Genomic DNA, 72,089 nt, shown 5'->3' on the forward strand with positions numbered 1-72,089 from the left:
TGTCAGCACAGAGCCTGATGCGGGGCTTGAACTCATGAATTGTGAAATCATGACCTGAGATGAGGTTGGAAGCTCAACCAACTGAGCTACCCAGATGCCCCTTGAAGTTTGATTTTGTATGTTTTAAGGAAATATTTCCAGAGCATACTAAAAAAACCCACTGGAATTCTCTCCCTTAGCCCCCTTTCAGCTAATATAAAGGAGAAGGTGTATATTTGAAGGAGGCAGCTAGATAATTTATACCAATAATTTTCACAAGAGGTTCCTAAACATTGTACATAGATGCATATAGGCTTTTCCCCAATGAACATCATCTTTTAAAATAAATTTTTTTAACGTTTATTTATTTTTGAGACAGAGAGAGACAGAGCATGAAGGGGGGAGGGGCAAAGAGAGAGGGAGACACAGAATCGGAGCAGGCTCCAGGCTCTGAGCTGTCAGCACAGATCCTGACGCAGGTCTTGAACTCACAAACCGTGGGATCATGACCTGAGCCGAAGTCGGACACTCAACCGACTGAGCCACCCAGGCGCCCCAAAAACTAATTTTAAATGTAACTGGATCCTTATTTTAGCTTGTAACACTGAAATATATAGGTATTATTGATCCTTTTTAATTCAAACTATATGGGAAGTGTACAGATTATGCTTAACAGAAATAAGAACAGATGACAGACACAAAAGTAGCATTTTTATGTTATCTATAATCTCATACTCATGAACAGGAGATGGTTTTAGAAGACGGATGAGCAAGAGCATGTCCTACAACTTTGCAATAAAGGGGGAAATAAAGTATTTTTATCTCCAGTACTCAGTTCCATGTCCTTGAAAATGAGAGTGTTTCATTTGGAAGACGAATAAAGAAGAGCCAATGAAATTTCATAAAGATGGTGACCTAAGGATGCAGTACATGTGGAGGTTTTATCCTACTTTTCCCATTTTAATTGAACTACTCCAATTAGTAGGAAAAGAGTCTCTTACTGCCAACCTATCCAAGTGAGAAAAGTTAGTCTGGTGAGTGCTTGGGGAGAGTTCAAATCCTAGAAGCCTATTTAGTTATCTGCAAAAGCAACTACACTAAATAATGTATTCCTATTTCATATTAATATAATAAAAAAATAGAGACAACAGATTTGGGACAAAATGCAAATTCACTTGGATGTATTGGCTATTGTAAATACGCTGCAATAAACAGGGGTGCATATATCTTTTCAAGTTAGTGTTTTCTGCTTTCTTTGGGTAAATAGTAGTGGAATTACTGGATCATACAGTATTTTTATTTTAATTTTTTGAGGAAACTCTGTACTGTTTTCCACAGTGACTGCACCAATATACACATTCCTACCAACAGTACATGAGGGTTCTTTTTTCTCTATATCCTCGCCAAGACTTGTTATTTCCTGTCTTTTTGATTCTAGCCATTCTGACAGGCATAATGTAATAGCTCATTGTGGTTTGATTTGTATTTCTCTGATGATTAGTGATGTTGAACATCTTTTTATGTGTCGGCCACATTTCTTCTTTAGAAAAATGTCTGTCCAGGTCCTCTGCCCATTTTTAAATGGATTATTTGTGTTTTCTATATTGAGTTTTAAATTCTTTATATATTTTGGTTACCAATCCCTTATCCAATATATCTGACTCACTTCATCTGGAGTGATATTGTGGGCTCTCTTGTGCGCAGACAGGAACTGTGACAGCCTACTTGAGAATTTAGGTGAAAGTTGTTTGGAATACACACATGGGAGCAGGAACAAATTATAAAGATGTTACAGTGAGGACTAAATCTTCCTGCGAGATAGCTGTAGTGGGGCTTCTAAACTGAAGCTTCCAAGGCACTGTGTCTACGAGGCACATGCGAGATAGAAGGCCCTGTGAGTTTACAAAGTTACTCCAGTGCCATCCACATGGCCTTAGTTGTTAGAGAACTGGTTATTCTGGTTACAGTGGCCTGGTCTCTAAATATGAGGAATGGAAATAGAAAGACCACACAGATAAAAATACATCCGATGAAATATGGCCTTTTGTAGCAACATGGATGGAACTGGAGAGTGTGATGCTAAGTGAAATAAGCCATACAGAGAAAGACAGATACCATATGGTTTCACTCTTATGTGGATCCTGAGAAACTTAACAGAAACCCATGGGGGAGGGGAAGAAAAAAAAAAAGAGGTTAGAGTGGGAGAGAGTCAAAGCATAAGAGACTCTTAAAAAACTGAGAACAAACTGAGGGTTGATGGGGGGTGGGAGGGAAGGGAGGGTGGGTGATGGGTATTGAGGAGGGCACCTTTTGGGATGAGCACTGGGTGTTGTATGGAAACCAATTTCAGGGGCGCCTGGGTGGCGCAGTCGGTTAAGCGTCCGACTTCAGCCAGGTCACGATCTCGTGGTCCGTGAGTTCGAGCCCCGCGTCAGGCTCTGGGCTGATGGCTCGGAGCCTGGAGCCTGTTTCCGATTCTGTGTCTCCCTCTCTCTCTGCCCCTCCCCCGTTCATGCTCTGTCTCTCTCTGTCCCAAAAATAAATAAACGTTGGAAACCAATTTCACAATAAACTTCATTTATTGAAAAAATAAATAAATAAATAAATAAGAAAATCCATTAGAGAAAAAAAAAAAAAAAGCATCCGAAATTTTAATGTTTTGGAGAGACATGTGGGCTTCTGTGTCTCAGCCAGAGGCCTAGACACTGCAGTTAAGTGTCGATACAGTTAAAATGATAGCACAGTCCAGATCTAGCATATCCAACATGAACGGAAAGGAGGCATACAAACAATACAGACAATGTTACATACAATCTTCCTTTGGCTCAGGAGTGTTGCCTTTTCAACAAGCAAACATATTGATATATGAAGTGATATGATAGATATGGAAACTACGCAGAAATGACTTTTCCAATCAAACCTATCAATAAAGAAAACATACTTGGGGCGCCTGGGTGGCGCAGTCGGTTAAGCATCCGACTTCAGCCAGGTCACGATCTCGCGCTCTGTGAGTTCGAGCCCCGCGTCAGGCTCTGGGCTGATGGCTCAGAGCCTGGAGCCTGTTTCCGATTCTGTGTCTCCCTCTCTCTCTGCCCCTCCCCCGTTCATGCTCTGTCTCTCTCTATCCCAAAAATAAATAAACGTTGAAAAAAAAATTTTTTTTAATAAAAAAAAATAAAAAAAAATAAAGAGAACATACAGGATTAGCTATAAAATTTATATTGCAGAATGTACGTATGTAATACGTATGCATTGTATGTGTACATATATGTATGCTTAATACATATAAGCATGCAAAGATACATTCTGGCTTAGCAGAAATATAATTGTTTATATGTATTACTAAATAATATTTACTAGTGCCAGCTACTTATTTTAATTATTCTTTTCTGAAATATCCAGATGAAGAAAGTGGTCTCGGGATCATAAACTAAGCAGCTGCTGGATTTCTAGAAGCATTTTAGAACATTACAACCCCTAGGATAGGTTATCTCAGAACTATTCAAACATTGTTTTTTCATGATATGGTAATTCTGTGGTTCAAAATACTTAAAAAACCAGTTGAATTCTAAGAAGACACTATGATTAGAAATATTTTTTCCAGATTACTTCCCTACAGATTCCAAGGAGTGCTTTAACACAGTTTGATTTAGAACATGATAACAGGAAACGAGGATGTTGTTATGTATAATGATTACCTATATTTTGTGTGAAGTTTCTTCTGCTATGAACTAGTTTTTTGACTGAAGAAAAGTTTCTTTGTACTTTTTCTTCTTTTTGTCCTGGGACCTCCTTTCCTGTAAAACAGTATGGTGTTTTGGATAAAAATATTTCTCTAATGCTTTTCCAGCTGAATAAATATCTGGAATGAATTCTTAGTTTTCTTTTTATCTCTTGTTTTGCTTCTATAAAAATGAAATAATGATGATAAAAATAACAATATTACCTAATGTAAAGACTGTTGAAAAGTTGGTAATAATGAGTATAAAATACATATATATTTCTATGGAAACCACTAAAGCGGATTACAAATTCAAAAACCTACATTGACATTGCAGGTGATCTAAATGTATAATGAAGGTCCAGGTGTAAAAAAAATAGGACATGGTGGGACCATGGCTTCCCTAAGAGTGGTCTTCATCTTGTAAAATGAAGAATTAATAGTCTGCTCTAGAAAATTTTGACTTATACAATTAATGTCCTTGTCTTAGTACATCTTCTAATTTTGAAGGATAGGAAAATAGTTTATTCATTATATATTGTGATTAAAGATATTTGAAATATTGTGCAAACCAATCAAACACAACTAAGTGTTGCCTAAGGCATGCCAGTATGAGGCTTTTATGCAAAATACCTGTATATAGTGGTTTGTGTTCATTGGAGAGCTAGTAATGTTTGGAAAACCAATATGCTGGTTATCTGGCAAATGCAGAAGCTTCATTATGTTAACTTATCATTTTGTGTAAGAGTTTTTCTAAAATTTATCCCACACACTATCCTTGTAAACAATAAAGGACAATGTATATGAAATTTAGCAGCTGGTGACAAAGTGCTTTCTCTTAAGGTAATATTGTCTAGCACTTAAAAAATTGTGTTTGATTTTACATCTTCTTTGTTACTGTCAGTCAATTATGTTGCATTATATCAAACTATTTCACTAAATCACTTTTCCATCCAGAGTGGAGGAAACCGGACTAAACCATCTTTGTAGTTCCAGCACCTGCGCTGACCTGGCGTGTTGTGCTGTTCAGTAAATTCTTTACTGCCTCGCTTGCTTTTTGAGCCACCTCTTTGACTCTTATTTGCGACTTCTAATTCAAAAAGCCTAGAACTCACGCAACCGTGCTTTTCCAATTCTCCCCCCTCTAAAAAAGTTTTCTATGACTTAAAAATTACTGAGTGCCTACCTCCTTGTCTTCTCTCCTCTAAGACCTTTTCATGTGTTTAACTTCTTTCTCATGTATCTTTGCTTCCTTTGTACATGATCGTGATCATTCCCTAAGTCTACAATGTTCTTTGGGATTCTCTCTCTGCCCCTCCCCTGCTCTCTCTCTCTCTCTCAAAATGAATAAAATAAACCTAAGTAAACGAATAAATAAACAAGCACCTGGGTGGCTCGTTTGGTTAAGCAGCTCTTGATTTCAGTTTAGGCAATGATTTCATGGTTTATGAGTTTGGGCCTTGTATCAGGTTCTGTGCTGGCAGTGAGGACCCTGCTTGGGGTTCTCTCTATCTGCCCCTCCCTGCTTTCTCTCTCTCTCTCTTTCTATCAAAATGAATAAAATAAACTTTAAAATAAATAAATAGAAACAATGTTCTTTAGTTCTCTTTTATCTCAGATACCATCCCTTCAATTTGTGCCCCCGCAAGTCACACCACGAATTCACTCTTTGCACTGACCCCCCCCCCCCAGCTTCTTGGAAGACTCCATGTATGCGGTTTCTTCTCCCTAACCCTCCAGCCCACTGCTTTTGCACCAGACATCTCATCATCTCCTGCGCGGACAGTCCCTCTGGCTTCCAAATTGGTCTCCAAATTTTTATCAGTCATTTCCAAAATATATTTCTACAGCACCCCCACAATACTTTTTAAAACAATGGATATTTCAGGTAACTTAACTGCGTAAAAACATTTCTCTGGCTTCTTATCATGTCTGAGGTAATACTGAAGCTTTTTCACGTCATATTCAAGGCCCTTTGAATTTTACACAGCAGATATTGGTGGCTCCCATTCTTGTTCTTCCGGTGCCATTCCACTCTTCCTGAGAACACCACGGATGTTCACATCTCTGTGACACTCCATTTTGCCTCTGACCAAGGATGCCCCCACTGACTTTCCTGACGGGGTACCCGATAAATTTCTGTAGTCTTTCAGATCAAGTTCAAATTTGAACACAGCTGTGAAAATATCCTGCAAATACCACAGAACCCAATTCCTTATATTGTTTATGTAAAATGTCTTCTATTTAATAAAAACAATAAACAAAAATGAATATGAAGTTAGAAGCTGCTATATAACTGAAGATTACTAAATACTTACTGAGGACTTAATATATGCTGGGAACCCTTTTACACATTGAGAATAGACAGTGAACAACAGCGGCAAAAATCTCAGACTTCATGGAAGTTATACACTAACTGGAAGGAGACAGAACAAATGTGATAAGCAATAGGTGGTGGGTTTGCTAGTGATATATACTAAGAGAAAGATGGTATGGAGGAAGATTAGACGTTTTGGTAGGAATGTATTTCCAGTATTAGGTAGTGTGGCCATGAAGTGCCTTCTTGAGCAGAAGAGTAAAACTTCAAGGAAATAAAAAGTAGAGTATAAAGATAGAGAGAAGGGAGCACTCCAATCCAGGCCATGGGACTGGCCAGAGAGGGGAGCATACCTGGAACACTTAAAATACAGCAAATAGAACCAGTGTGGTGGGAATTGAGGATATTTGGTGAATCAAGGTCAAAAAAGCAAAAAGGGCCAGATAATACAGGATTTTTAGGACACTGTAAGGACCTCAAAAGGCTTTTAATCCAGAAAACAGCTTCTGGTGATGACTGCATTTCAGAGACTACATTCACCCTCATGCCTTAAGTAACTTAAGAGAGAAAACAATATATGATATCTCAATTTTAATATATTGTACATTAGGAATTTAGAATGTATCCTCCAGAGAAGAGAATAAAGGCAAGATAAATCCCGTGATTGCCCCAGCCTGTTGGCTAGAGAAAATTTACCAACTGTACACAGCAAGGTGGTGCCTATAAGGAATCCACAATTCCCCTGACTTGAGGAGAAATAGTTGAGATTAGTGTAGGCATGGGTCTGCAATTAACGTAGCCAAACACTGAGAAGGAGAACATTCTAAAAGCAGGAGAAAACTTCCCAGAGAAAGAATACTGGAGATCTGAATCTTCGGCTGACGTTTGATTAGTAGAAATAAATGTGAAGGAACCCCATGAGGCAGGGACTGAACATCAGAAAGGAGCATGTATATAGTCATTGGGAAACAGATCAAAGAGATGTGATCAGTGACAGACCTGATATATATTGGTATATGTAAAAGATGAAACAGCAGAGGAGAAAAAAAATCACTCATTTCTCTTAGGCTAAAGTCTATACAAGGACAGGTGAAATTAACTAAAACTCAGGAAGAGAAACAACAAAAAGTTCTATTTGGAGTTTAAGTTTCAGGTCTTGTAGGGCTGGATCAGGACAGAACACACAACACACTCAACTCAACATTCTACCAGCTTCCCTTCATCTTCCCTTCATTCCTCAGCCTCTGAGTCTCAGCACCCTCCTTTTGTTCCTTTCAAATGTCTTTGGCCCTTCACATTTCTCTCTGCTGTGTGCAACCCTGTGGGGTTGGCCTTTAGTTTGGGCTGCTTTTCTCCGGAAGAGAAGCCCTGTCTGCATGAATTTTGGTGAATAAAACGTTCTATCTCATAAAAATTGTCATTCAGTGTAATTTGTAAACTTTAAGCTGTCAATATTTACAACCAGTAAAGTATAGCTAAAAAAAGCACAGCTGAGATTTTCTTCTAAGCCACTTGCTAAATGTGCATTAGTTTTCCTTATGTGTATGATTAAAATTAAAGGCAAGATTTTGATTAGTATTCTAGAGGTTTCATGAAAATTGGATGAATTGGAATGTCTTCTAGTACAGAAGATTTCAAGGAAAAAATGAAATTGCTTAGATGATTTTCATGCCCCTTAAATAACCACCCAGGTATGTTAAGAATTGCTATGTCATAAACTACTTTATTTCATAATCATTGTCCCAGAAGGTTATGAAATAGCACTGTGTGTCTTTTCTTTAGAAATTTTGGTACAGTAAAGACTATTATGATTTTGGGCCTATAATGGTTGCAGAAAAATTATATTGGGAATCAAAATAAAGATGGGTGGAATGGGTTCAGTTGTGTCCCTCCCACAGAAGATACACTGAAGCCACTATCCCCAGTAACTCAGAATGTGACCTTATCTGGAAATGGGCCACTGCGGATGCAATTGTGATGAGTTCGTATTGGAGTAGAGTGGGCACTTAATCCATTTGACTGGTGTATTCCTAAGAAGAGAGAGACTCACAGGGAGAAGATTGCTTTGAGGCAAGAGAGGCAGAGATTGAAATAAAGCATTTACAAATCCAAGAATTCCAAGATTGCCAATAAATTGCTAGAAACTAGGTAGAGGTGAAGAAAGATTGTGCCCTAGAGATGTCAGAAAGAGCAAGGCTCTACCGATAGAATATGAGAACATAAATTTCTGTTGCTTTTAGCCACCAGTTTTGATATTCTCTTATGCACCCCTGGAAACAAATACAATGAGAGAACCAGTAATTGCTTGATAAATCAATTTATTATTAATGATAATTTTCTTTTTAAATTTTATAATTTAATTAAAACAGAGGGAAAAAAGGAAATTTCAAATAGGAGACTTCCATGACTATTGTTTTAAAAATATTGATCATTGATCTCAGGTGTGGATTGTTCATGTAATACTATTTGATTGGAATTCTCTTTTGTTTTGAAAAGTTAGAATTTATTGATGGGTCCAGTTTTTGGGGGGGGAATTTTTTTCTTTTAATGAAAACATTATATAGAAAAGACGCAATTATATAGAAAATATTTATTTTGTAATATCACGGCATGTCTGAAATAGCTATAGTTTTAGCTACAGTAGGAGCTGGCTTTGATTTCTAATAACTAAAGTAGAAGTTTTAGTTTTTGAAGTTTTATGATTTTGGTTTGAGGTATTGGAAGTAGTGATCTGGGAAAGAATGGAGATAATGGATCAGAAAGTCATCAGGACTAGAATATCAGGCTTCCAAAAGCACTATGATGATGATACAATCCAAATAATAATGATAATATGAAAGTATAATAATAAGAGATATTTGTACTTTCTTTGGGTTTCCTAGCACCTGAATCTCTCTTATGCTTTGAGACTTCCTCAGATGGGTCCAGTTATTTTTAAATTCTGATATACTACATACCATAATAAAAGTAAAACTGAGTGTTTTAATTACTTTTCACATGATTTTAAAAGTACTTTGGGTGTATTCATTATACCCGGGCTACAAAATTTTGCTAGGTGGGTAAAGGACGTTTGAATAGGAAGAATCATCATGAAAGACAGCAAATAGGACTTTCCACCAAGCCTGTGGATAAAGAGAAAACATTCTTTTTATTAAATTTGAACTACAGATCAAGTCATTGCTAATACCCTTATGCTTTCTTGTTTTTTGACTTGTATCTAAATATATTCCTCTGTGACTGACCAGGTGTTCACAGTTGCCCATTTGTTACCCTTTGCTTGGTCTGGATTAGAGGCTTAAGAGGCTTCTCTCCTTCCTATAGGCTCTGAGCTCTGTTTAGCCCAAGTCTGAAGAAGCAGTAAGGATGGAGGTGCCCCCTTATCAACTTACCCTGAGAATCAGCTAACCACAGTGCACACTTTCTCTCAGGTCCTACTGGTTTCCTCTGCTTGCCCAAGCTCCCCTCAAAAGTTTCTGCTGATCTTTGCTTACTTCTCTTTAGGCAGTGAAAGAAAAGGTTTTTCTGTTGGATTTTGAGACACTTGGCAGATTTCTGAGATTTAAGCATTCTCCCCATTTAGGCAATGGGTTCCGTTCCGAATAAAGTCTTTCCTTAACTAAGTCTGGGTTTGCTTTGATTTGACATGACACAGATCCCTTACCAAAAACTGGGCCTTGGTCAAAATCATCCACAGAGGAAAGCTGACTAGAATTGTTCTCAAATACTTATATAATCGGACTCTGCTTTAGAGTAAATTGCTACCATCTCTATTAGTTTTTTTTTTTAAATTTTCGTCAAGCTTTTATATCTCATCCTGAATTATTTTGGTAGTTTCTCAATGGCCTTCTTCATTGTCTATCTAGATTCCTCTCTCTCCAGCTGCTATAGACCTGCTGGTAAAATAGGCCTAAATACTTCTTTCTGAAATGATTTTCTGTGTGTGTTTTTACATCCATCTTTAAAACTAGATAATGAGCTGTGGAGTGCAGAGATTCTGGCTAATGGTATTTATATCTCTAATGGCTGTCTCACTGTTGCTCGTGATCTGGTCAATTAATAGCCCATGCCTGAATGAACATGAATTTCATTTCAAACCTTATTTTCTCAAATAATGACAAAAGGATTTGTATATATTTCCAATTGTTTCTTTCAATCTTTTAAAGAACTCCTTGATTTCCATATCTTCAAATTTACTATGCAAACTAATTACATACTAAGTAATTAGATTTCTTGGTACTTTAGGGGGTTAAGGAATACTGAATCATTATTGAAAAATTGATTTAATGAATTTTTATCTTTTTTGTTCCCTAGTCACTTTTCAATCTGAATACTATGATTTCACACTTAACATAGCCAGAGTATTTTTAACATTCCCTACTTAGACCAAGCAAAACATAGGCACACGGCAAAATTCCCTGAGGGAAAACACCACCACCACCACCACCACCACCAACAACAACAACTAAAGCCAAGAAACAGATGGGAAACAGCGGAACACTGTCTTTCTGAAAGGAATATTGCTGAGCACTTTTACTTGCTAATGCAATGTTGACAACTTCATCCATTTTTTTTAATCCTTCCTTGATTTAGTCTTTCATTCAACTCATCATCAAATCTGTTGATTGCCTTTACTAAGGGTCTCTTTCTCATATTTCATGCAGACTCTTTCTATCACCGACCTATTTCTCTCTCTCCACCCTTCAGCATAACTATAGCCTACTCGTTTCATCCATGTTAATCTCTCCCAAACAATATTTTATTTAATTACTTAAATTTCTTTTAAGTTTATTTATTTATTTTGAGAGAGATGGACAGAGCATGAGCAGGGGAGGGGCAGAGAGAGGGAGAGAGTGTGTTCGTACTGTCAGTGCAGTGCTGGACATGGGGCTTGAACTCACGAACTGTGAGATCATGACTTGAACTGAAATCAAGAGTCAGTGGCTTAACCGACTGAGCCACCCAGGCACCCATCTCCCAAAAGATATTTTAATATATCCTTCCTTGATCAAATATTATTCATCTATTACCTAATGGTTAGGGAGTCAAGTTCAGATTCTTTGCCCTATCTTTAATGGCAATAGGGAATTAAATTTGAATGAAAACCCCATGTGCACTTAATTATAATTCAAATCCTTGGGAACTATTTTTACTCTGAAATGTAGGGCAGTCTTATTTTTCCCCCCAAATATTGCTTAATTTTATGGTGAAATATTGAATCATTCATAGAATTCATAACATTCAATGTTGAGTTAGATAAAATTGACATTCTAAAAGCAAATTGGTAATATCTCCTTTCCTTCTTGTTGGCATTATATTCAACCAGTTGTCCCTATCCTATTGCTTGTCAGAATCCCCAAGGAAAAGTTTCAAACTTTACTGTGTTATGAATCTTATAAAAATATAGGTTCTGATTGCATAGGTCGGGGTGTGGCCTCAGACACTAACTTTCTGACAATTGATACAGCTGCTATAAAGATTAAATTTTAGAAGAAAACGTTTTAAACAATATTAGGCACAGATTTAGGAGCAGGGCAGGCTGCCACCTGCAATTACAACAATTCTGACCAAGGTCATTTATGTAATGTGTTTTAATAGTTTCACCAATTCAGTGAATTGGCTCAATATCATCATAATGCCCGTTTTGTCCATGAGAAAATGAAGATTAGGAAAGATTAGGAATAGCTCAAGGTCATGAAACAGTAATTATCATAAGCAGGACGAAGATAATGGTGTTCCCATTCTCACATCCCAGCCCTTAACCATACCAGGACAGAAGATTTCTTTTGGAAACATGTTAGTAAATAACTACATTTTAGGAGAGCCACACCAGCAACTGGGGCTGCTTTTGGTTTAATACCTGGCTTTTGTTTTTTCTTGTTTTCATGTCACCATTGATAGTTCTGAAGAATATAAAATGTTACTAGACCCAATTTACCTCTGGAATCATATCCTGGGATTACCAAGCAGCATTGAAAGGAGCTGGATAAGGACCTGGAATCATCCAAGGATATTGACGTGGCCGATTGAAATACCATCTCTAGATAGAAACAAAATAAAGGGACAATTGCAGAGAATTGAGGCAATGACCATGTAAACCTATTTCACAATAATTTTCATGAAAAACTTAGGTTGTTAATGTTGGTAGGAACTTATATATCATCTACATGATCGTTTTTTTTTTTAAACTTGGGTTAGGCTTCCCTTTTTTAAATGTTTAGAAGAAGATAAAAATGATAAAGCATTTACTTTTTACTGTTTGTTGACAATTTTGCCATTTCATAATACATGTGGGGGCATTGATTACAGCCAACCACTTACAAAAGGTTTCCATATTCTTTATAATATTACCTTCAAGCTGCTACTTCAAGCTTCCTACCCCCTTGAATATTCCAGGGAGAAGGAAAGTCACTAATCCAGGTCAGGTGGAGCTGCTACTTTGACTTTTGACTTATAATAAGCTTCCTCTCTCTTAGTAGTCCCATATTCTTTAATATTAACTCTGTTAATCCAAATGTCCCTCATCTCTCTTTCTAATTCTTTTTATTTGGTGCTAATTTATCTATTTATTATATTACTAAGAATTTTTGAGACCTTATCACACTGATATGACATGTCAAAATAATAAGGGATATCAATAGTACATTTTACTAAGAAAAATGTTAAGTACTGAGGTTTTCTATCTTACTTAACATGGTCATTTAACTTAACCTAATGACTTTATCACTCTCCAAAAGATTCAGAGGGTGGAGACACCACCTCATACATGTCATTAGCAGCCTCTATGCTCCGTTAGGCATGTATCGTACTTAAAAGAATTAGAATTTCAGCTATTTTTCTGGCCAATGCAATTATTTGTCAGACAGAGATACTTAAGTATCAAGAGAATAGTTGGCTTCTTCGGGGTGGCCTTACAAGTTTCCATTTAATTGTTACTAGTTGCACAAGACTTGGGGTCTTTTACCAGCGTATCATAAATAAGTAAAATCAATGTGTACTTTAATCATTAATTATATGGAGATGATTCAGAGATGAGTATTGATTCTTCTCATAGAATAAATATTCACGAACAGAATATGTCTGTACGATACCACATTATCAAGGGAATACTCACAAGCGATGCAGGATACAATCTATGTTCCTGTTAAAAAAACAAATTAAAATGTTAATACATGCTTAATTATCAAGTTTACCAGTGAATGAAAGTGTCTTACCTCTTCAGATGAATCAGCTCCCTGGGAAAAAAGAAACAAATAATAATGAACACCTTCATTTTATAACTCCAAATTGAGTGTAAAAATGCACCAAGCTGCCATAATTATGATTAAACATAATGAAGACAAAGTCTTAGTTGCTGATACACTAAACTAGTTTTTGTTGTTGTTGTAGTTGTCTAATGACATATTTAAAATGAATGAAGAGTAGGTTTTGTTATAGTTAATTTATTACATTCTAATATCAACTCACACTTGCCCAATTTTGTGTGTGTGTGTGAAAGGAAGAAATACCAGTCATGTATGAATGGTAGAGAAATTGAAAAGCTACACTTCAGACTTGTTTAAAACAATTTTTGTAACAGCTATGTTTCATGTAGGTTAAGAGCTACTTATATGAAAATGTTTTATGTGATAATAGAGTCTGGTATTATGTTTTTCTCTATTCTTGAGTTTTTATTTTTCCAACTTCTGTCATTTTACAAAAAATAAATTTACTGTGATACCATACACAATCTTTTTGAAACATCCACTAGACTTTGTCGGATTAGTTGGAAAAGTATTATTATTTCTTGATGAATTTCTCTGTAACTAGACACAAAGAATACCAAAGCAAAAGGGACCATTAATTTGAAAAGAATAATAAAAAAAAGATAGAGGGAGGACAATGAGGAGGATGTGAAGGAGGAGGAAGAGGAAGAAGAGAGGGAGGATGAGGGGAAGGACATAAGGAGGAGGCTGACGAAGAGGAAAAGAGAAAGGGGACTGAAGACGTTAGGAGGAAAAGGAGGAGGAGAAGGAAGTGAAAAAGGAGCAGGGGAATCAGGAGGGGTGTAGGTAGAGTAAGAAGACAAGGAGGAAAGGAGAGGGCTGAAGAGCAAAAGGGGAAGGAGGAGAAGGAGGAGGTTAGAAGATGGAGGAGGAAAGGGAGGAGGTAGAGGAAAAGGAAGAAGTGGAAGAAGAAGAAAGCTTCTAACAGGGCAGTTTTACCTGGTGACACACAAGTAAATGACTATACAGGCAGGAGCTCCTGAAATTTGTTTGGCCTAGACCTTATAATATTTAAATGTCTTTTATTAGCTTCTCAGTCCCACATCTTTATGAAGCTCTTTAAAAATTTTTATTTTTACATTAAATTGATTACATTTGAGTGTCCATGTTAGTTTAGTGTGTGTGTACCCAAGATTTATTCTAAATCCTTAACGAACATATTTAGATTGATTAAATGAAAATGCCTATATAAAAACTTTAAAATTGTTAAAGCCATGTTCAGGAAAATGCAAATATAGGTGAAAATACAATAAGGAGAATCCTTGGATAACTACTAAAAACATATTCTTCAAAATTCCCGGATATACTTACGATCATGGCAACCATGAGAGCCATGATAAAGGCAAAGACAAGGATCTTCATATTTGGCTGAGTCCTGTGAAAGCATATGTGAAAATCAGTAGCACATTCATTCCTATATTTATAATACTGGAAATGCAAAGACAATTGAAACACATTGCCTGACATCAGGGAACCTTAGAGACTGGTGGGGACCTTGATTAGTAAAGATAAGCACCATGATATGGAAATAGTAAGGGCTATGGAAACACTCAAAAGGGACATCTTGAACAGACCAAGAGGATGGGGGCATTAAAGTAAAGCAAAAGTGAAAATTGTGCTAGGCTATATAGGATAAGTAAGGAGAGGTGCTGGGAGCCAGCCAAGAGACACAAACGAGAGAGAGGATTGCATGTTGGAAATGACATCACTCAGCATGTAAGGGGGACACTGATGGAAACAGACTGGCTCCTTAGATTGTTGTGAGATTATAGGGTCCACAGAATAACAGGAAGAGAGTTAAGGCAGTGTTTAAAGAAATGTTTAGAAGGAAAAAAGGCAAGCAACAGGGACTGATTTTATACCAGAATGCAGGAAAATGAGCCAGGTTCCTGGCTTGAGAATGGTGTAGATGATGTGACCCCGGTATTAGAGCATGAATGATACCTGGCAGAGAAAAATCAATTTGAAAAGAAGTTTCAGGGAGAACATCTGTAGGTACTTTGACAAAATGAATTTGTAAAAACGATATGCTTCTCCAAATTTTCTTCTTTAACCAAATTAATGCTATCTCAGATTATTTGATATTGGTTTGTAATTCTCTCTATGCAAGTGAGCACAATTTTATTGCTGTTGAAAAAGAAAGAGATTATTTATTTCTGAAGTGAAGACATATAAATAAAAACATTTTCAAACTATAAAATAAATAATAGGTATTGTCTTTTTTTTTTGAAGCCACCAGTTTAGGTAGAACAAATAGTAACAACTTATGTCTAGTGATGGAAGAGACTGTTTTTCTGCTAAATAACTCTAAATATTAAACTTATGCAATAGAACTAAGGCTGATGGCATTTTCCATGTTCCTAACTGCTTATTTGGCCTTATTGGTTTAAACCAGAACTGTTACATTACATTAAACAAATTATAAAAATTAAATCTTCTTGGTGAAGTTTTTCTATCATCTACTAGTTAAACCAAATATTCAGTCATATGATACAATATAGGGTGTAACTTTTAGTGTTATTACTGGCATTTTGTTGAAAGTAGAGGATTGAGAGAGATTTGCAGAAGGCAGTCTTGCATAGATAGATGATAGATAGATAATAGATACACAGAATGATAGATAATACATAGATAGGATGATAGATAGACAGAGGTGGGTCTTTGAAAAAATATTTCTCAAGGAACACAATGATAAATAGTATAAACTTTTTTAAGCCAAATTATGATTAAAATGAAAATGAGTTAAATAAAAGAAATTATTAAATTAAATAGTCCTTTATGCCATGTTAATGATGCAGAAAAACAAACTATTTTGAATGATGAAAAGAAAAATGAAAATGTTATGGACAATGAATTAATGCTGGGAATAAAGTAATATTTAAAAAAAGATGATTTAAACCTTTGAAATACACACATTTCCAAAGGAGAGCTGACACTATTCAAGAATTCATTTTCTCATGAAATTTAAACTCCAACTTTAAGCTAAAGGTAAAAGTAATTATTAACAAAGTCAATGTCACATATTTAGTCAAAGAAATAAAAAGGCTTTTAGAAAATCCCACCAGCAGAGGTGATGGACCATATCTCTTCTACTTTCCACATCATTCTCTTTGTACAATCATTGCTGTCAATTCAGAGGCACTGAAATCCAGAACTCAAATTTAGATCCTCACATCAGGTTATTATGTCTTTCAATTGTTTCTTTACGACAAATTATCAGTCAGTAATATACATTTTATAAATGGTTTTCAACTGATTCTAGCAAAGATAAAAATAAGACATCATATTTGATTGTACATGAATATATTACCTGATATCCAAGATAAGACTCAAGAGTCAGAGACTGAAATTCTGAAGTCCTGAGAGATGATGTGCTTTTCCTGAGAACTTATTTAAATACACTCATCCTCCATGTGTTATTCTAAATCATGTCAAATATGAGATCCTATTATAAAACTGACAATAATGCCGAAAATCTGTCCCCATAGAAACCGAGATAAACAGAACACAGTGATTCACAATAGAAGGTTGTAAAGCAGATGGCCAGGAAACAAATGGATCCATTCAGTAAGAATCTCAGTGCTAGTCTAGGCATTTGTAAATAAGACAAAAGGAAAAGTTAGGCAAAAGAGTCAATCAAGTGTAAAATGATGGAAATGGAAAAAAAACTTTCTTTGGAACACCATCTACTTTATTCCAACAAATATACGTCTGAAATAGAACTACTCAATGCCAAAAATGGTATCATTTAAAAAATTTTATCTGTCTAAAATGTGGTGGCAACTGTCATAATAAAATTAGTCTTCACTTATTTCAGTATGTTTGCTGCAATTTATTAAACTGTGCTTTTATTCTACTGACTTTGGAATATTTTAAATCTTAATGTGTATCCAAAATTTGGCAAAACTCACTAATCCACTAAGTGCTGTATGACAAAATAATTCTTATTTTCAAATCAAATGGCCATAGATGCTTAGTACCACAAATCTCACAGGTAACTGAGGCTATTTGTGGATTTAATTTATTTCCTCTGAACCTTTAAGGGTTCATGTTTCTCTGTGAAAGCCATGTGTACATGATTACAGTAGATAGAAGGGAAGTTTCCTTTCACTTAATCTCTAGGTAAATTTGTATAACAATTCACGTCTTTTCTACTGGTTAATTAATTCACTGTAGTCAGAGCCGAATATGAGAAAATCACTTTAGGGTTTGTAGATTTTTTGTCCTAGTCCATTGTTACTCAAAATGTGATCAGAGGAACCATCAGAATCAGAATCACCTGAGAGTTTGTGGAAATGCAAGTTCATAGGCCTTCTTTCAAGACTGACTGCATCAGAAGCTTGGAGGCAATTATTTGTGTACCATAAAGTTTTAAAAACCAAATGATGGACTCATAAATGTATTATTTGTTTATAGTTATAGACTAGATACTATAAAGAAAATTTAAGGTTTAATTAGTCTCAGGTGTTTTAAGAAAATATTCATTAGGTAAATCTTCTGTGCTATATTTGAACCATCTATTAGAAATTGTTATTCTCTGGGTAGTATACAAAACATTACAAATGTTTTATAAGGTGAAGAAAGAATTGTGTTCAAATTCAATTTAAATTATTTTATATTCTTCATTGATTTCTAAGCCCTATAGATATAAGGTTTCTTCTCAAATGCAAAGCAAAACTAATCTTTAGTATATTCTCAATGGAAAAAAAAAGATATATAGGGTTTAGTAAGTATAAGTCTGATTTTTAATTTTTTTTTAATGTTTATTCATTTCTGAGAGACAGAGAGAACAGAGCGTGAGCTGGGGAGGGACAGAAAGAAAGGGAGACAGAATCCAAAGCAGGCTCCAGTATCTGAGCTGTTGGCACAGAAACTGACACGGGGCTGGAACTCACTGATTGCAAGATCATGACCTGAGCTGAAGTCGGATGCTTAATCGACTGAGCTACCTAGGCACCCTGAAACAGGTCTGATTTTTAAAATAAGTCCTGCTTATTGATTTTGGAATTGTCATATGACTTCCTTCCTAAGTATTTTCTTTGTCTGTCCCTCCAAGTCTCACTTACTTTCTTCTTTCACTTAGGAAGAGAAGCATGGGGATTATGTGTGACAGTGGGAAACAAGAAGGTGGAATTTAAGCACTATAACCTTTTTGTATTTACTATGGTGCCACCCTCAGGGATAGTAGTTCATTTTATAATATTGATGGGCCAGAACATGTCCTGATATTTTATAATTAAGTAAGACAGTTATCATTTCTTCTATAATCAATCACCATTCTGTTTGAAAATGCCAGGGTTTACATTTACAAAGGAAAAATAAACAAAGAGCTATTGCTATATCAAAATGTGACATTCATTTGGAGGCATTATTATGTAAACAATGATGGGTATTTGTGGTGGTATTTTGCCGGATATATTTTCTCCCTCTCTTTCTTCTCCACATGTTATTTTTCCTCCTTGTTCTTCATTTGTCTCACAATGAAAAAGTCTATGACAAAATCCATGATGTTTATTTATTTAACGTAAAAAACATTTTGTGGATATTCTCTTGTGAATCATGAAAATGAAGAGGGAATCCACAGTAGATTAGCAGATGTAGAGGAATGCATCAGTGGTCTGGAAGACAGGGTAATGGAAAACACCCAAACTAAACAGCAAAAAGCATAAAGAATTTTAATAAGTGAATATAGGTTAAGTGATCTCTTAGACAACATAAAAAAAAATGATCATTTGCATTATAAAGGTCTAAGAGGAAGACAAAAAGAAAGGGGCAGAAAACTTTGCTATTTATTTATTTATTTATTTATTTATATTATTTGAAGAAATAATACCTCAAAACTTCTCCAACCTAGCGAAAGAAATGGACATCCAGGTTTAAATGCATAGAGAATTCTGGACGAGATGAACCCATAGAGGTCCACTCCAGGAAACACTAATTGAAATGTCAAAGATTAAAGATAAGAGAGAATTTTAAAGCACCAGAGAGAAGCAAATGTCACATACAAAGGAAACCCTGTAAGTCTATTAAGTGATTTTTCAGCAGAAACTTTGTAGGCCAGAAAGGAATTGTATGATATATACAAAGTGTTGAAAGGAGAAACTCTGTAACCAAGAATACTCAACCCTTCAAGGTTATCATTCACAACTGAAGGAGAGATAAAGAGTTTCCCAGAAAAACAAAAGGTAAAAGAGTTGGTCAACACTAAACTAGCCGTATAAGAAATGTTAAAGGGAGTTTTCTAATTGGAAAAGAAATGACCATAATTCGATGTAAGAAACTGTGGATAAAAAGATGTAAAATATGATAGCATATACATAAAAAGTAGAAAGTAAAAAAAAGTTTTTTTTAGAACGTGTTTGAACTTAAATGATCATCAACTTAATATAGACTGCTATCCATTCAGGATGGTGTTTATAATACTCACGGTTAACTGCAAAACCCCAAACTTATAAGAGATGCACAAAAAAAAGAGAGAAAAAAACCTAAACATAACTACAGAAATCCATGAAGATTGAGAGCAAACAAGAGGGAAAGAATTGGTATATACACACACAGGTGCATGTACACATATGCATGCACACACATACGCACAAACACAAACAGGAATATTACACCGCCATAAAAAGAATTAGATGCTGACATTTACAGCAACATGGATGGACTTAGAGGGTATTATGGTATGTGAAATAAGTCTAATAGAGAAAAGCAAATACCATATGATGTTACTATATGTAATCTCTGAAAACAAAAAAAACAATGAATAAACATGCAAAAAATGCAGATTCAAACCTATCAATTCAGAGAACAATCTGATTGTTTCCAGAGGGAAAGGGGTGGGGATGATGGACAATGGGGATTGCTAGTTACATGCTTCTAGTAACAGAATGAATGACCCATGAGAATAAAAGACACAGCATAGGGAATATAGTCAATGGAATTATAGTAGCATTCTATGGCGACAGATGGTAGCTACGCTTGTGGTGAACACAGCACAACATGTAGAGGGGTGTTTCTGTGTTGTACACCTGAAACCAATGTAACACTGTGTGTCAAATATAATCAAATTTTAAAAAGAGAAATGGAAAAATTAGATCTTTTGTTCCTATAGCATTTATTATAGGATGTGTCCTTTTATCATAAGAGAAAAATTGTTTTGTAAAATAATTTTAGCACTATTTGCAGTGGCAGAAATATTGTCAGTACATGGACTGTTGTGTCTTCAGAGTCTTAGAATAATGTCAGGTATGTAGAACCTACTCTATGGATATTTGAATAAATAGATTTAAATATGAAATTAGGCAGTACATGAATAGAAGAGTTTTCAAAAACTTTTTGTTTATATTAATAAGCGTCCAGGGGCACCTGGGTGGCTCAGTCGGTTAAGCATCCGACTTCAGCTCAGGTCACGATCTCACAGTCCGTGAGTTCGAGCCCCGCGTCAGGCTCTGGGCTGATGGCTCAGAGCCTGGAGCCTGTTTCCGATTCTGTGTCTCCCTCTCTCTCTGCCCCTCCCCCGTTCATGCTCTGTCTCTCTCTGTCCCAAAAATAAATTAAAAAAAAAATGATCCAAGATGAAGCCCAGGTGAGTGGGAAAGTGTTGATGCCCAGTGGAAACAGGTGGGATGGAATGCTAAGGGGTAACCTCAAAACAAGATGATTCTTTGAAGTCCAGCAAAAAGTCCTCTTGATGTACTTGTTTCCCCTTCTCCAATATACATCACAAAGTGACTCTTTAAGCACAAATTGCAAGGCCATCAAGGCCTTGGCGCTGCCCTTTGAGCGCCTCCCAGCCCCCACTGCTCTCAAGCCATGCTCAGCTCCCTGGAGTTCTCTCCTTACTCTGCACAGAAACCAGCCTCAGTGAGGTTGCTCTTTCTGTGCTCTTCCTCTGATGATTAGAATGTGAGCACCATGAAGCCAGGATCTTTGTTTGGTTTTCTGTTGTACAATAACAACCAGAAAACATGTTTGGCATATCATATGTGCTCAACATTTGTTGGAAAACAGCCTAACCACCAATGGAGGGCCTTAAAATGTTTATGTTCCCAGTGCCTGACTCGCTTCTTATTGGGGTGATATTGTGGGCTCTCGTGTGGGCAGACAGGGACTGTGACTGCTGACTTGAGAATTTGGGTGAAAGTTGTTTGGAGTAGACACATGGGAGCAGGAAGAAATCACAGAGATGTTATAGTGAGGACTAACCTGTGCTGAAGAACAACTGTAGTTGGGCCTATACACTGAAGCTTCTAAGGCATTAAGTCTACGAGGCACATGTAAGATAGAAGGCCCTGTGAGTTTACAGTTACTCCAGTGCCGTCCACATGGCCTTAGTTAGTTGTTAGAGAACGGGTTATTGTGGTAATAGTTGCCTGGTCTCTAAATATGAGGAATGGAAATAAAACACCACACAGATAAAAATGCATCTGAAATTTTAATGTTTTGGCAAGAGATGTGGGTTCTGTGACTCAGCCATCAGGCTGCAGACTTCAGTTAATCGTCGATACAGTTAAAATGATACCGCAATCCAGATCTAGCATATCCAACATGAACCGAAAGGAGGAATACAAACAGTGTTACACAATCTTCCTTTGGCTCAGGAGTGTTGCCCTTTCAAGAAGCAGTCAACATATTGGTATGAGGTGATATGATAGATGAAGAAACTATATAGAAATGATTTTTCCAGTCAAGCCTATAAAGAGAAAATTCTAAATTAGCCATAAAATTTATATTCTAAAATATGCATATGTAATATGTATACATTGTATGTGTACACATGTGTGCATAATACATATAAACATGCTAACTGACATTCAGACAAGTAGAAATATAATTATTTACATTTAATAATAATTAATATTTATAAGTGCCAACAGAAAAGATTCTTAGCACGCATTTATATTCCAAATGAATAAATGATTGACAGATAATAGCCAGATTCTGCAATGGTTCTATTTGCTGCCTGAAATAAGTGAGAAATATTTATATCTTTTAACACATTTGAAGGAATATTTTAATTTCCATCTACTGTTTTCAGCATAAAACACATTACTACTTCTTAAATGACTATGTCTTGATTTAATTTGAATCTATCTTTAAACACTTGTATTAAGCAAAATGTCCTTTGAATTTTTTTTTAAAATCTCTGTAAAAATAAATCCTTCATGCTTAATTTTATTAGATGCTTTTATGTATAGGTTTATTTTGTAAATCTTAACACTTAGGAAACTTCTTTATAAAGTTGTTTCTCTTTCTGAAGATAAAGTTGAGGATATTTCTATCTATCAAGTCTCTCAATTAGTGGTATTCATGATAAGCTATTGCAAAATATAAAATGAATGAATGAATGAATGACATCAAAGTGAATGTTCCTATTCAGAAAATACCACCACAGCCAAGCTTTTATCCATATCAATCATGTTTTTTTCTTCACATACAGTTATTTGGAAAAGTAGTCTAATCCCTTTTCATCATCAGGAGGACCAAACTGGTTCAGAGGAACCAAGCTGTGGACCAAAGCCATGAAAGGTAAAAACCACCCCTCCATGTCATCTCCAGCTGGCATGTGTGTGCAGTGTAGCCTCAGTCGTGGAGAGTTTCAGAGGCAGGACACTAGGGCTTGACTCCTGGGTTGGAATCCTGCCTCTTGCACTGATTACACGCACTGTGATCACGGGCATTTTTTAAACCTCCCTGTGCATTGTTTACACCACCTACAAATTGCTGCTAATGGTACTACCCTCACTGATGTGAGCATGACAGAGGGTTTAGAACTGTGGCTGACGCATGCTAAGCACTCAGTAAATATCAGGCTTTGCCATAGGATTTGCCATTGCCCATTTGCCATGTTGGCCACTTTATTATTTATTATTTTATTATGAACATATATGGGTTTTGACCAGGAATTTAAATTTGAAGATGTAACTTAAGAGAGTTGATACTAGAGTTCTCTTCACAAAAGAGAACTTTTTTTGTTTTTGTTTTGTTTTCGCGTCTATATGAGATGATGGATACTTGCTAAATTTATTACAGCTATTTCACTTCCTTAATTTCAAGTGTTTTTATAAAATAAACTAATACATTCTATATCTTCTCATCTCAAGGAATGGCTGCCAGAATCAAGCAAAATATATACACCAGTGATTAGGAAATTAAAATTCAATACAATCCAAATCTTTATCACTATTGTTATGATTTTACATTGTTAAATTTAACTGTATGATTTTTAATTTTAACTGCTGGCCTAGGTTTTAAGTTAAATTGGATTTAATTTCTATGTGAGAATTTAGGATTTTTACTTATTTTATATATTTATATGCTTTTTATCAGAAGGCCAGAAGGGGCACCTGGGTGGCTCAGTGGGTTAGGTTAAGCCTCTGACTTCAGCTCAGGTCATGATCTCATGGCTCCTGAGTCTGAGCCCCTCATCAGGCTCTGTGCTGACAGCTCAGAGCCTGGAGCCTGCTTCAGATTGTGTGTCTCCCTCTCTCTCTACCCCTCCCCTGCTCATGCTCTGTCTCTCTCTCTCTCATTCTCAAAAATAAACATTAAAAATATTTTTAAAAAGGCCACGACATCTTACTTATTTAAAAATGAAACATACCAAAGTGAGAATGAATGGGTAAGTATTTTCCTTAAGGCGATTCCAAGGGTTCAGAGCTATCTGCTGTGGATGAACAGCCTGGAAATAGTGGGGGAAGGTGAACTTCTGTTGATACTGGTTGATTTTGACCTACAGAGAAATAAAATTATGAATCACTACTCACATAATCTCTGGCAGGGTGCAAAAGACAGACAGAGGCAAATGAACTCTAGCATTACCTATTTAGATAACTTATAAATTATTCTAAGTCGACCTGGCAAAAAGAGAGTGAAGTTACATAGAAATTACTGTAAACATATTTACATTATAATATTGAAAAAATATGATGGGCATAGAGATCTGGCATATTGCCAGTCACATATTTTATGTACATAGAATCTTCCTGCTTTCAAGTTCTTTAAGCCTATTCCATAAGTCTTATCATAGGTTCTTGTATGGAATAAAAGTAGAATTAAAATAACTATGTCCCAGAGAATAATTTCCAGTGCTTATGAATGGGAAGCTATGTTTTGAATTGCAAAGGACCAAGTTTTGGGTAGATCCATGGCTATAATACACAATTCAGAAGAATGCTACTGGAATCATGTTGACAAAATATAAAGGGAAGTCTAAATACCAAAGAGAATTTCCTAAAATCAGACTGGTTTTCAGTTGGGAGGATTATGGTTGGAGATCACTGAAGGAAATCCTGCTTCCGTTATAAAACCTCCAGAGGGCATTTCGGCATTGTATAGGACAAAGATTAGAATAATACCTAATGCTGTTGGTGCATTTATTGTGTCCCTGGCATTCTCTTATGTAGTTTACATATATTACCCAAAATGATCTTCACAAAAGCCCCTCAGTCAACAGTGTATTTCTATGTTTACATTTCAGGTGACGGTAGTGTAGCTGACAGAGATTACGTACTTAAGAAATGTTACACACATAAAAAGTGGTGCAGCTGGAGTTGGAATACAAATATCTTGACCCCTAGCCTGTGTCCATTCACTGAGATACATGTGTCTCCAGCCACAATATTTGGTCTAAGAATGCCTGTGGTTCCAAAATAGTCTCCAAAAGACGTTAGTTTTGAGACATCAGGTCATGGCACACTGTCCAAGAGAAGATGAAGCATAGTCACTGTACATGGGTTCCAGGGTAGGTCGTTTGGAAAAACCAAATATGATCCATTTTTGAGGTGTTCAACCATTTCAAAGTCACTCAGATAATTGCTCAAAATCATTTTTCTTAGAGATCAATCCATACCTAGCCACAAAAACAATGATTTCATATCCAGGATGGATACAGAAATATGTCACAGAAATATGATTTATGTTGAATGTGATGTAAAACATTTATTTGGAATGAAATTATTTGTTATGACTTATTTGGAATAAACTATAATTTGTGTGAAGGAAAACTATAAGTTTGTTAAAAGTTACCAGCTGTTTCAGGTAATTCTTTTCTTCATCATTCAGCTGAACTTCCTGTTAAGAACCAAAAGCAACTTTGGTTATAAAAGCACAAAGGAAATCACTACCTGAGAAATTAAATGTATTTCATTTCAGGAAACACTGCTTACCTCAGGGGTCCCCTCAGTGGATTCCTTAGGGAAAGAAAGTACAAAGCAGCTTCACTTGGATGACACAATTGTATTTGCATCCAGCTACTTACGGCAGAGGAGCTAAGGCTGATGGAACACCTGAGAGCCAAGCCACTGTTTTCAAATCACAGTCCTAATTTGTGATGTCGGATTTAACCAGGAGCCAAAACACCGAAACTTTCACTGTGAGAGCCACACTGTGTGTTAACATACTAACACACTGCTGAAAGATGTTTTCTTACAGTCTCCTCCATGTGCATCCAAACAAGGAAGAATGACCACCAAGAGGAGCAGATAACTCAGCGGGCACACAGAGCTGGTGGGCCCACAGAGCGGGCACACAGAGCAGGAAATGAGAGCCTGCAGGTCATTTCTGGAAGTGGCACGGGCTCTCAGGATGAGATCAGACGTGAAAGGACAGGAATGGTTCCTAGTATGACTCCTAGGGCTCTGATGAGGAAGACCTCTGTCCGGGCCACAGGCCACAGGACACCGGGCCACATCCAGGCTTCACCACCTCGCAGCAACCTTCCCGTGGTGCTCCCCACCCAGCTCTTTCTGTCACAAGAGGTATTTGTGTACCACTCACCTACACAGCTCTAATGACTCACTCTGCTATTCAATCTCCTAAATCATGTGGGGAGAGGAAAACCATGGGGAAAGCAATTTTCAGACTCTTTTGTTCCTATGGGCTCTTGTTAAAAAGTGACGTTTCCGAAGAGTCAGAAGGAAAGTGTGTATTTATCTGAGAAGTTACACTAGAACAGTTAATCTTGGCTAAGTAATACTTAGTGCCATACCCCCAAGTAACTTTGAGTTGAGCATTTTTGTCACATGCTTTTTCTTTATCTTTGTTGTATATTTTGATGTTTGTTAAAAAGTTGGCAGCTTCTCATTTCTGTGAGATAACATACGAGCTGAAAATGTGCTGTCCTGGAGAGACCAGTTGTTTCTTTATTTTAAAAGAAAGCAGTTTAGAAAGTGAGCTGCTAAAAGTCTTCTTAAGAAATTAAAACGATGAGTAAAAGCAACAAAACTCTAAAGACCACGAGAGCGGAATCTGCAGCATTGCCATGTTGTTTGAATTGCCAGTAGAAATAGGCAAGTGTATGTCACCAACATGACTGTTACTGTGACAAGCAAAAATAAGCAATAACCCGAGGAAAAAAAATGAGGCTTTCAAAAAATTGTAAAAAGCAGTCCAATTTTTAAAAGTAGTGTAAAAGACAGAAAATATAATTAGATGTAAATGAAAACGTCGGATGGAGAGAATTGAGAACAATTATAGGAAATACAATCCAGGGGCCAAAGAAAAATTGCATTTCTTAGGCAATTAAAATGATGATTTTTGGGTTTATTAAGAGACCAAATTTGCAGGCATGCCACTTCTTCTCATTAACATTTTAAACCCGATGTAGCAGTATATAAATAAAAACAGCTTACCATATCAACAATCTTCCCTGAAGTTTCCTTAAAGAAAGCAGAGAAAAGTGAAACCCATTTCATTCCATTGGGTATACAGAATTTCCTTTGGAATACAACAAGAAAACCAACGTTCCATAAAGAAAGAAGAATAATGCATTCATTTCCATTCTTTGAGTTGTATCTGAGTTCCCCAACCGGGAAACACACTGATTGTGTTGTATTAGAATGCAAACTCCAGGTGGAATATGATTCCCTTCTTTTAGTTGTTGTTGTATCTCCAAGCCCTAGAATCATGTAAGGGACATAGTACTTGAGAAATACATATTTCTGAAATAAATATCTACTTGAATTTAATGACTTCTAGTATGAAGTGTGCGTTTAAATGTGTGTGTTTGCTGCAAAGATCAGTAAGTGGGTGTTTGTATAGAGAAGCATTTCTTCAAATCTGTGTTTTGGGTGGCTTTTATGTAAAATTTCTACTAGAATAAATTTCAGGAAAAATATTTGCTCAGCATTTGCTTACATGAGCAAAGATAGTCACAATAAATGAAAAAGTCAGGATTTTGTTAACATCAAAACCATGAAATGCTGAGATCACCTCTCCTCATGGGACACATGGATTTTAGTTCATGATTTGAGTCTTGTGCTTCTTAAAGCAAGGTACATGCCATGTATTTTATAACCATTATGACATTTGAAAGTAACTTTAAAAGTTGATTTAATTTTAGTGGTTCTGACTCACCTCCTGGGAGACGCTGGTAGATTCCTTGAAGAAGAAAGAAAGAAACAATGCATTTCAGTTATGTATTCATATAAATGTCATTTTGCCCCAAGCAGCTTCCCACTTTCTCATAAAGGAAGTACAAGGAGCCAAAGTAGGCCTAGCCTTAGGTGGTATCAGGGTGTCTTTAGGCATTTAGCTTATGCAGCATTGGTAGGAAGATATTTGGAAATTAGAACTTGATGTATGAAGTTGAGTCCTTACCCCAAGTCGGATTCCTCTCAGCCATTTTGTCAAATTGAGGATGGGCACCAGGACTCTTGGAGTCACATTATTATTCAGTGACCTCTAGCAAAGGAAATGGTGTTGAACATTTTTGCTCGGTCCCTTAGCACACAAATCTGATCTTGTTCACTTTGACTATGTAGGGTTTTAGTCTGCTCCCCTAAATGTTTGTGATCATTGCCACGATTTGTCTTCTTTTTCTGTAATTCCCTAACCAACTTGATGCATGCAAAATAGAAATTGAGAATCAAGACCGTCTTGTACAGACCTTAATCTCTGTTTCTGGATGCCATGTTTCTGTCCTCACAGGAAAGCCCCTCACCTCACTGGAGGACAGGTACTCTTTTTCCTATATAGAAACAAACATAAGTTTCAATTGTATGGTCCAATGAAATGACTATCATGTGGAAATACCGTTTCCTTTTTAGGAGGACTTTAGTTGAATTGGGCTTCCTTTGCCAAAGTCTCATGGTTTCCTACATAGTAATACACAAATAACTCTGTACGTGAAAGAAATTATTGTTCTCACTTAATGTATTTTTATATTTAGGAGCTGCTTGAAGTGCTGCATTGTAGATATTAAAGTTGCCACAGTTTTTTAATGTACGATATTATCGGTGGAAATTAGACAATAGTACATGAGGAAATACTACAGTAATTTAACATAATTATGGGTTCTCAGGTAGGAAATATACACTTAGTTTGATGATCAATTCTAAATATATAATACTGGGCAGGTGTTCTCTATCAGAGGCAAGTCCTGAAGATGAAAATATATTCTTGATATACATCACTGACATAAAATTCCAACCGTGGCAGAAGCACGTGTGTATTAGTCACCTGCCAGTGACTGCAGTTCATGATTAGGTGAGCAAAAGTGTAAAGGAGAAGGAATGACTGAGGCCACCTACAGAATCAAAAAAAGGGAAGAAGGTGGTTAAGACTAGTGAAGTCTATGGGAAAAGGAACTGTTGTCCCATGTAAAATTGATCACTGAAGTAGCTTGCTTCTCTTTGCCTACATTGAATTTATTAGCATTTGCAATTGTCTACCTCCTCTTGACTGTTGAATTGGCTTTAATGTTAAGGAGACATCAAGTCTCATCAAGTAAATGAGGTAAGAAAGATTCTGAGTGCCTTAGGTAGATGGTGGTCTTCTGAGATGTAAATTGAGGGTCAGAGGAGGGGTTGGTATGGAGTTTCTTAGGCTTTGCAGAGTAAAGGAGTAATTGGAAATACTCTTTATTTTTTTTTTAATTTTTTTTTCAACGTTTATTTATTTTTGGGACAGAGAGAGACAGAGCATGAACGGGGGAGGGGCAGAGAGAGAGGGAGACACAGAATCGGAAACAGGCTCCAGGCTCTGAGCCATCAGCCCAGAGCCCGACGCGGGGCTCGAACTCACAGACCGCGAGATCGTGACCTGGCTGAAGTTGGACGCTTAACCGACTGTGCCACCCAGGCGCCCTGGAAATACTCTTTAAGTGACAATTACATAACACTCGCATATTATATGTATATAGCTATTTTTATTTACTCTAAGATCACTGAAGCTTTTTCCTATGTAACCTGGTAAATTTCTCGTGATATTGACATGTGACTTCACATAGCTTCCTTGTTTTACCCAGAATGAATGCTATGGAAACAAGCTGACTTTCTCATCCTATTTCAGGTGGGGTCACTGCTTTCTTTGTTGGTTAATAGCTCAAATCTACATAATCTATGGATTTTGCTTCCCAAATCTGCCATCTTCTGGACACAAGAGTTTTTCAGCCCAAATGAAGAAACATTTTGACCTTTAGGTTGTTCCTTAGGCATGTGGCATTCAAACCAAGGTACTAAAGCTTACTTCCCCTCATGGTGGTGATGGTATATTTAACCTCCATGGGTCACCTAAGCAAACCATTCCCATTCAAGAAATAGGAAGCACAGAGAGGGAGGTGATTTCCCTAAAGTCTCATATCTTGTTCATGGCAGGTCTGGCACTCTTTTCCAGGACTTCTGACTCCACATCTCACATTGTTTACAGTTAAGTGCCCTCTCCTATGGTCAGTTTCCTGCTCTGCCACTTAGTCCTTGTGTTTGACAAAGTCCCTTAGCCAAAGATGATTGATGAGTGCAAGTGGAGATGTGAACTGGACTGTTGACAAATGATTTCATGTCTTTCATTTCAGTTCCCTTAGTACAATGGAGATGATATTCTCTTGGTCTGCCTCCTTCAAAGACAACTGCCAGATTCAAGTAAAATGACCTAGAAATGAATACTTAGGACAGTTCAACTTATTCTTACTCAAAATTGGTATTACTAATGCTATATTTATAGCGTTTTGAGTATATGATTTGTGACTTCATTTCTGACCTAAAGAATTACATTTAAGTTTGTTGCACTTTCTACATTTAAAGGGATTGACGCATTGTTTCTCTCCTGTTAATTTTTTTTCTTTTACAAGAATGTCAGAAACCAACAAACAAAAAGTAGAACTCACCAGAAGGGGAAATAGATGATAGCCATTTGTCTTAATGTGATTCCATGGGTTCCTAACACTGTGCTGTTGATGATAAGCCTCAAGATACTGGGGAAGATTCCATGCCTGATAAAACTGGTTGATTTTGCTCTGTAAGAAAAGAAATATGCCAGTATTTAACATCAGAATGGAATCTTTTCTATGGGCCAGAGCTTATATGGACAAGACAAAGTGAATTAAAACTTGATTTAGATAAAATCTCAGTGATGCCAAACTGATCAAAGACATTTCTAACCCAAAATTGACTGTTACAGATATTTACTATCTCCATTCATGGAGTGAACTTCAGTGCTTGCTTCTGTAGCACATACACTAAAATTGGAAGGATACAGGGAAGATTGGCTTGGCCCCTGCACAAGGATGACACAGACTGAACCTCAGAATTAAAGATGCAGTCTAGCTACTTGAACGCTTCCACATGGAAATAACTGAATGTACAAAAGGAACAGAAAGTATAAGAAATGGAGTGGAGAATCGTTTAAAAAATCAAACAAAACCACCGTCTGAGTTTTCATTTCTGTTTCCACAGCTGGTTAAGAAAGCCTGGTTCTCATGTCATGGAACACTCACCTTCTATTCCCATGGCCCTGGGCTGGTCCTATGCCTGTTATGAAGTTACCCTTTAGTGAACTGATGATATATGTGGAGTGATTTGGATCCTACAGGTCACATATGTCTAGCTGAACAAATTCTACCTTGATTTGGCTTTGGGTGTTTGCCCATATGTTAGTGTAGAAATTGAATGTGAAATCACTTAATTCTTAGAAAGATTCACTTCATACTGATGATAAGAAAATCAGTATGTAAAAGTCAACATGTCTTTAGAATTGCATGTGGATAAGTGTCAGATGGACACATGATTATGATAAGGATGATAGAAGGAATGTTATTAGAAATATCTAGAAAGACTAGTAGAGCTATTAGAATGTTCTAAGAATAAATGGTTTCATTTGAGAGATCTCGCTTTTAAATGCTCAATGGGAAGCAGTTCCTGTTAGAATGCATTTAGAGCATATTTTTCCTATGTGTATAAATTCAATAGCAATTGGGACCTTTGGTGCACATTTTTGTGTTTCGAGGATTCTGTTAAATAGTTTACATATCTAACTCCAGAGAGGGTTTACCAGATCTCTTACAGTTGGGGTAATAATAGTTAAAAGCTTTTTACCTTAACATATCAGGTTTTGCTACTTGAAAGAGAAGTTCAGTGAGCAGTTATGTACTTTGAGACCACAGTAATAGATCACTTAAATTTAAGAACACTCTGAGGCTTGTAACTCTTCCTAATTTATTGGGTCATACATTTTACTGAAAACTTTTGTTTGTTAAGATAATCCTTACATATCCTGATCACAACAATTGAACAAAGTAATTTTTAACACAAATTTGGTGTGAACTATGTCATAGGGAACATCCAATAAGTGATCATCTGGGAGAGAAAAGAGTTGTCAAACAGATTCTTTCACTGGAAGTAATTAATTATCTGAGAAATTACCAGTTGATTGAGGTAGACCTTTTCTTCCTCAGTCAGCTCAATTGTCTATCAAAAAATAAAGCACATATTAGACAAAGATAAGCAAAACCCCAATTCATAATGTTGTTAAGTTAATTTTTAAAAATAATGATTACTTACATCAGTAGGGACATCACCAGTTTCCTAGTGTGACAAATAAAGAAATAGCTTATTTAAATGACGTAGCAGTAGTTGTCTCTAAACAATATGATAGAAAGGGAGGGGCAATAACTGAATAGCCAGAGTCCAAGCTACTAGCCTGAGAAATCAAGTATATATTAGCAATTAAGTAAGTTAAACTATTAATTTTCACAACTCTCTCATTTTGTGCCACTATAAAACCATGACTCTAAATATGTCTTATTTCAAAAACATTATCAATCTTAAGTTGCCAATTTTACATGCTGACAGTGTAGACAGGTGTCCCCAAATAGCAAAATAGACCAGGTGGGCTGTGTGGAAAATGAGGCCTTGTGGCTCTTTGTGGAAATGACAGTCATGGCCTGAGACTCTCAGTTTGCATCTGGAATGTGGAAGTGGACAAAAGATCAAGTTTCCCAAGTCATAAGCTGGGAAGAATCCAGGCAGTGCCCAAGGCACAATGGTCTGGACCGTGACCCATGAAGATGTTTCCTGCTCCTTCGAACACTCTCACACTGTGACTTTTGCTACCATAGAAGGTGTTTCTTGTACTGGTGACCTACACATGTCTTCACTCCAAAGCTCAACTCAAGCTCCTTAAAAGTGGTTCCCAAAGCTTAATGTGATCCATATCACATAGTGGCCTGCCTGAAATGCAGATTGCCTAGTTGCAACTCAAACTTTCTGATTCAGTATGTGTGAGGTAGGGCCGATGACTTTGTGTTTCTCATAATTTCTCAGGTGCTTCTGATATTACTTACATCGTGACAATCTGTATGAACTGCTTCTCTAAAGAATCCGAAAAGTTTTCGAAAGTGAAACCACAGTGAAGGCAATTGGCAAGCTCTTGATTTGGCACAGGGTTGATTTAAAATACAGTTTCTTGGGGCGCCTGGGTGGCTCAGTCGGTTAAGTGGCCGACTTCGGCTCAGGTCATGATCTCACGGTCTGTGGGTTCGAGCCCCGCGTCGGGCTCTGTGCTGACAGCTCAGAGCCTGGACCCTGTTTCGGATTCTGTGTCTCCCTCTCTCTGACCCTCCCCCATTCATGCTCTGTCTCTCTCTGTCTCAAAAATAAATAAATGTTAAAAAAAATTTTTTTTAATGCAGTTTCTTATGGATTCATATACGTATTTTCAGAGAGATCAGGGTAGAACAAACAATTCTTCTCAGGAAGATTGTCAATTGCAGTCACCAAAGATATTTTTAGAACTTTTCCATTACATCCTTTAAATGTTTAGATGTGGATTTGCTAAGGATTATCAAAGTACTGACTAACACGAAAGCTGCCATTTCTTGAAATAGCTCTTTGGCTTTAACATAAACAGGATCTTACCTCACTAGATGAACTGGTGGCAGATTCCTGAGAAGTGAAAAGATAATATAATAATACAAATCTGGCACAAAAGAAATTGAATCTTCAACATTATTTTTGAATATCAGTAGTTACTTTATATGTGCTTCGTAGTAATTACCTACTTGATGATTAGTAGGAAACATTAAAATGTATTGAAATAGAACACTTAAATCGATTTTTAGAGATAATTATTGCAAATGACCTTGGTAAACCAATGGGAAGACAATATACTTTATATATGCTCCTCATGCTTTTATTTTAATACGTACTTATTTTAATGTATATTAGAAAGTATATAACCAAGTCAATCAAACCAGTGACTTGGGTAGACTTGATAGAGACTTTCAATTAAAAGCAAATTTAGTTACTACTAAAAGGGTAAATTTTTGAGAAACTATAAATATCAGCTTAACTCATTAAAACACAAAAGGACCTGGTCAAGGACTGTATTTCTCCTGGCAACTAACTGAGGAGGAATTTATTGGATATGTTGATTCATGCGCAAATAAAAATTCAATTAATTAGTCCTCAAATTAGGACAAGTGCATGGTTTTGCCTTGTTTTTCCAATATTCTTGATATCGAATATATTTGTCATCTCTGCTAACGTGTAACTTTCCTCAAAGCAGTTTTATACTAAACAATATGATGAGATTTGAAATCAAGATTATTATCTTAATGGGAATGCAGCGAGTGTCCTCCTTGAGAGCAGCCAAAATCAGGGCTGATCTAATCTTGATTCAAGAGAGAGTTGCTTCTCCATCATCTCTATATTGAATTTTTTGGCAGAAAGTGATGCTTATAAAATATAATGGTCATGAGGTCCGGAATTGGGACGGAGAAGGGAACATGATGGACCATATATAAGAACCCCTGTAGAAAAATGGCATTTTGAAAACTTGGGTCACAAATGGAACACAAATGCTTCCCTGGAATCCTTTTCACATGGTTTCACAACAAATAAGACCATGAAAACATCACCCATTTCACACTCAGAGGTGAACAAACACTACTTATATGAGCAAAAGTGAAAAGAACATAATTGTTAGAAAAGATACCATATTCATCAAGCAAAAAGATATGAATGAATAACTTTTACCTGATTGGTTTGGATGACCACATTATTGTCCTGCCTATATTTCTGCAAAAAAAAAAAAAAAACATACTGTTTATTTCAGAGCCTATGTGAAAATGAAAAAGTACTTGAAATGTATTTAATGACAAGAGTTCTGACTTACTTCTTCAGAGAGGATGGCAGATTCCTTAGCAAAAGAAATTGATAATGAATTTTTATTTTTTAATTATGGAATTTTTACTTATCCTCCCTAAGAAAGTACCCTTTTACATACATTATCCAGGATGTCAAGATAAAATATTAGTCTTTGAGAGAATTAAAAAGTGAATTTGACCTAATTTTTTTCTCCTTAGATACCTAGCTCATTATGTTTTAGTTAAGTAACTTATACTACACTCTCGTATTATAAGATTGCACAACTACAACATTTTTGCAAATACCGACAGCAGGGAAGAAACAATTTATTACTCCTCTGCATAGAACACTTTCCCTTCTTTCTTTCTGTCTTTCGTTCTCTCCCTCTCTTTCTGCCTTCCTTCCTCCCTTTTGTTCTTTTCTCTCTTCTTTCTCTTTCTCTCTTTCTTTCCTTTTATCTCTCTTTCTTTCTTTCTTTCTCTTTTTGAAATGGAATACAAAGCAAGGGAGCAGGGTAATTCTTTGAGTGACTTTAAAGAAGTTTTGTGCACATGTTGTGTATCCCTGGGCAACAAGAAAATTAAGAAATTAGCACTTAATGTGGATTCAAATGTGCGCGAGTCTCCTACTCCAGAAGAGGATAAAATAGATCCTGTCATTGCGTTCACGACATGCAAAATGCTCACTGTTCCTCCTGTGCTATTATTACTATTATTGGATAGTGGCTTGAGAAATAAATGAAAAAAAGGTATAAATCTCATCCTAGTATAAGTGGAAGCACAGAGTTTGGTTTACTCTTTTCAAATTTTGTAGCAATTGACTGCACTTCTTGTTTTTCAGGATTCCGTACCTCTAGTGTTATTGATCACAAAAATGAGGATAATTAACCCAATACATGTTATGTGCTACTAGGTGCCAGGAATTGTCTTCACAATAATGTGCCTTACCTCACTGGAGGAGAGCTGCTTTAGCTCCTATATAAATAACAAAAACAAACAGAAATTTAACTTTTATGGCTTATTTAAAATGCCAAGGTGATTCTCTGCCTCTACTGTTCAATAGCAATGATTAAAACAATTTCTTTGTAACCTAGGGAAATAGGGAATAGAAATCAGGCCTCCTTCAAAATATTGTTCCAAATACGATCAGTAAACAATGATACTGTTACTTATAAGTTGCCAGGACAACTGTGACAGTCCTTTTGAATATCCTGATTTAGCACTGGCTAGTGGCACCTCCCAAACTGTAGCCTAGTAACCTTGTGGATTAAGAGGTATGATTAAGGCCAATGACTCTGTAGAAAGGAAAGCAGGAGGGTGATTATGTCTAGTGGAGTTTAAGAGCAAAGAGGTCATTGATGCTATATGGTATTGATAACTGAAGCCTTTTTGTTGTTTTTTGAAGTAACTTGTTCTTATCAGAAATAAGAGTCTCACTTTAGATTTATTCTTAAATTGGCTACAAAGGGAAGAAGGCACAAATCCCTGTCTGCATGTGTCTCCTGGATGTGGGGACACACGTTAGGGCAAAGGCTCTGAGCACCACAAGGAAACTTGCCCTTGTCACACAGTTTGATGTTGGGGTGGGAGGGAAGTGGGCATGTGAGTTCCCCCGAGAACGGTGTGGGAATAATGCTGATAGACCGGCATGATATATACTAAAATACATACGTAAACATGTGTATGTGTATCTGTGTTTGTGAAGCTCTTTCACATGCTTTATCTCTGATATACTCATTATTTTGTGACATGAATGTTACTATTGTACTCTCGCTAGGTCATTGGGTGAATAATTTACAAAGTTTCCACTCAAATCCAGAGCTACAAATTGTCCCCTGTCACTGGTCCTTGTTTTGTATTTTAACATCATGATTTCTCAACTGCTTGTATCAAGAATGGTGAAATTCTGTCATTTCATTGACAGCTGACTGTCGAATTCCAAATTGGACAGCTGACTGTCCAAGTGGTGGGACCTGCTTACAATTCGAGAGACATGCCAGGGAGTGGAGAAAGCTCCTCTGGAAAATTCCATCAATTAGCCAACATAGGATGCAGGGGAATTTATGCCTCCCTCCCCATGGCGATAGCTTCCTTGTCATTATGGCAAAATCACTTCATAAAGGTTTGTTCTTCTTCACAGTCCACATCATGCAGGCCCGTACTATCCTTGGTCATACATTAAAGGGTTACATCCTTAGCCTCTCTTCCATTGCTGCCCACATCTGCATCTTCTGCGTGTAGTAAAAAGGTCACTCTGATGTATCTAAGAAAGGATCCCATTATATGTCCCATTATCCTTACTTACATGCTTTGCCAGAGCCACAGCCAAAAGGCAGGTAAAGAGGAGGAACTTCATGGTTACTCGGGGCTGCAAAAACATATATGGAAGACCAAGAAAAGATTTCAGCTTCTACAAATTACATTCTCTGACATTTCATGTTCTATTATTAACTTTACACCAGGTAATGGAGAAAGGGCACCGAAGAGGACTAAAAGTAGATGCTTTTAAGGAGCTCGTGAATATGAATGTATCACAGTTTATTTTGGAAGAGCCATTTATGTCATTCTCAATCAACAAGACATAATGTAATGCCATGCTTGCTGAAATGTGGAAGGTTCATTCAGACATAGTCAGTTCAAGGGATTATTCTCACTGACAGGCCTTTTGTGAAGATCAACTATCAGAAACACAAAGCACAAGAGGCACTCTTTTAAATCAGATACAGGTGAGGCAAAATGCAGCCTGGCCCTCCTAAGCAGTAGCAGGTGGCAGTGATTGGGTTAGACATCACGTGTCCTCCTAGTTCCAGCTTGACCCTGGACTTGGCTGCTGAAGTGTTCGCTAGCCTGGGATAACACTAGGTCTCATTGACTGCATCCAACAAATGGGACTGTGACTCTAAGTTTGCCTCCAGCCAGCTCACTCTCTAATTCTATGGCTACAAACAAATCCATGAGGTATTTGACTGATTCGAGTTTTTTCCCTGTGATTAAGTGAATAAGCAAAGATTAAAATAAGGTTATTCTGTTGTATTTTCCATATATTTTACTTATCATAGTTTGCATATTTAAAATCTACTTTGAAGAGTAATTTTAATGTTTACCCAAACAACTTCACAATGTTTGTGACCCATACTTATGTGAATGAAGACGGCATATATGTACATGTACTAAATTATCTGTCTTAATCCTGGATTGTATAATATTAAAATAATTCCAAGTCTATAATATAAAACCTCTCGGCTTTATACTGAGTAGTAATGGCATAGAGTTGATGTGATATTTTTCTCTTCTAAACAAAAATAATGTTTCATCCATACGGTATGCAGAAGACATATTTCACATTGCCAAAGGATTATTTTAAATTGTAAGGGATATTTCATTGCTTTTGATGAAATAAATGCATTTTATATATCTGTTTGCATATCATTCTTAGTTAGAGATTGTATTTCACATAGGTGAAAGAAATGAAACGTGTAAAACTGCGAGTTCTTAATTAGACATATATTTAACATGTTAGATGGACATTTGAAAGAGTTGTAGGGATTCAACAACTGCTATACGGCAAATACTGTGCCTGACTCCGTATAATATTCAATGTATTCTTCAAAATAGCTTTGTGTTTTCTGTATCATCTCCAATTTCTAAATAAAAATATGGTCCCGGAACTACACACCAAATAATCAGTTGCTGGCGATCTAGAAGCCTGGTACTTTGGTCCTTCCTCCAGAAAGAAACATTGCACTTTATGGGATAGAGAGTCATGGGAAATATTGCAGTGTCTACATATTAATTGCATATTTATTTATTAATTACTTTATTATTTTGTTTTATTTTAGAGAGAGGAAGAGTAATTGATGGAGAAGTGCAGAGGGAGAGAGAAAGAGAGAAACTGAGAGAGAGAGAGAAAGAGAGAGAGAGAGAGAGAGAGAGAGAGAGAGAATCTTAAGCAGGCTCCAGGCCCAGTACAGAGCCTGACACTGGGTTTGATTGCACAACCATGGGATCACGACCTGAGCCAAAATCAAGAGTCAGATACTAGACCGACTGAGACACCTAGGAGCCCCTAATTTCAAACAAAACAAAACAAAACAAAAAAACCCAAAAAACTAAAAAGAAGATAAATGATTAGCTTGTATTAATTTTTAAAAAATCCTCAAAATTATAACTTTTTATAAGTACTTAAATGTTTTTTAATATGTTTAAAATATCTTTTACCAGGCCATCATAGGAGAGAAAGAACATATATAAACATTACCTTGCTCCCCAAATGGAAGACCAGAGGACCAGGCAGCGAATGATCTCTAATGGGTTATGTCAGTACTATTTAAATGTTGTTCCTCCGTGATATGTTAATTTTGTGGTTCAAAATCCTTAAAAAGCCTGTTGAATTCTAAGAAGTCCCTCTGATTAGAAATTGTTTTTCTTCCAGATTTTTTCCCCCACAGTGTGTGCTTTAACACACTTTGATTTAGAGCATGATAGCAGGAAATGAGGATGTTGTAATCTACAATGATAATCTGTATTTTGTATGTGGCCTTCCTCTGCTATGAATTAGTTTGTTGATTCAAACAAGTTTCTTTTTTTTTTTTTCCTTTTCTCTTGGCACCTCCTTTGCTGCATAAGAATATGGTGTTTTCGACAAAAAAATAGTTCTCTAATGCTTTTCCAGCTGTCAAATACCCTGGAAAAAAATTCTGGAATGAATTTTTTCTTTTTCTCTCTGGATTTTGCTTCTATAAAAACGCTATCATCATAATAAAAATAATAATATTGTCTAATTTAATGTAATGATTTTACAACTTGGCACTAATGTGTATGAAGTGGATACATATTTCTATGGAAATGACTAAAACGGATTACAAATTCATAAAACAACATTTTCATTGCAGGTGTTAAAAATGTATAATAAAAGTCCAGGTGTAAGAAAATAAGATATAATGAGACCATGGCTTCTCTAGGAGTGCAAGCTTCTTGTGAAAGGCAGAGTTAATACTCAGAAGACTATTTTGACTTCTACAGTTAATGTCCCAATCATGACATGTCTTCTAATTTTTAACATTAGGACAAGAGTTGAATATTTATGTGAATCTGATTTTCATATATTGCTAACTGTTTAACACGTTTGAAATATTGTGCGGGCCAAACACAACATTATAGCCCCTGCCTAAGTGCCACCAGGATGAGACTCTTGTGCAAATGCCTACATGTAATTATTTGTGTCTATTGAGGAACTAGTCACATTAGGAAACCCAATTTGCTGGTTAGCTGACAATAAAGGTTTAAGCTTCAATATGTTAACATATTTTTTGCAAGAGTTTTTCTAAAATTTATCATGCATACCATATACTTGTAAACAATAAAGAACAATTAGAGTATATGGTACTTAGCTGCCATTGAGAAATGATTTCTCCTAAAGTCATAATTTTTGGCCTTAAAAAATTGTGTTTGATTTTCTATTTTCTTTGTTGCTGTCAATTACATTGCATTGTATGAAACTATTTCATTGAATCACTTTTCCGTCCAGAGTGGAGGAAACCTGACTAGTTCCCGCACATGCCCTGACACTTGTCATGTTGTGGTATTCAGTAAATTCTTTATTTTTACAGCTGGCCTTGCTTGCTTTTTCAGCCACCTTTTTGACTCGTATTTGATACTTTAAATTTCAAAGAGACTGGAGATCATGCGGCCATGCTTTTTCATTTCTTTAAATGCCAATGAACTTTACTTTTTCTCTGACTTAGAAATTACTATGAATGCACATGTACTTGTTTTTCCTCTAAGACCTTTTCATGTGGGTAACTTCTTTCCCCTATATCTTCACTTCCTTTGTTTGCATTTGATCATCCCCTTAGTCTACAATGTTCTTGAGTTCTCTCTGGTCTCTGATGCCAACACTTCAATTTGTGCTCCCAGGAGTCACACCACTAATTCACTCTTTACACTGACCCCCCAGCCTCTTGAAAGACGACATATGTGCAGCTTCTTCTCACTAACTTCCCAGTCCACTGCCTCTGCACCAGACATCTCATCATCTCCCGCACAGTCAGTCCCCTCTAGTTTCAAACAGGTCTCCAACTTTTTATCAGCCATTTCCAAAATCTATGTCCCACAACGCCCTCACAAAACTTTTTAAAATAATAGATATTTCAGGTAAGTTAACTGCCTAAAAACATTTCTCTGGCTTCTTATCACGTCTAAGGTAATACTGAAGATTGTTCTAATCATCTTCAAGGCCATCTGATTTTTGCGCAGTAGATATCTGTGGTCTCAATTCTTGCTCCTTGTTGAGTCATTGACCTTCTTTCCTGAGGTCACCATGGATGTTCACATCTCTGTGATTCCACATTTTGTCTCTGACCAAGGTGCCCACTCACATTTTCTGTGGCAATACATGATAACTTCCAATGTGTTCTTTCAGATCAAACTCAAAATTGAACACACCTTTTTATTTTGTTTTGTTTTTAAAACTAGAAACACTTATTTATTTATTTAAAAAATGTTTTTAAAGTTTTTATTTATTTTTGAGAGAGAGAGAGACAGAGCATGAGCAGGGGAGGGGCAGAGAGAGAGGGAGACACAGAATCTGAAGGAGGCTCCAGGCTCTGGGCTGTCAGCTCAGAGCATGAATGTGGGGCTTGACTCACAGAGTGTGAGATCATGACCTGAGCTAAAGTCGGATGCTTAACTGACTGACCCACCCAGGTGCCCCCTTATTTATTTATTTTACAGGTTATTTCTTTATTTGAGAGATACAGAGAGAGAATGAGAGGGAGAGGGAGAGCAGGAGGAGGAGAGGGAGGACAGAGAGAATCCCAAGCAGGTTCCACACTGTCAGCATGGAGCTCATTGTGGGCCTCAAGCCCATGAACCATGAAGTCATGACCTGAGCAGAAACCAAGAGTCAGATACTTAACAGACTGAACCACCGAGGTACCCTTTGAATACAACTTTGAAATTACTCTCCAAATATCACAGAAACACAAATCCTTATATTTCTTGTGCAAATTTCTTCTATTTAATAAAAATAATATATACATATAAATATAAGATTGATGCTGATATGTAACTGTAATTCATTTAAGGTCACAGACTTTGAGTCTGGAGTTCTCTTTTGTCCAGCAAGAGAGCAGATGAAGAGTTGAATATGAGAGAGGCTGATAGCTAGGAGGAGACAAGAGCCCTGAGTAAGGGTCCTTGCTCTGTACTTATTAGGATCAGAAGGCTTATAAGTGTGATGGATGTGCAGAAAGAGACAATGAAACAGTGATCATTAACTCAAGTGTGTGAGAGAATGGGGTTTTGATGCTATGCAGTGTGAGGGATTTGGGTCAATACAAAACAAAATCAAGGCACTGAGCAGATGGCTGTTTATGGTAGGCAGTAAGCACCTTGTCTGTTTATCTTAACTTGCCTAGAGGATAAGACAGAACATGCTACCTCAGGGTCAACAAGGCACTTGTTGTTTTTTTGTTTGTTTGTTTTGCTAACTAGTTCAGGGCAATTTCACCCTGCTGCCATGGTCTTTCACCCTGTTTACCTGTTTTTGGTCTTTCACCCTGTTTACCTGTTTACCTATTCTCCATTGCTTTCATCTTTTGGAAATGGCTTCCTGATCTATGCTTTTTTTCTACACTGGGGTCGCTTTTGCCCCATGGCCGCTTTCTGCTCTAAGCCTTGCCAACCCACTGGTGCAAGTTCAGGGAATTCCTAAACTTATTCCCCACACTTTAACAAATAATTATTGAGAGCTAATATGTGCTGGGAGCTCCAATACACACTTAGAATAGACCATGCAGACAAGCAGCAAAAATCTTAGACTTCAGGGAAATTATACTGTAACTGGAAAGAGACATAACAAACATGATAATTAAATAATAGGTGGTTGGTCTGATTGTGATATACACTAAGAGAAAATTGATTTGGAGAAGGGAGTTAAGAAATTTGGGAGGGAAGGCTTTTCAGTATTAGATAGTGTGGCCAGGAAATGCCTTCCTGAGCAGGAGAGTAACAACTCAAGAACATAAGAAGTATACTATAGACATAGCTGGGAGAAGAGACTCCACTCCAGGCTGTGGGAGGGGAGCACGCCTGGTACTCTTAAAAACTACAGCAAATAGAACAGTGCAGCTGGAGTTGAGGATATTTGGTGGATGAGTTCAGAGAAGCCATATGCCCAGGAACTACAGGATTTGGGGGCATCACGATGACTTTAAACGAGTTTTACTCCATCATTTAGCTGCTGGCCATAATTGTGTATCAGGACTAGATTCATCTTCTTGCTTTAAAGAACAAAAAAAAACCCCTCAAAATATATGATACAACAATTTTAAGACCTTATACTACAGGAAAGGAAAATATAATCCCCAGGAAGAGAGAGAAAAGCCAGATAAGTCCTGTGATTAAGCCAGCTCATCACCTGGAAAGAATTTACAAACTGTGGCACAAGAATTTGGGGCTTTAAAGCAATAGGCAATTCCCCTCAGTGGAGAAGAAGTTGTTGAGATTGCTGGAGGAAAGGACTGCACTTGATGTAGCAGAATACTGAGAAGGAGAGCATTTCAAAGGCTGGAGAGGACTGCCCAGAGAAAAGACTTCTGGACATCTACAGAGGGTTGCTCTTATTCTTCTGCTGAGTTTTCACGAGTACAAATACATGTACTCGTGAGGAACAAATACAAATACATGAGTACAAATACATGTGAGGAAACCCCATGAGGCTGGGGGCTGTACATCACAAAGGAGCATGTTGTGCAATCCCTTGAATCCCTTGAACTCAAACGGGACTAAGATAGACCAGGTTAGCTACAGCCAGGGTGGAAATAGCCTGTAAAGCACCTGGCATTGGTAGCATGCTTTAATAGAAGTGTAAATTTATGTGGAAATGAAAGCCTCTAATTGCCTGGATTGTCTAATAAAGCTTAAAAGCAAGCCTCTACAGTGAAAAATTGTTTACAGGTAGCTTCATTGTGACCCACAACATAAATCTATAACATTCAAGGGAATAAAAAAATATTCAGCACCCCCTCTCAAAAAGGCAAAATTCAATGCTTGGCATCCAGTCAAATTTACGTGGCATGGAGCAAAGAAGAAATATATGACTCACAATGAAGAGAAGTTTACATTGATAGAAACAGACTCAGCAGTGACAAATAAGATGGAATTAGCAAACAAGCCTATTAAGAATCTTAGTGTAACTGTATCTGATGTGTTTAAGTAGAGGAAACCCTGAGTGTATTCGAAACACATGATGGTAAGATGAAAAGTACACTGAATGTAGGTAGTAGCATGTGTAAATGAAAAGAGTCAGGAACTTGAATATATAGCAAAAAAGTATCCAAAATAACATGGTAAAAGAAAGTGCCAAAAGAAAAAACAGTCCCTTGAAATATCTCTGGGGAAACCGTTTGTGAATACATATGTAATTGTAACAAAGAGGAAAAGGAAGGAACAATATTTGAATAAATAAATGGCTGACATTTTCTAAATATTAGGAAAGTCTGATACCATAGATTAAGAAGCTCAACAAAATGGCAGGTGAGAGAACATGAAAAATGTACATCAAACAACATAATCAAATTGCTTAAAAGCAGTTATAAAGAGAACATCTTAAGTAGCCAGAGTTGCAAAGATGCAAATGACAACTGACTTAATTTTGAAAAAAATAATAGAAGGAAAAGAGAATAGGAAAACTTTTTAAGCACTGAAAATATATCTGTCAAATAAATAGCGCTCAATCCCATGACCTTGGGATCAAGAGTCACATGCTCAACCTACTGAGCCACCCAGGTGACCTGAAATTATACTTTGAAGTGAAGATACAATAAATCTTTCATACTCCCAAAGGTGAAAAATCAATGACAGCTGGCTTACTTTGTAAGAAATATTAAAGGAAATCCCTACAGGTAGAAGTAATAACACCTGGAAATCTGTAAACTACTCAAAGGAAGCACATTAGAAATAATAGAAATAGGGTAAATATGAATCGCCTTAATACTTAATGTCTTAAAACTCTATAAAGGGTAAATTTTTTTTTAAATAACAACATATAGGATAGTCTGCAACACATAGAAAACTGAACATATAAGGCAACATCACCACAAAGGGTGTGAGATGGAAAAGGAAAACTATCCTTGTAAAGTTCTCTTTAGAAGGACTATTGTAAAAAAAAAAAAAAGATAACAAGTGTTGGTGAGGATGAGGAGAAAAGGGAACTGTGGAGAAAAGGTGTACAATGTAAATTGCACATCTATTACAGAAAACAGTAGGGAGGTTCCTCAAAAAGTTAAAAATAAAACTGCCATTAGATCTTGCAATCCCATTGGCATTGACTTGAAATTAATATGATGCAGTATTTGATTTGTACCTCAATGAAACAGTGTGGTTGATCTATTAAAAAACTAGAACTATCACATGATCTAGGAATTCCACTTTGGCTATTTATCCAAAGCAACTGAAATCAGGATATCAAAGAGACACCTACATTCCCATGTTCATTGTAGCATGATTGTGTAGCAGCAGCCACAGTAGCAAGATGTGGAAATAGAAGTGCCTTGATGGATGAATACAGAAAGAATATGGAGTATATACACACACTGGAATACTATTCCTCTTTTTTTAATGAAATATTGCCATTTGGGGGAACATGGGTGGTCCTGAAAGATATTGTGGTCAATGCAATAAACCAGACCTTAGAAACGTTTAGAAATGCTTAGAAAGATAAGCATTGTGTGGCCTCACTTATTCGGAGAATCTAAAGAGTCAAACTTACAGAAGCATAGGGTAGAATGGTGGTTCCAGGGGTGGTGTTGGGGCAATGGGAACGTGATGGTCAAAAAGCACTGTTGTGGTCCTGTCTGATAAGCAAGTTCTGGAGACTTCCTGTGCAGGGTAGCAGAGTATCTATAGTCACCAAACTGTACAGCATACTTCCAATTTGCTAAGTGATTAGATCTTATGCTAAGTGTTCTTACCACACACATGCACACAAAATTATAATCGCAATAAATGATGAAGGGGATGGGAGAAAATGGGAGGCAATAGATAGGTCTCTGATTTTGATAGTGGTGATGGTTTCCTGGGTGTGTACTTATCCCCAAACTCATCAAATTGTATACGTTAAATGTGTACCGCTTTTGCATCTCAAACTCTATCTCAGTGAAATGGTTTTAAAAATAAAAAATAAGTGGGGCGCCTGGGTGGCTTGGTCGGTTAAGCGTCCGACTTTGGCTCAGGTCATTATCTCACAGTCCGTGGGTTCGAGCCCCGTCGGGCTCTGTGCTGACAGCTCAGAGCCTGGAGCCCATTTCAGATTCTGTGTCTCCCTCTCTCTGCTCCTCCCCTGTTCATGCTCTGTCTCTCTCTGTCTCAAAAATAAATAAACGTTAAAAAAAATTAAAAATAAATAAAAAATAAGTTTGTATTGTTTTAAGCCCCTAGATCAGTGATAATTTGTTGCAGCTGCCATAGGAAACTAATACACGTGGTGTGGGGGTATTATAAATAGCCTGGGCTTTGGAATCCAACGGACCCAAATATTGATTTTTTTTTCTCTAACAATATACCTATCGTGCAATTTGGGATGAGTAACTTAATTCTGTTCAGTGCTGGATTCTTTCTCTGGATGTAATCATACTACTTCTGCAGGATTGGGTAAAGATTTAATAAAATTACTTCTGGGAAAGCATAGACAGTGATAATCTCAAGTATAGAAACTGTTCTTACCACACACCTGCTGCCATTTTTAAGCTTTTGCTCTTTGTCAGACTGTGTATATGTGCCTTACGTTCGTTATTACGCTAATTCTCCAGCAACACCTTTAAGTTGTCATCACACAAGAGAAAATAGGGTTCAGACAGGCTTAATTCCTTGGCCAGAATCATGTCACCAGGAGATGAGAGCCATAATTGAAACGTGAAAAAAAATATGTCCATGTAAGGTTATCTACAGGAGAGGTAGGCCACACTGATCAGATTCTTTAAAGCTCATACTTGAAAGTGCCTTCTTTCAAAGAAAACCACAAAGCAGAGCTATTTCTAGATGCCTAATTTATTCATTGTGTAACTGAGACATATGTCATTGGAGTCACACTGCACTTGATCTACTGTATAAGTAACATTTTCATTGTGGTCACAAATACTGGGTGTATATAGTGTGCGTGTGTGTGTGTGTGTGTGTGTGTGTGTGCATGTGTGTGTTACAGGGACAACCTACCAGATATACATTGGGTATATGTAAAGAGTGAAAGGCAGAGGGGACAAAAATCACTGTTTTCATTCAGGTTAGATTCTGTATAAGGACAAGGTGAAAATCACTAAGATTCAAGGAGGAGAACACCAAAGAGCTCTTTGGTATCCGTTAAATTTCAGAAGTCTCTTACACACCAAAGTGTGTAAGGTGGAGGGCCAAAAGGCCCATAACACACCTAACTCAACATTCTATCAACTTCCTTTCCTCTCTGCTTCTTTCCTCAGCTTCTGAGTCTCAGCACCCTCCTTTTTGCTCCTTTCAAATATCTCCATTCCCTTCACACCTCTCTCTGCTGTGTGCAACCCTATAGGGTTTGGGGGTTGGCCTTTAGTTTGGGCTGATTTTCTCTGGAACAGAAGCCCTGTATCCATGAATTTTGGTGAGTAAAATGTTGCAGCAAAATATTGTCATTAAGCATAATTTGTAAACTTTAAGTTGTCAATATTTACAACCATTGTACAGCTGAGTGGTACAGCCACTTGCTAAAGTGGCTTGCTCATTAGTTTTCCATGTGAGTATGTTTAAAATGAAAGGCAAGATTTTGAATAGTATCCCCGTGATTTCATGCAGGTTGCATGAACTGGAAAGTCCTCTAGAAGAGAGCATTTCAAGGCTAAAATGAGATTGCTTAGATGATTTTCATGCCCCTTAAATAACCACCCAGGTATGTCATGAATTGCTATGTCATAAACTACTTTCTTCCATAATTATTGTCCCAGAAAGTTATGAAATAACAGCTTGTCATTCTTTGGAAATGTTGAGATGGTAAAGAATATTATGAGTTTTGGCATATAATAGTTGCAGTAAAATTATACTGGGAATCAAAATAAAGATAGGTGGAAAAAGTTCAGTGTGTCCCTCCCACCAACGATATACTGAAATCCTTACCCCAGTAACTCAGAATGTGACCTTATTTGGAAATATGTGCTGCTATGGATGTAATTATTTGGGAGAAGTTCACACTAGAGTGGAGTGGGCACTACATTTGACTGCTATCCATTTGACTGCTGTCTTTATAAGAAGATATGTATATATATATAGAGAGAGAGAGAGAGAGAGAGAGAGGGAGAGAGAGAGCGAGAGAGAGACAGAGAGAAGATAGATTTGAGATAAGAGAAACAGATTGAAATCATTAATTTACAAACCATGGAATTTTAGGATTGCCAGTAAGTTGCTAGAAAGTACGTAGTGTTGAGGAAAGATTTTACCCTGTAAGAAAGAGCAAATCTTTTCCAACAGTTCTATGAGAGCATAAATTTCTGTTGTTTTTAGCCACGAGTTTTGAAAATCTGTTATGGCAACCCATGGAACCAAATACAATGGGAGAACCAGTACATGCTTGATAAATCAATTTATTATGGGTGATGAGTTTTTAGACCAATTTTATAATGCGATTAACACAGAAAAAAAAGGGAAATTTCAAAGAGTTCAGAGACTACCATTACTTTTGCTTTAAAAATATTGAACATTGATCTCAGGTCGTGTTGCTCTTGTAACACTATTTGATTGGACTTCTTTTTTATTTTGAAAAGCCAGAATTTACTGATGGCTCCATTATTTTTAAATTCTGATATACTACATACCATAATAAAAGTAAAACTGAGTGTTTTAATTACTTTTCACATGATTTTAAAAGTACTTTGGGTGTATTCATTATACCCGGGCTACAAAATTTTGCTAGGTGGGTAAAGGACGTTTGAATAGGAAGAATCATCATGAAAGACAGCAAATAGGACTTTCCACCAAGCCTGTGGATAAAGAGAAAACATTCTTTTTATTAAATTTGAACTACAGATCAAGTCATTGCTAATATCCTTATGCTTTCTTGTTTTTTGACTTGTATCTAAATATATTCCTCTGTGACTAACCAGGTGTTCACAGTTGCCCATTTGTTACCCTTTGCTTGGTCTGGATTAGAGGCTTAAGAGGCTTCTCTCCTTCCTATAGGCTCTGAGCTCTGTTTAGCCCAAGTCTGAAGAAGTAGTAAGGATGGAGGTGCCCCCTTATCAACTTACCCTGAGAATCAGCTAACCACAGTGCACACTTTCTCTCAGATCCTACTGGTTTCCTCTGCTTGCCCAAGCTCCCCTCAAAAGTTTCTGCTGATCTTTTGATCTTTGCTTACTTCTTTTTAGGCAGTGAAAGAAAAGGTTTTTCTGTTGGATTTTGAGACACTTGGCAGATTTCTGAGATTTAAGTATTCTCCCCATTTAGGCAATGGGTTCCGTTCCGAATAAAGTCTTTCCTTAACTAAGTCTGGGTTTGCTTTGATTTGACATGACACAAGATCCCTTACCAAAAACTGGGCCTTGGTTAAAATTATCCGCAGAGAAAAGCTGACTAGAATTATTCTCAAATACTTATATAATCAGACTCTGCTTTAGAGTAAATGCTACCATCTCTATTAGTTTTTTTTTTTTCCCTTAAGCTCTTATATCTTGTCCTAAATTATTTTGGTAGTTTCTCAGTGGCCTTCTTCATTGTCTATCTAGATTCCTCTCTCTCCAGCTGCCATAAACCTGCTGGTAACATAGTCTTAAATACACATGCAGTCACCTCACTTCTTGGTGAAGTGATATTCTGACTGATGATTGTTTATACATTCATTTTTAAAACTAAATAGTAAGCTGTGGAGTACAGAGAATCTGGCTAATGGTATTTATATTTCCAATGGCTGTCTCACTGTATGATCCTTTTGTGGTCAAGTAATAGCCTATGCCTGCATGAACACGAATTTCAGTTTGACCCGTATGTTCGTGAATAATTATACAAGGAGTTGTATTTATTCGCAATTTCTTCTTTCTTATCTTTGAAAGAGCTTCTTTATTTCTATTGTTGTAGGGTCCCCTCCCTAAAAAAACAAACAAAACAAACAAACAAAAAAAGAAAACAAAAAAAAATCCTCAAGGCAACCTGGAGATGTGCATAAGTGTCAATATCCCTCACAACCTTGTAACATGAGACCAATTAGTCAGACTACATGTTTGTGTGTTACCATGTACGGGAAACCAAAAAAATAAAAAAGTGCATGCAACACTATGCCATGTGATGTTGGGGCTCAATTCTTTGGGTACAAACCCGACTGAGCAGTGCCGGCACAAATAAAGTTGCTTCCTGGAGAGAAAAGCCTAGGTGTCACAACTTTTGTGCGAAAATCCTGCCACACTGTCTTTAGATCTCTATGCCAAACTAATTGTATCCTAAGGGATTACATTTCTTAGTACTTTGGGGAATTAAAAAACAGTGAGTCATTATTGAAAAATAGATTAAATGAATTTGCAGCCTGCAATTACAAATCTGATCAAGGTCTTTTATGTAATATGTCTTTTAATAGTCTCACAACTTCTATGAATTGGTTTAAGTGTCATCACAATCACATTTTGTCCTAGAGAAAATGAAGTCTAGAAAAAATTAGGAATAGTTCAAGGTCATAAAACAGTAATGTTTGGAATGAGAGGCAAGCAATGGTATTCCCAGCCCTAACCCCTACTCCTTAACCATACCAGGACAGGAGTTTTCTTTTGGAAACATTTAAATAAACAATTATCCTTAGGAGAGCTACTGCATTTCCTAAACTGGGACTGCTTTTGACTTAAAACCTTGCTTTTGTTTACTCTTGTTTTACTCTTGTCACCATTGATACCTCTGGAGAATATCAAATGTAACTAAACCCAGCTTACCTCTGGAATGTAATAGAAAAGGGATTTCCTATGGATATGGAGCTGGGTAACGTTGAAAATAAAGTTGTCCTGCTTTTGGAAATTGTGCGAAATACCTCTCCTGTATGCAAGGAAAAGGAAATGGACAATAGCAGAGAATTGAGACAATGACAGTGCAAATATTTCACAATAATTTTCATTCAAAATTTTGATTAAAGTTAAAGTTGGTAGGAACTTATGTATCATCTACTTCATTGTTCTTTAAAACTTGGGCATAGGTTTTCACTTTTTTAAGAGGGAAATGTTGAAAGAAGGTAAAAATGATCAAGGATTCACATTTTTACTGTTGCTGACAATTTTGTCAGTTTATAATAATACATGCAGGGGCCTCGATTACAACCAATCACTTACAAAAGGTTTCCGTATTCTTTATAATAGTACCTCCAAGTTCCTACTTTGCCCATCCTTGAATATTCCAAAGAGAAAGAAGTTACTGATACCAGGTCAGGTAGAGCTCTTTTGATTCTTGAGTCATAAGAAGCTTACTATCTCTTAGAAGTCCCTTACAAACTTCTATTAAATGAAATATCCCTCTTCTCTCCTTCTGATTCTTTTTGTTTGGTGCCATTTTAAACTAATCTATTTACTACGGTACTAAGTATTTCTGAGACCTGATCACACTGATATGACATGTCAAAATAATAAAGGATATCAATGTTGCATTCATTTAAAAAAATGTTAAGGACGCCTGGGTGGCTCAGTAGGTTGAGCGTCTGACTCTTGATTTTTGCTTCGGTCATGATCTCAAGTTCCTTACCTTTAGCCCCACATCAGGGTTGGTGCTGTTACCTTGGGATTCTCTCTCTAGGTCTCCCTCTGCCATCCCCCCACTCACATTCACTCTCCCTTACAAAATAAAGAAATATAGTTTTTAAAAATGTTAAGTGAATGAAGTTTTCTCTGTTATTTAACATGGTCCATTAACTTCAGCTAATGACTTCATCACTGTCCCAAAGCATCAGAAGGTGGAGGTTTACCACCTCATATGTGTTTTTTTTTTTTTTCAACGTTTATTTATTTTTGGGACAGAGAGAGACAGAGCATGAACGGGAGAGGGGCAGAGAGAGAGGGAGACACAGAATCAGAAACAAGCTCCAGGCTCTGAGCCATCAGCCCAGAGCCTGACGCGGGGCTCGAACTGCGGGACCGCGAGATCGTGCCCTGGCTGAAGTCGGACGCTTAACCGACTGCGCCACCCAGGCGCCCCGCCTCATATGTGTTTTTAGCAGCCTCTATACTCCATTAGGCATATATTATACTTAATATCATTAAATTTTCAGCTATTCTTTTGACCAAGGCAATTATTTGACAGAGATACTCTAGTACAGAGAAGAGTTAGCTTCTATTGTGTGGCCTTAAGAGTTTCCATTTAGTCGTTACTAGTGCACAAGACTTGGAGTTTTTTACCAGTGCATCATAAATAAGTAAAATCAATGTGTACTATAACCATTCACTATATAGATATATTTAAGAGGTAAGCATTGATTCTTCTTATAGAATAAATACTCAGGGACAGAAAATGTTTTACATTACTGGATAATCACTGGGAATTGCAGGGTATGGATATTCAGGAGATATAGATTTCTGTTAAAAGCAGAACAGATTAAAATGTTAATACATTTTATTACATTTTAATTAATACATTTTATTTTTAAATGTATTAAATGTATTGTATTAAATGTATTAAATGTATTGTATTAAATGTATTGTATTAATGTATTAAATGTACATATGTACATAATGTAGTAAATGTATTAAATGTATTGTATTAAAATACAATGTATTTTATTAATACATTTTATTAAGCTTACTTATCAAGCTTACCAGTTACATGACAGTGTCTTACCTCTTCAGATGAATCAGCAAACTGGGAAAAAAGAAAAAATAATAATGAACACCTTCATTATATAATTCCAAACTGAAGGTCACAATGCACTAAGCTGTCATAATTGGGATTAAACAAAATGAAGACAAAGTCTTAGTAACTGACACACTAAAGTAGTTTTTTCTTGTTGTTTGTTTAATGACATCTTTAAAGTGAGTGAAGAGATCAACGAGGATACAATGGCTTTGAAGGACACACTGAACCTAATAGACTTAACAGATATATTCAGAGCATTTTCCTAGAGCAGCAAATACACATTCTTTTTGAGTGTACATGGAACATTCTCCAGAATAGATCCCATACTGGATCACAAATGAGACCTCAACTAGTACAAAAAACGATTGAGATCATACCATGCAAACTTTCAGGCCACAATACTATGAAACTTGAAACCAACCACAAGAAAAAAAATTGGAAAGACCACAAACACATGGAAGATAAAGAACATCCTCCTAAAGATAGGATGGGTTAGCTAGGAACCTAAAGATGAAATAAAAATATACACGGAAGCAAATGAAAATGAAAATATGGCAGTCCCAAACCTTTGGTATGCCACGAAGCTGGTCATAAGAGAGAAATATATAGCAATTCAGGCCTTCCTGAAGAAGTAAGAAAAGTCTCAAACACACAACCTAACCTGACACCTGAAGGAGCTGAAAGAAGAACAGCACATAAAGTCCAAAACCAGCAGAGGAAGGAAAGAATAAGGATTAAAACAGAAATAAATGATGTAGAAACAATAAGAATCCAGTAGAACTGATCAACAAATCTAAACACTGGTTCTGTGAGAGAATTAACAAAACTGACAAACGCGTAGCCAGAATTATCAAAAAGAAAAGAGATAGGACCCAAATAAGTAAAATCACGAAGGAAAGAGGAAAGATCACAACCAACACCACATAACACAATTATAAGAGAATATTATGAGCAATTGTATGCCAACAAATTGGGCAATCTTGAAGAACTGGATACATTTCTAACGACATATAAAATACTGGAACTGAAGTGGGAAGAAATAGAAAATTTGAACAGATGTATAACCAGCAACGAAGTTGAGTCAGTCATCAAAAATCTCCCTCAAGAGTCCAGAGCAAGATGGATGCCCAGGGGACTTCTACCAAACATTTGAAAAGGAATGAATACCTAGTCTTCCGAAGCTGTTCCAAACAATAGAAATGGAAGGAAAACATGCAAAATCATTCAATGAAAACAGCTTTACCTTGATTCCAAAACCAGGCAACAATCCCACCCAAGAGCAGAAATACAGACCAGAATCCTTGATGAACATGGGTGAAAAAAACCTCAACAAGATTGAATCCAACCGTACACTGAAAGAATTATTCAGCATGATCCAGTAACTGGGATTTATTTCTGGGATGTAAGGGTGGTTCAATATTCACAAATCAATCAACATGATACACCACATTAATAAAAGAAAGGATAAGAATTCTATGATCCCCCCCCCATAGATGCAGCAAAGGCATTTGACAAAATATTGTATTCTTTCTTGATAAAAGCGCTCAAGAAAGTAGGGGTAGAAAGTAATGTTGCAAAAGCAAAACAAAGTGGGAGGCATCACAATTCCGGATTTCAAGCTCTATTAAAAAGCTGTAATCATCAAGACTGTATGGTACTGGCGGAAAAATAGACACATAGATCAGAACAGAATAGAGGACCCGGAATCGGATGCTCACTAATTTGGTCAACTGATCTTCAACAAAGCAGGAAGGAATATCCAATGGACAAAAGACTGTCTCTTCAACAAACAATGTTGGGAAACTTAGAAAGCAACGTGCAGAAGAATGAACCTAGACCACATTCTTACATCATACACCCAAGAATATTCCAAATGGATGAAAGACCTAAACTGAGACAGAAACCATCAAAATCCTAGAGGAGAACTCAGGAGGAAATCTTTGGCATCAGCCAGAGCAACTTCTCACTAGACCTGTCACCAGAGTAGAGGGAAACTAAAGCAAAAATGAACTATTGGGACTTCATCAAGATAAAATGTTCCTGCTCAGTGAAGGAAACAATCGATCAACTTAAAAGGCCACCTACAGAATGGGAGAAGATATTTGCAAATGACATGTCAGATAAAACACTAGTATCCAAACTGTATAAAACACTTATCAAAGTCCACATCCCCAAAACAAACAATCCAGTGAAAAAATTAGCAGAAGACATGAAAAAATATTTCACCAGACACACAAATGGCTAGGAGACTGATTAAAAAATGTTCAACATCACTCATCATTAGGGAAATACATATCCAAACTACAATGAGATACCACCTCACATGGCTAAAATTGACAACTCAGGAACCTACAGATGCTGGCAAGGATGTGGAGAAAGGGGAACCTTCTTACACTGTTGGTGGGAATGCAGGCTGGTATAGCCACTGTGAAACAGAAGATAGAGGTGTCTCAAAAAAGTTAAAAATTGAACTACCCTACAATTCTGCAATTGCACAACTAGGTATTTACACAAAAGATAGAAAAAAATACGGAATCAAAGAGGCACATGCACCCCAATGTTTACAGCAGAATGATCAACAATAGCCAATTTATGAGAAGAGTCCAAATGTCCATTGATTGATGAATGGATAAAGAAACAGTGGTAAATCCATGCAATGGAATATTATTCAGCCATCAAAAAGAATTAAGTCTTGCCATTTGCAATCACGAGGATGGAACTAGAGTATATTATGCTAAGTGAAATAAGTCAATCAGAGGAGACAAACACCATCAGGGGAAGGGAAGGAAAAATAAAATAGGATAGAAGCAGAGAGGGAGGCAAACCATAAGAGACTCTGAAATATAAAGAACAAACTGACGGTTGCTGGAGGGGAGTGGGAGGAAGGATGAGCTAAACTGATGATGGGCATTATGGAGGGCCCTTGCTGGGATGAGCCCTGGGTGTTAGGTGAAAGTGCCGAATCACTAAATTCCAATCCAGAAATCAATACTATGTTTTATGCTGTATGTTAACTAATTTGAATTCAAATAAAATCTTGAACGTAAAAAATAAATAAAATGAGTGATGAGTAGATTTTTGCTGTAATTAGATTTGGAGAGCAATTGAAAGACTAAGCTTTGTATTTCCTAAAAACAAATGCTTTTTTTAAACACATGGATATATTTTATGTAGATTAAGAGCTACTTATCTGTAAATATTTTATGTGCTAGTGGAGTCTGGTATTGTTTTTCTCTTTGTTCTTCAAATTTTATTCCTTCCACTTTTGTTCTTTTGCAAATAAATATAAAGTGATACACTGTGATGTCATAAACACATTTTCAGAAACATCAAATAGAACTTGTTGGATTAGTTGAAGAAGTATTCTTAATTCTTAATGAATTTCTCAATAATTAGAAAGAATACCAAAGCAAAAGGGACTCACTTTAACTTGAACAGACTAAGAAACAAAGGTAAGACTAGAACAATGAGGAGGAGGTAAGTAATGAGGAGGGAAAGAAGAGAGTGAGGATGAGGGAAGGACATAAGGTGGAGGCTGATGAAATGGAAGTGAGAGAGGAGACTGAAGAGGTTAGGAGGTGGAGGAGGAGGGGAAGGAAGGCAAACAGGAGGAGGGGAATGAGGAGGGGGAGTAGGTAGAGGAGGAGGAAGCAAGAGAGAAGAGAAGGGGAAGAAGGAAAAGAAGAGGCTGAGAAGGAGGAGGGGAGAGAGGAGAAGAAAGAGGTTAGAGAGTGAAAGAGGAGAGGGAGGAGGGAAGGAAGAGGATAAAGAAGAGGGGCAGATGGAAAGATGAAGGAGAAAGAAGAAAGCTTCAGAGAAGTCAATTTTCACTGGTGACCCACGAGAAAATGACAACGTAGGTAAGAGCTTCTGAAAATTAGTTAGTCTAGTGCTGATAATATGTAAGTGTTTTTCATTAGCCTCTCCTTCCCACATCTTTATGGAGCTCTTTTAAAATTTTTTATTTTTACATCAAGCTAATTGTTTGAGTGTCCATATAAGTTTAGTGTGTTTGTGTACCCAAGATTTATTCTAAATGCCTAGTGAGCTTACTATATTAATTCAAGGAAAATGTCCATATAAAACCATTAAAATCTAGTAAGCCGTGTTCAGGAAAATGCAAAAACATAGGTGAAAATGCAAATAAGGAGACTCCTTGGAGAACCACTAAAAACGTATTCTTCAAAATTCCTGGATATACTTACAGTCATGGCAACCATGAGAGCCATGATAAAAACAAAAAGAAGGATCTTCATATTTGGCTGAGTCCTGTGAAAGCATATGTGAAAATCAGTAGCATATTCATTCCTTTATTTCCAAGTCCAACATTTCTTGACCAAACTATGCTCCAAAGCCTTGGGAAACATACTGGAAATGCAAAGACAATTGAAACACATTGCCTGACATCAGGGAACTTGGAGACTGGTGGGGACCTTGGTAAGTAAAGATAAACGCTGAGATTTGCAAATAGTAAAGTGTTATTGAACCCCCCAAAAGTGACAGCATGAAAAGACCAAGAGGATGGGGGCATGAAAGTAAAGCAAAAGGAGAAGCAGTTGTAGATTCTATAGGGTAAGTAAGGAGAGGTGTTGGGAGCCAGCCAAGAAACACAACCAAGAGAGAAGATTGCATGTGGGAAGTGATCTCGTTCAGCACATAAGGAGGACAGTGATGGAGACAGGCTGGCCCCGTAGATTGCTGTGAGATTACAGGGCCCACAGAATGTCATGAGGAGGGATAGGGCAGAGTTTAAAGAAATGTTTAGAAAGTAGAGTGACAAGCAACAGGGACTGGTTTTATAACAGAATGAGTGAAGATGAGCCAGGCTCCTGGCTTGAGAATGGTGTAAATGGTGTGACCCTGGTATATTAGAACATGAATGATACTTGGTAGGGAAAAATCTAATTAAAAGGTTTCAGTGAAAACATTTGTAAACACTTTTACAGATTGAATCAGTAAACATGATGTAATCTTGCAAATAACCTTATTGAACCAAAGTAATGGAATCTGGGACCATTTGTCATATGTTTGTAATTCTCTCCATACAAGTAAATTCAGTTCTATTTCTCTTGAAAAAGAAATAGGTTATTTGTTTCTGAATTGAAGATATATAAATAAAGGCATTTTACAAACTGTAAGGTAAACAATAGGTAAAGCCTTTTTCTTTTTTCTTTTAGCCACCAGTTTTGATAGAACATACCTTAAGAATGTATGTCTAATGAGAGAAGAAGTTAGTATTTAGTCTTCCACTAAATGACTACGTTTTTAACATATGAAGCAGAACTTGGGACTGATGGAATTTTCCTTCTTCCTTATCTGCTTCTTCTGCCTTACTGGTTTAAACTCAAGACTGTGGCCTTAGACAAATGATAAAAATTAAAGAAATTTTTGGTGTAGTTTTTCTATCATGTACGATTTAACCAAATATTTAGTCATTATATGATACAAAATAGGATGTAGGTCTTAGTGTTGTGTATCCCTGGCATCTTATTGAAAGTAGAGGATTGAGAGACATTCATAGAAAGTGGTATTGCATTGATAGATAGATAAATGATAGATAGATAGATAGATAGATAGAGCAGGGCTTTGAAAAATATTTCCCAAGGGACACAATGATAAAAGTCTGAAATATTGCAAAATTTTTTCCAGTCAAATTACAAAGAAACGGAAGATGGGTTAAATAAATGAGTCATTAAAACAAAATAATCCTTTATACTGTGTTAATTATGCAGAAAAACAAACCATTTTGAATGATGAAAAGGACAAGGGAAGGTAGTAGAAAATTGAAGCAATACTGGGAATAAAGTAATGTTAAAAATGATGACTTAAAACTTTGAAATACACACATTTCCAAAAAGAGAGCTGATGCTATTCAAGAGTTCATTTTCTCATAAAATTTAAACTCCAACTTTAAGTGAAAGGTAAAAGCCATTATTAACAAAGTCAATGTCACATATGTAGCCAAGAAAATTAAAAGTCTTTTAGAAAATCCCACCAGTAGAGGTGATGGACCATATCTCTTCCATTTTCCACATCATTCTCTTTGTAATCATTGCTGTCAATTCAGAGGCACTGAAATCCTTAACCCACCTTCAGATCCTCACTCAGGTCATTAATTCTGTCTTTCAAGTGTTTCTTTATGAGAAATTATCAGTCAGCAATAAACATTTTATAAATGCTTTTCAACTTATTCTAGCACACAGAAGATTAAAATAAGACATCATGTTGGATTACACATGAGTATATTACCTGTTATGCAAGATGAGACTCAAGAGTTAGTGGCTGAAATTCTGAAGCTGTAAGAGATGATGTGCTTTTTCTGAGGACTGGTGTATTTAAATACACTGAAATCCTTCATTTGTTTTTCTAAATCGTGTCAAATAGGAAACTGTCAATATAGAGCTGACGATACTACCCCCAAATCTGTCCCCACAGAAAACCAAGATAAACTGAACACAATGATTTATAATAGAAGATTGTAAAGCAGATGACCAGGAAACAAATGGACCCATTCAAGAAGAATCCCAATGTTAGTTAAGGCATTTGTGAATAAGACAAAGGGAAAAGTATGTTAGAGTCAACCGAGCATAGAAATGATTGAAATGGCAAAAACGTTTCTGTAGAATGCCACCTACCTTATGTCAACAAATGCATGTCCAAGATGGAACAACGCTATACGAAAAATGATACCATCTAATTAAAATTGTATCCTTGTCTAATTAAACGGTGGCAACTGTCATCATGAAATTAGTCTTCACTTATTTATGTTTCCTTCAGATTATTAAAATGTGCTTTGCTTCTATTGACTTTGGAATATTTTAAGTTTTAAACTATATCCAAAATTGATTTGCTTCCTCTGAGCTTTTAGAGGCTCATGTCCCCCAGTGGAAGCCACGTGCACATGATTACACTAGATAGGAGGAAAACTTCAGTTAGTCTCTAGGTAGATTTGTGTAAAAATTCACCTCTTTGTTACTGGTTAAATAATTCACTGTAGTCAGAGCCGAATATGAGAAAATCATTTTAGGGTTTGTAGATTTTATGTCCTAGTCCATCGTTACTAAACATGTGATACCTGGAACCATCAGAATTAGCATCCCCTGAGAGCTTGTGGAAATGCAACTTCATAGACCCTCTTCCCATACTCAGTGCATCAGAAGCTTGGAGGTGCCCTGGGAATCTCATGTTAACAGTATCTCTAGAAAACTATTCATGCACCAGAAAGTACACCAAGTAATAGACTCATTATAATAGACATATTATTTATCTATAGACCAGGTCGTGTAAAGAAAACTTCAGGTTTAAATTTTATCGGGTGTTTTAAGAAAATACTCATTAGCTAACTCTTCTATGCTATATTTGAGCCACTCATTAGAAATTACCGTTCTTCTCTGGGTAGTATACAAAACATTACAAATGTTTTCTAAGTCAATGAATTGTAGTCGAATTAAATCTACATTATTTTATCTACTTCATTGATTTCTAAGCCTTGAAGATATATATCCTCTTCTCAAATGCAAAACAAAACTAATCTTTGCTATAGTCTCAACAGAAAAGAAGATATATAGGGTTTAGTAAGTATTGAAATAAGTCTGATTTTTAAAAATAAGCCCTGCTTATTCCTTTTGAAATTGTCATATGGCTTCCTTCCTGAGTATTTTCTTTCTGTTTCTAAGTCTCACGTATTTTCTTCCCTGACTTATCCCTTCATTGCGTCATGTAGCAATATTACTAGGCGATATTCTAACAAATCTGTGAGTGTCATAGTTTCATGGACAAAAAGTGAACAAATTCTCCAAGGGCAATACCAAAGAACACCACCAACAACAAATTGCCAGGTAATACAAATAGATAGATGCTAACATACACATTTCAAACCTACAATTAAACTTGCCTCACCCATATTTTAGGTTGGACGTCAAAATGTTGGCATTATTCCACCCATCACTTTCTGCTTTAATGTGACAGGAAGCATGGGGATTATGTGGAATAGCAGGAAACAGGAAGGTGGACTCTAAACACCAGAATAACTTTCTCATATTTGCTATGGTGCCACCCTCAGGGGCAGTAGGTCATTTTAGAATATTGATGGACCAGAATGTGTCCTGATACTTTCTAATTAAGTAAAACAGTGTTCATTTCCTCTATAACCAACCATCGTTGTGTTTGAAAATGCCAAAGTTTACAATTCCAAGGGAAAAATAAAAAAGCTATTGTTGTATCACAAATGTGACATTCAGTTGGTGGCATAAGTGTCCAAAGAATGAATGGGTATTTGTGGATTTGGTATTTTGCTCGATTCATTTTCTCTCTCCCTTTTCCACATGTTATTTTTCTTCCTAGTCCTTCATTTCTCTCACAATGAAATCGTTGATAGTGTGTGACAAAAGCCATGATGTTTTCTTATTTCATTAAAACATTATTTTGTGTCTATTCTCATGTGAATTACTAAAATGAAGAAGGAAAAAGGGTAGCTTAGCAAATGCAGAAGAATGTTATGAGAGATCTGGAGGCCTAGCTAAACCACAAAAGCAGTAAAGACTATTAGAACCTATCTGCATAGGGGTTAGGGGATAGGTTAGGGGATCTCTTGACCAACAACATCAAGAAAATGAACATTTGCATGATAAGGTCCCAGAAGAAGAATTTGGGAGCGAAAGGGAAAGAAAACTTATTTGAAGTAATAATACCTGAAAACTTCCCTAACCTAGAGAAAGAAATGGATATCCAGGTTTCTATACACAAGGAATTCCAAACAAGATAAACCCACAGAACAAGATATTGACAGGACACATAATAATGGAAATGTTAAGATGAAAGGTGAGAGAGAATTGAAAGCACCAAGAAAGAAGTAAATGTTACGTACAAGGGAAAGTCTATAAGGCTGATTTTTCAGCAGAAACTTTTCTGGCCAGAAAGGAGTTGCATGAAATACACAAAGTATTGAAAGGAGAACATCTACAACCAAGAATACTCAAGGCTGTAAGGTTAACATTCACCATCAAAAGAGACATAAAGAGTTTCACAGGCAAACAAAAGGTAAAGGAGCTTGTGAGTACTAACCAGGTCTAAGAATTAAAGGGAGTTCTTTAGGTGGAAAGGAAATGTTGATCATTAGATGTAAGAAAATATGAATAAAAAGATGTGAAATATGAAAGCATACACATAAAAAGTAGAGTCTGGAGTTAAAAAAAGAAGTTCTTTAAGAATGTGTTTCTGATGGGCGGGAGGATGGCGGCGTAGGAGGAGGCTGGGCTCACTGCGCTTCCTGCTGATCACTTAGATTCCACCTACACCTGCCTAAATAACCCAGATAATCGCCAGAAGACTAGCAGAATGGAGTCTCCAGAGCCAAGCACAGACGAGAGGCCCACGGAGGAGGGTAGGAAGAGCGTGGAGGTGGTGCACGCTACACGCACTGGCGGGAGGAAGCCAGGGCAGAGGGGCAGCCCACCAGCCAAGCAGAGCCCCTGAGTCTGGCTGGCAAAAGCGGAGGGGCCAGACGGAGTGTGTTCCTACAGCAAGCAGGACTTAGCATCTGGGAGGTCATAAGTTAACAGCTCTGCTCAGAGAGCGGGAAGGCTGGAGGACAAAGGGAGGGAGAGCTGCTGAGCCCCCTGACAACAGAGCTCAGTTTGGTGGGGAACAAAGGCGCTCGCCAGCGCCATTTCCCCCGCCCATCCCCCAGCCGAAATCCCAAAGGGAACCGGTTCCTGCCAGGGAACTTGCTCACTCTGCGCAAACACCCAACTCTGCGCTTCGGTGGAGCCAAACCTCCGGCAGCGGATCTGACTCCCTCCCGCTGCCACAGGGCCCCTCCTGAAGTGGATCACCTAAGGAGAAGCGAGCTAAGCCTGCCCCTCCTGCCCCCATGCACCTTGCCTACCCACCCCAGCTAATACGCCAGATCCCCAGCATCACAAGCCTGGCAGGGTGCAAGTAGCCCAGACGGGCCACGCCACCCCACAGTGAATCCCACCCCTAGGAGAGGGGAAGAGAAAGCACACACCAGTCTCACTGTGGCCCCAGCGGTGGGCTGGGGGCAGACATCAGGTCTGACTTTGGCCCTGCCCACCAACTCCAGTTATACACCACAGCACAGGGGAAGTGCCCTGCAGGTCCCCACTACTCCAGGGAATATCCAAAATGACCAAACGGAAGAATTCCCCTCAAAAGAATCCCCAGGAAATAACAAAAGTTAATGAACTGATCAAAAAGGATTTAAATAATATAACAGAAAGTGAATTTGGAATAATAGTCATAAAAGTAATCGCTGGGCTTGAAAACAGTATACAGGACAGCAGAGAATCTCTTGCTACAGAGATCAAGGGACTAAGGAACAGTCACGAGGAGCTGAAAAACGCTTTAAACGAGATGCAAAATAAAATAGAAATGTCCACAGCTCGGATTGAAGAGGCAGAGGAGAGAATAGGTGAACTAGAATAAAATTATGGAAGAAGAGGAAGCTGAGAAAAAGAGAGATAAAAAAATCCAGGAGTATGAGGGGAAAATTAGAGAACTAAGTGATACACTAAAAAGAAATAATATACGCATAATTGGTATCCCAGAGGAGGAAGAGAGAGGGAAAGGTGCTGAAGGGGTACTTGAAGAAATCATAGCTGAGAACTTCCCTGAACTGGGGAAGGAAAAAGGCATTGAAATCCAAGAGGCACAGACAACTCCCTTCAGACTTAACTTGAATCGATCTTCTGCATGACATATCATAGTGAAACTGGCAAAATACAAGGATAAAGAGAAAATTTTGAAAGCCGTAAGGGATAAACGTGCTCTAACATATAAAGGGAGACCTATAAGACTTGGGACTGATCTCTCTTTTGAAACTTGGCAGGCCAGAAAGGAATGGCAGGACATCTTCAATGTGATAAATAGAAAAAATATGCAGCCGAGAATCCTTTATCCAGCAAGTCTGTCGTTTAGAATAGAAGGAGAGATAAAGGTCTTCCCAAACAAACAAAAACTGAAGGAATTTGTCACCACTAAACCAGCCCTACAAGAGATCCTAAGGGGAATCCTGTGAGACAAAGTACCAGGGACATCGCTACAAGCATAAAACATACAGACATCACAATGACTCTAAACCCATATCTTTCTATAATAACACTGAATGTAAATGGATTAAATGCGCCAACCAAAAGACATAGGGTATCAGAATGGATAAAAAAACAAGACCCATCTATTTGCTGTCTACAAGAGACTCATTTTAGACCTGAGGACACCTTTAGATTGAGAGTGAGGGGATGGAGAACTATTTATCATGCGACTGGAAGCCAAAAGAAAGCTGGAGTAGCCATACTTATATCAGACAAACTAGACTTTAAATTAAAGGCTGTAACAAGAGATGAAGAAGGGCATTATATAATAGTTACAGGGTCTATCCATCAGGAAGAGCTAACAGTTATAAATGTCTATGTTCCGAATACGGGAGCCCCCAAATACAAAAAACAATTACTCATAAACATAAGCAACCTTATTGATAAGAATGTGGTAATTGCAGGGGACTTTAACACTCCACTTACAGAAATGGATAGATCATCTAGACACACGGTCAATAAAGAAACAAGGGCCCTGAACGACACGTTGGATCAGATGGACTTGACAGATATATTTAGAACTCTGCATCCCAAAGCAACAGAATATACTTTCTTCTCAAGTGCACATGGAACATTCTCCAAGATAGATCATATACTGGGTCACAAAACAGCCCTTCATAAGTATACAAGAATTGAAATTATACCATGCTTACTTTCAGACCACAATGCTATGAAGCTTGAAATCAACCACAGGAAAAAGTCTGGAAAACCTCCAAAAGCATGGAGGTTAAAGAACACCCTACTAACGAATGAGTGGGTCAACCAGGCAATTAGAGAAGAAATTAAAAAATATATGGAAACAAACGAAAATGAAAATACAACAATCCAAACGCTTTGGGACGCAGCAAAGGCAGTCCTGAGAGGAAAATACATTGCAATCCAGGCCTATCTCAAGAAACAAGAAAAATCCGAAATACAAAATCTAACAGCACACCTAAAGGAACTAGAAGCAGAACAGCAAAGGCAGCCTAAGCCCAGCAGAAGAAGAGAAATAATAAAGATCAGAGCAGAAATAAACAATATAGAAACTAAAAAAACTGTAGAGCAGATCAACGAAACCAAGAGTTGGTTTTTTGAAAAAATAAACAAAATTGACAAACCTCTAGCCAGGCTTGTCAAATAGAAAAGGGAGATGACCCAAATAGCTAAAATCATGAATGAAAATGGAATTATTACAACCAATCCCTCAGAGATACAAACAATTATCAGGGAATACTATGAAAAATTATATGCCAACAAATTGGACAACCTGGAAGAAATGGACAAATTCCTAAACACCCACACTCTTCCAAAACTCAATCAGGAGGAAATAGAAAGCTTGAACAGACCCATAACCAGCGAAGAAATTGAATCGGTTATCAAAAATCTCCCAACAAATAAGAGTCCAGGACCAGATGGCTTCCCAGGGGAGTTCTACCAGACGTTTAAAGCAGAGATAATACCTATCCTTCTCAAGCTATTCCAAGAAATAGAAAGGGAAGGAAAACTTCCAGACTCATTCTATGAAGCCTGTATTACTTTGATTCCTAAACCAGACAGAGACCCAGTCAAAAAAGAGAACTACAGGCCAATATCCCTGATGAATATGGATGCAAAAATTCTCAATAAGATACTAGCAAATCGAATTCAACGGCATATAAAAAGAATTATTCACCATGATCAAGTGGGATTCATTCCTGGGATGCAGGGCTGGTTCAACATTCGCAAATCAGTCAACGTGATACATCACATTAACAAAAAAAGAGAGAAGAACTATATGATCCTGTAAATCGATGCAGAAAAGGCCTTGGACAAAATCCAGCACCCTTTCTTAATAAAAACCCTTGAGAAAGTCGGGATAGAAGGAACATACTTAAAGATCATAAAAGCCATTTATGGAAAGCCCACAGCTAACATCATCCTCAATGTGGAAAAACTGAAAGCTTTTTCCCTGAGATCAGGAACACGACAAGAATGCCCACTCTCACCGCTGCTGTTTAACATAGTGCTGGAAGTTCTAGCATCAGCAATCAGACAACAAAAGGAAATGAAAGGCATCAAAATTGGCAAAGATGAAGTCAAGCTTTCGCTTTTTGCAGATGACATGATATTATACATGGAAAATCCGATAGACTCCACCAAAAGTCTGCTAGAACTGATACAGGAATTCAGCAAAGTTGCAGGATACAAAATCAATGTACAGAAATCAGTTGCATTCTTATACACTAACAATGAAGCAACAGAAAGACAAATAAAGAAACTGATCCCATTCACAATTACACCAAGAAGCATAAAATACCTAGGAATAAATCTAACCAAAGATGTAAAGGATCTGTATGCTGAAAACTATAGAAAGCTTATGAAGGAAATTGAAGAAGATTTAAAGAAATGGAAAGACATTCCCTGCTCATGGATTGGAAGAATAAATATTGTCAAAATGTCAATCCTACCCAAAGCTATCTACACATTCAATGCAATCCCAATCAAAATTGCACCAGCATTCTTCTCGAAACTAGAACAAGCAATCCTAAAATTCATGTGGAACCACAAAAGGCCCCGAATAGCCAAAGGAATTTTGAAGAAGAAGACCAAAGCAGGAGGCATCACAATCCCAGACTTTAACCTCTACCACAAAGCTGTCATCATCAAGACAGCATGGTATTGGCACCAAAACAGACACATAGACCAATGGAATAGAATAGAAACCCCAGAACTAGACCCACAAACGTATGGCCAACTCATCTTTGACAAAGCAGGAAAGAACATCCAAATGGAAAAAAGACAGCCTCTTTAACAAATGGTGCTGGGAGAACTGGACAGCAACATGCAGAAGGTTGAAACTAGACCACTTCCTCACACCATTCACAAAAATAAACTCAAAATGGATAAAGGACCTGAATGTGAGACAGGAAACCATCAAAACCTTAGAGGAGAAAGCAGGAAAAGACCTCTCTGACCTCAGCCGTAGCAATCTCTTACTTGACACATCCCCAAAGGCAAGGGAATTAAAAGCAAAAGTGAATTACTGGGACCTTATGAAGATAAAAAGCTTCTGCACAGCCAAGGAAACAACCAACAAAACTAAAAGGCAACCAACGGAATGGGAAAAGATATTCGCAAATGACATATCGGACAAAGGGCTAGTATCCAAAATCTATAAAGAGCTCACCAAACTCCACACCCGAAAAACAAATAACCCAGTGAAGAAATGGGCAGAAAACATGAATAGACACTTCTCTAAAGAAGACATCCAGATGGCCAACAGGCACATGAAAAGATGTTCAACGGTGCTCCTTATCAGGGAAATACAAATCAAAACCACACTCAGGTATCACCTCACGCCAGTCAGAGTGGCCAAAATGAACAACTCAGGAGACTATAGATGCTGGAGAGGATGTGGAGAAACGGGAACCCTCTTGCACTGTTGGTGGGAATGCAAATTGGTGCAGCCACTATGGAAAGCAGTGTGGAGGTTCCTCAGAAAATTAAAAATAGTCCTACCCTATGACCCAGCAATAACACTGCTAGGAATTTATCCAAGGGATACAGGAGCACTGATGCATAGGGCCACTTGTACCCCAATGTTCATAGCAGCACTCTCAACAATAGCCAAATTATGGAAAGAGCCTAAATGTCCATCAACTGATGAATGGATAAAGAAATTGTGGTTTATATACACAATGGAATATTACGTGGCAATGAGAAAAAATGAAATATGGCCCTTCGTAGCAACGTGGATGGAACTGGAGAGTGTGATGCTAAGTGAAATAAGCCATACAGAGAAAGACAGATACCATATGGTTTCACTCTTATGTGGATCCTGAGAAACTTCACAGGAACCCATGGGGGAGGGGAAGGAAAAAAAAAAAAAAGAGGTTAGAATGGGAGAGAGCCAAAGCATAAGAGACTGTTAAAAAATGAGAACAAACTGAGGGTTGATGGGGGGTGGGAGGGAGGAGAGGGTGGGTGATGGGTATTGAGGAGGGCACCTTTTGGGATGAGCACTGGGTGTTGTATGGAAATCAATTTGTCAATAAATTTCAGAAAAAAAAATAATAAAAATAAAAATAAAACTGTTAAAAAAAAAAAGAAAATGGAATTATTACAACCAATCCCTCAGAGATACAAACAATTATCAGGGAATACTATGAAAAATTATATGCCAACAAATTGGACAACCTGGAAGAAATGGACAAATTCCTAAACACCCACACTCTTCCAAAACTCAATCAGGAGGAAATAGAAAGCTTGAACAGACCCATAACCAGCGAAGAAATTGAATCGGTTATCAAAAATCTCCCAACAAATAAGAGTCCAGGACCAGATGGCTTCCCAGGGGAGTTCTACCAGACGTTTAAAGCAGAGATAATACCTATCCTTCTCAAGCTATTCCAAGAAATAGAAAGGGAAGGAAAACTTCCAGACTCATTCTATGAAGCCTGTATTACTTTGATTCCTAAACCAGACAGAGACCCAGTCAAAAAAGAGAACTACAGGCCAATATCCCTGATGAATATGGATGCAAAAATTCTCAATAAGATACTAGCAAATCGAATTCAACAGCATATAAAAAGAATTATTCACCATGATCAAGTGGGATTCATTCCTGGGATGCAGGGCTGGTTCAACATTCGCAAATCAGTCAGCGTGATACATCACATTAATAAAAGAAAAGATAAGAACCATATGATCCTGTAAATCGATGCAGAAAAGGCCTTTGACAAAATCCAGCACCCTTTCTTAATAAAAACCCTTGAGTAAGTCGGGATAGAAGGAACATACTTAAAGATCATAAAAGCCATTTATGAAAAGCCCACAGCTAACATCATCCTCAATGTGGAAAAACTGAGAGCTTTTTCCCTGAGGTCAGGAACACGACAGGGATGCCCACTCTCACCGCTGTTGTTTAACATAGTGTTGGAAGTTCTAGCATCAGCAGTCAGACAACAAAAGGAAATCAAAGGCATCAAAATTGGCAAAGATGAAGTCAAGCTTTCACTTTTTGCAGATGACATGATATTATACATGGAAAATCTGATAGACTCCACCAAAAGTCTGCTAGAACTGATACAGGAATTCAGCAAAGTTGCAGGATACAAAATCAATGTACAGAAATCAGTTGCATTCTTATACACTAACGATGAAGCAACAGAAAGACAAATTAAGAAACTATTCCCATTCACAATTGCACCAAGAAGCATAAAATACCTAGGAATAAACCTAACCAAAGATGTAAAAGATCTGTATGCTGAAAACTATAGAAAGCTTATGAAGGAAATTGAAGAAGATTTAAAGAAATGGAAAGACATTCCCTGCTCATGGATTGGAAGAATAAATATTGTCAAAATGTCAATCCTACCCAAAGCTATCTACACATTCAATGCAATCCCAATCAAAATTGCACCAGCATTCCTCTCGAAGCTAGAACAAGCAATCCTAAAATTCATGTGGAACCACAAAAGGCCCCGAATAGCCAAAGTAATATTGAAGAAGACCAAAGCAGGAGGCATCACAATCCCAGACTTTAGCCTCTACTACAAAGCTGTAATCATCAAGACAGCATGGTATTGGCACCAAAACAGACACATAGACCAATGGAATAGAATAGAAACCCCAGAACTAGACCCACAAACGTATGGCCAACTCATCTTTGACAAAGCAGGAAAGAACATCCAATGGAAAAAAGACAGCCTCTTTAACAAATGGTGCTGGGAGAACTGGACAGCAACATGCAGAAGGTTGAAACTAGACCACTTCCTCACACCATTCACAAAAATAAACTCAAAATGGATAAAGGACCTGAATGTGAGACAGGAAACCATCAAAACCCTAGAGCAGAAAGCAGGAAAAGACCTCTCTGACCTCAGCCGTAGCAATCTCTTCCTCGACACATCCCCAAAGGCAAGGGAATTAAAAGCAAAAGTGAATTACTGGGATCTTATGAAGATCAAAAGCTTCTGCACAGCCAAGGAAACAACCAACAAAACTAAAAGGCAACCAACGGAATGGGAAAAGATATTCGCAAATGACATATCGGACAAAGGGCTAGTATCCAAAATCTATAAAGAGCTCACCAACTCCACACCCGAAAAACAAATAACCCAGTGAAGAAATGGGCAGAAAACATGAATAGACATTTCTTTAAAGAAGACATCCGGATGGCCAACAGGCACATGAAAAGTTGTTCAATGTCGCTACTCATCAGGGAAATACAAATCAATACCCCACTCAGATATCACCTCACACCAGTCAGAGTGGCCCAAATGAACAACTCAGGAGACTGTAGATTCTGGAGAGGATGTGGAGAAATGGGAACCCTCTTGCACTGTTGGTGGGAATGCAAATTGGTGCAGCCACTATGGAAAACAGTGTGGAGGTTCCTCAGAAAATTAAAAATAGTCCTACCCTATGACCCAGCAATACTACTGCTAGGAATCTACCCAAGGGATACAGGAGTACTGATGCATAGGGGCACTTGTACCCCAATGTTTATAGCAGGTCTCTCAACAACAGCCAAATTATGGAAAGAGCCTAAATGTCCATCAACTGATGAATGGATAAAGAAATTGTGGTTTATATACACAATGGATTACTACGTGGCAATGAGAAAGAATGAAATATGGCCCTTCGTAGCAACGTGGATGGAACTGGAGAGTGTGATGCTAAGTGAAATAAGCCATACAGAGAAAGACAGATACCATATGTTTTCACTCTTATGTGGATCCTGAGAAACTTAACAGAAACCCATGGGGGAGGGGAAGAAAAAAAAAAGAGGTTAGAGTGGGAGAGAGCCAAAGCATAAGAGACTGTTAAAAACTGAGAACAAACTGAGGGTTGATGGGGGGTGGGAGGGAGGGGAGGGTGGGTGATGGGTATTGAGGAGGGCACCTTTTGGGATGAGCACTGGGTGTTGTATGGAAACCAATTTGACAATAAACTTCATATATTGAAAAAAATTAAAAAGTCAGGTAGTAGCTTAACACAGTAAGCAAATAAATAGATACATAAATAGACAGGTAAATAGTGAAAAAACCCACAAATACATGTGAGGAAAGCCCATGATGCTGGGGGCTGCACATCAGAAAGGAGCATGTTGTACAATCCCTTGAATCCCTTGAACTCAAATGGGACTAAGATAGACCAGGTTAGCTACAGCCAGGGTGGAAATAGCCTGTAAAGCACCTGGCATTGGTAACACGCTTTAATAGAAGTGTAAATTTATCTGGAAATGAAAGCCTCTAATTGCCTGGATTGTCTAATAAAGCTTAAAAGCAAACCTCTACAGTGAAAAATTGTTTACAGGTAGCTTCATTGTGACCCACAACATAAATCTATAACATTCAAGGGAATAAAAAAATATTCAGCACCCCCTCTCAAAAAGGCAAAATTCAATGCTTGGCATCCAGTCAAATTTACGTGGCATGGAGCAAAGAAGAAATATATGACTCACAATGAAGAGAAGTTTACATTGATAGAAACAGACTCAGCAGTGACAAATAAGATAGAATTAGCAAACAAGCCTATTAAGAATCTTAGTGTAACTGTATCTGATGTGTTTAAGTAGAGGAAACCCTGAGTGTATTCAAAACACATGATGGTAAGATGAAAAGTACACTGAATGTAGGTAGTAGCATGTGTAAATGAAAAGAGTCAGGAACTTGAATATATAGCAAAAAAGTATCCAAAATAACATGGTAAAAGAAAGTGCCAAAAGAAAAAACAGTCCCTTGAAATATCTCTGGGGAAACCGTTTGTGAATACATATGTAATTGTAACAAAGAGGAAAAGGAAGGAACAATATTTGAATAAATAAATGGCTGACATTTTCTAAATATTAGGAAAGTTTTACGCCATAGATTAAGAAGGTCAACAAAATGGGTGGTGTAAGAGCGTGAGAAATCTACATCAAACATCATAATCAAATTGCTTAAAGACTGTCATAAGCAGAACTACTGAAGTATCCAGAGCAGCAAAGATGCAAATGACAGATGACTTGATTTTGAAAAAAATTGAAGGAGGAGAGAATGTAAAAAAAAATTAAGTAATGAAAAAGTATCTGTCAAATAAGTGGGTTTGATACCGTGACCCTGGTATCAAAACTTGAGTGAAATCAAGAGTCATAAGCTCAGCCGACTGAGCAACCCAGGTGCCCTGAAAGTAAACTGTTAAATGAAGTTAAAATAACTTTTTCATAGTCATAGAAATGAGAAATCAATGACCAGCAGGCTTCCTTTTTAAGAAATATTAAAGGACATCCTTGCAGGCAGAAGTAATACCCTCTGGAAACCCCTAACTACTCAAAGGAAGCTCATTAGAAGTGGCAGAAATGGTCTAAATATTAGCCACCTTAATTATGTCTTATATTCTTTAAAAGGTAAATTAGCTAAAAAATAACAACATAGAGTACATGCTTTAATACATATAAAATGGAATATGTAAGGCAACATTATCACAGAGGGTGGGAGATGGAAAGGGAAGGCTATAATTGGAAGGTTCTCTGTCAGGATGGCTATTATTAAAACAAACAAAC

The 72,089-nt window shown here is 37.2% G+C and overlaps 1 long non-coding RNA gene and 1 other non-coding gene across 3 annotated transcripts; one reads left to right on the plus strand and one right to left on the minus strand.

Annotated features, from left to right (window-relative positions):
• Nucleotides 1-8,979: 8,979 nt before the first annotated feature.
• On the minus strand, nucleotides 8,980-16,715 carry LOC122468273. Of its 2 annotated transcripts, none has more exons than XR_006293185.1 (6): nucleotides 16,590-16,715; nucleotides 14,591-14,654; nucleotides 13,229-13,249; nucleotides 13,129-13,155; nucleotides 11,953-12,054; nucleotides 8,980-9,139 (listed from the first exon to the last, which is right to left on the minus strand). It is a non-coding gene; the product is annotated as an uncharacterized LOC122468273 (long non-coding RNA). The 2 variants fall into 2 exon arrangements; XR_006293189.1 differs by lacking the exon at nucleotides 16,590-16,715 and adding an exon at nucleotides 15,224-15,412.
• A 13,995-nt stretch (nucleotides 16,716-30,710) lies between these two features.
• LOC122479234 lies at nucleotides 30,711-30,818 on the plus strand. The gene has a single exon (XR_006296299.1). It is a non-coding gene; the product is annotated as a U6 spliceosomal RNA (small nuclear RNA).
• Nucleotides 30,819-72,089: the final 41,271 nt, after the last annotated feature.

This window comes from Prionailurus bengalensis, chromosome B1 (genome assembly GCF_016509475.1).
Source record: "Prionailurus bengalensis isolate Pbe53 chromosome B1, Fcat_Pben_1.1_paternal_pri, whole genome shotgun sequence".
Taxonomy (NCBI): domain Eukaryota; kingdom Metazoa; phylum Chordata; class Mammalia; order Carnivora; family Felidae; genus Prionailurus; species Prionailurus bengalensis.